At 40.0% G+C, this 70666-nt stretch overlaps 6 protein-coding genes across 7 annotated transcripts; 4 read left to right on the top strand and 2 right to left on the bottom strand.

Annotated features, from left to right (window-relative positions):
- Positions 1-8818: 8818 nt before the first annotated feature.
- On the top strand, positions 8819-27148 carry LOC103701511 (uncharacterized protein slr1919). The gene is made up of 14 exons (XM_008783586.4): positions 8819-9040; positions 9128-9263; positions 9344-9590; positions 10499-10540; positions 12762-12833; positions 13317-13452; positions 13602-13759; positions 14912-14996; positions 15701-15870; positions 16328-16489; positions 19967-20116; positions 22419-22679; positions 25430-25708; positions 26425-27148. The coding sequence occupies exons 1-14, from the start codon at positions 8983-8985 to the stop codon at positions 26680-26682; spliced, it is 2214 nt and encodes a 737-aa protein (XP_008781808.2). The 5' UTR covers positions 8819-8982; the 3' UTR covers positions 26683-27148.
- A 2498-nt stretch (positions 27149-29646) lies between these two features.
- On the top strand, positions 29647-35721 carry LOC103701512 (probable protein phosphatase 2C 59). Of its 2 annotated transcripts, XR_003384580.2 has the most exons (9): positions 29647-30117; positions 30772-30899; positions 31169-31267; positions 31645-31803; positions 34049-34135; positions 34219-34310; positions 34534-34608; positions 34700-34968; positions 35345-35721. XR_003384580.2 is itself a non-coding variant. In XM_008783587.4 (8 exons), exons 1-8 carry the CDS (start codon positions 30038-30040, stop codon positions 34856-34858), a joined length of 879 nt encoding a protein of 292 aa, XP_008781809.1. In that variant the 5' UTR covers positions 29647-30037; the 3' UTR covers positions 34859-35215. The 2 variants fall into 2 exon arrangements, 1 of the variants encoding a protein (XP_008781809.1); XM_008783587.4 differs by lacking the exon at positions 35345-35721 and having other exon boundaries at positions 34700-35215.
- A 3393-nt stretch (positions 35722-39114) lies between these two features.
- Positions 39115-42211, bottom strand: LOC103701584 (nuclear intron maturase 1, mitochondrial). The gene has a single exon (XM_008783704.4). It carries the CDS (start codon positions 41912-41914, stop codon positions 39779-39781), a length of 2136 nt encoding a protein of 711 aa, XP_008781926.2. The 5' UTR covers positions 41915-42211; the 3' UTR covers positions 39115-39778.
- A 2877-nt stretch (positions 42212-45088) lies between these two features.
- Positions 45089-49859, top strand: LOC103701513 (glutaredoxin-C8). Its single transcript, XM_008783588.4, has 4 exons — positions 45089-45675; positions 48549-48622; positions 49322-49420; positions 49507-49859. The coding sequence occupies exons 1-4, from the start codon at positions 45509-45511 to the stop codon at positions 49575-49577; spliced, it is 411 nt and encodes a 136-aa protein (XP_008781810.1). The 5' UTR covers positions 45089-45508; the 3' UTR covers positions 49578-49859.
- A 5551-nt stretch (positions 49860-55410) lies between these two features.
- LOC103701585 (homeobox-leucine zipper protein HAT22-like) lies at positions 55411-57019 on the top strand. Its single transcript, XM_008783706.4, has 3 exons — positions 55411-56126; positions 56215-56294; positions 56551-57019. The coding sequence occupies exons 1-3, from the start codon at positions 55779-55781 to the stop codon at positions 56825-56827; spliced, it is 705 nt and encodes a 234-aa protein (XP_008781928.2). The 5' UTR covers positions 55411-55778; the 3' UTR covers positions 56828-57019.
- Positions 57020-61255: 4236 nt separating this feature from the next.
- On the bottom strand, positions 61256-70375 carry LOC103701514 (protein trichome birefringence-like 5). The gene is made up of 5 exons (XM_008783590.4): positions 69654-70375; positions 62704-62896; positions 62180-62373; positions 61895-62053; positions 61256-61785 (listed from the first exon to the last, which is right to left on the bottom strand). The coding sequence occupies exons 1-5, from the start codon at positions 70229-70231 to the stop codon at positions 61449-61451; spliced, it is 1461 nt and encodes a 486-aa protein (XP_008781812.1). The 5' UTR covers positions 70232-70375; the 3' UTR covers positions 61256-61448.
- Between the last annotated feature and the right edge of the window lie 291 nt (positions 70376-70666).

Raw genomic sequence — 70666 nt, 5'->3', positions numbered from 1 at the left:
AATTATGGAATGTGGTTTGGAAGGCTCACCAAGGACTCCCTTGCTTTTGGTGTCTCGGCTTGAGACAAGGACAGTAGAAGAGATTTTAGGGGCAGAGGATCCCACAGAAGCTCTGAGCCCCAAAGAATGAGGATTAGTGGAAGTGCCCTGATTGTCAGGATTAGTGGAAGTGCTCCGATCATCAAAGCACCGCACAAACATGGACTTGGAGACCTGCTTATAGTTTTGCACGAATGTATAGGCCTGGTCTAAAGTAGATACCTTTCGGAGGACAAGTTTCTTCCTGAGTTCATCATTGAGACCTCTACGGAACCGGCTCAGGACCATTCTCTCATCCTCAATCACATTACATCGTATCATGTATTCATCAAATTGGGCAATGTAGTCAGTAGTTGATCGGGTGCCTTATCTCAAGTTGTTTCATCGATCGAGGAGATCATCTTGGTAGTTAAGGGGCAAGTATTTTTCTTTGAGTTTTTTTTCATTTCTATCCAGTTAGTTATGGCAGGTTGACGTCTTCTAGCCAGAAGCTGTTCGGTGTTTTGTCCTCTCTCTTTGTTCATTAGGTCATGGTGTAACGGCTCGAAATGCGTAGTTCGACCAATGACCTTCATTCAGACAAATTATACTACTCAAAGAAGTCCATTTCGTGCAACCAGTTTGAAGATGAGGGCTTCAAACCAAATGCCTTTCATCACATCTTCATCATGGTCACGAGGCTCTCTGGGTTCTACATTGTGTCGATAATCCCTATCGACATTAGGGAATGGACCTGGTCCTCCGTGATGAGGGTAGGTTGGAGGGTGGCCTGCAAAAGGATTAGTGTCAAGGTGGCCTTGTCGAACATATCCTAGATGGTCTAGGGTTTCATCCTTGACCACTAGGCTTTCCAAATGGGAGGCACTACCTTCATTGGATCTCATAATCCTCTGAAGGAAAGTCTCAACTGAGTCTAGTTGGGCGTTGACCTGGGTGAACACTGTGGTCAAGTCTTGGACAGCCCTTAGCAAGGCTTCGATGTTGGGATCCATGGCAAGTTGGGATTCTAGCTGGAAGACAATACGACCATTACGGAGGTGCATGTAACGAATGTGCAAAGTTGTGCGTGGCCCTACAATGCTACGACAGTGGTGGTTCCTCGGCATACCTAATGTATGAAAATGATGCCTAGAGCTCACTATATATGCTCAATATAAACGGAAGGCTAATCCTTAGCAAATGAATTCAAACAGATCACGTAATAAATGCAAGCAAGTAATTGCAGTCAAATAGTGCCAGTTTTTCGTATGTTGCAGGGTATTACAGAGCCTCGAAGAACTTCCAAAGATTAGGCAGCCCTACAATTAATAGCAAAGATGGGCCACTACAAGGATTTCTCAGGTTGGGGTGTATGTATTGAATTCACACAACAAGATAAATCAACAGAGCACACAAAAGTTCATAGATGCTGAATTTTAGACAAATAAATAGAATTTTCAGGAATAGAGGAGATCTGACCTGGGCTGGGGACGACAACCAGAAGTGCGGTCGTAGCAAACGAGCTCTTCAAATGGCTCAAATCGAGTCTGATCACAGCAACTCAGCGGGCCTGATCTCAGCAACTCATGGGGCCTGTGAAATAAAAGGGGGGAGGGTGTGCGGTGTGGCCTGGCGGGCCTGCGGATGAGGAGGGCGGTGTACGGAAATGGGCCTGCTGGGCCTACGGCTTAAAGAGGGGTGGTGGTGGGCCTGAAGAGGTAATAGGGGTTAGAAAAGAGGAGGGGCGATCAGGCTTGCTGGGCCTACAGTTTGTGCGGTGCGGGACGTGGGCCTGGCGGGCCTATGGGTGAGAAGGGGGGGAGTGTGCAGTGGGCCCGATGAGAAGGGGCGGGACGAGATCGGGCGGTGTGAGAAGGGTTTCGATGCCGAAACCCTCGAGGAGACGAAAGAGGGAGGGAGAGGGGCGGCGAAGCGGAGAAGATCGGTCGAGACTCGGGTTAGGGAGGGGACTGAGGGAGGCACTGTCCCAGGCGGTGGCGAAGTCGTCAACGGATGGCTGCGGAGACGAGGAGGCTGCGATTGAAGGAGGAAAGGGCGTTGAGGGTGCCGCAGAGGAGGCCATGGGAGCGGCAGGGGTCGAGGAAGGCGGGGGTGGAGGCGGAAACAGTGAGGACCAAGGAGGCGAGGCGAGGGTGACGACAACGCTGCAGGGCGGTCACGGAGGAAGAAGGTGAGCAGTAACTTTTTTTTTAAACTCAGATCTGATAGGGTTCAAGTTAATGGGCATGACCCGCTTCGCTAATTCGTTTCACGCCCGATACGGATTTTTTTTTAACCCGATTGGATTCGGGTTAGCAGGCGCACCCGTTCCGGTAATCCGCTATTGGTTCGATTCCTTCATGGGGTCTTTGAGGGGAAGGGGTACCTGTTTTCGTGGAAGCGGAACATAGTAACAGCTGAACGCGGATCTCAGATGGCGATGAGGCGGCTGCGGTCAAGGAAGGCGACCGGAGGTGGGAGTGAGGCTCTTCCTTGGCTTTGGATGAGGGGCGACAACAACGTAGGGCGGCGAGGCAGCGTCGAGTCACTCATGATCGGGCGTGTTCCTCTTCTCGCATCCGATTGCCGACCTCTCTTCCTCGTGTGCCGTCGGATTTGGGTTTCGGCTTAGACAGTGAAACGGAGAACCACTCCTCAGCTGGAAGGAAGGAGCTTTGGAAGAGACGTCCGAACCCCCCCCCCCTACACCCTTAACTTGGGCCCCCACGTGAAGAACAGTGCCCATAGAAACCTAGAAAAATTTTGTTGCCTTGCTCTGATACCAATGCTGATGCCGGACAACATGGAAGAAAAAAAAGAAAGAGAGAAGGAGAGAGGAAGGAAAAAGAAGGAATTAGGCTTCACACCTAGCTCTGCTTAGGGTTTCACGCCAGAGTTAGAAGAAAGAAATCAAAATTTCATTCAAAACATACCCCATACAACATATGTTCCAACATATATATAAGACCCAAAATGCAAAAAGACCCCTACAAGGAAACTAATCTCACAAAGACCCTCAAAGATAACAAAATACCTAAATAAGCCCAAAGGCTATCAAAATAACAAAATGTCTAAATAAGCTTAAAGGCTATCAAACTAAAATAAAATCACTCTAACTACAACGAAATTGGCCGAACCATCCTCCTGCGGTGACTGTAGACCTGAGTGACAGGTGATCTGGCACTGGTGTCCACACCAGCTGGCCTATAAATCTTTATATTGATTTTATACGTAATTTGTTTTTAAGTAGGTTAGCTAGAACTAGTGATGGAATATCTGCTAAAAATGTAAGTGTTCCATCTATAAATGGCATCCACAGGTCTCATTGTTGTGATGGTCAGAGGAAAACAGATGCTTGAACCTAGAATCTTAAAACGAAATATCAAAACCATCCTCAATTATTCTAGTGCACATAGAACAATTGCGAACTTTCAAAAAATAGAACCAATGCCAAATGTGGCCTAATATCGTTCACTTTCATCAACATGCTTTAGGTTATAATTCTGTTCTACTCAAGCATGACAATATGATTAAGAGGGCTTATTTTTTTGTGTCTGTGTGCCCGTGCTTGTGCACATGTGTTTTGGACCTTTGGTGGGTTTCTATAGGCAAAAAATGATCAACATTTGTTGTGATTTTATTTTCTAAAATTTCTGTGGAGGAATCGGTTTACTTTTTGAATGGCTGGAACAAATATAGGGTCCAAAAGATTGGGATATTCTCTCTTATGTTGCTATTATGTGCAAGCGAGATAAAGAAGCTAACAGGGACTTGATCATTCAGGTGGATAGATGGTTAGCATCATGGAGCTGTTACTTTCTTCCCTCAGATGGTGGACCTATTCTGAGTTAAAAGACTTTTCAATCCTTATCTATTTTTTAGAAGAATTTGGAGTGGGCAACTTAGTTTGGTTTGACTTCCAAAAGAATTAGTTGGCCTAGGTTTAAGAAATATCAGGGTGTTTTGGCCCTTTTGGTTAAAATGTAGTACAAGAAGGCACAGTTTATGTAGGCATTTGAATATTAGGCGATTGGGGACCATGGTTACCATTCAACATCCAATGTAGTGTATGTGCAGTCATATTCTATCTATGATAGTCTGTTTACATTTCGGTTGTGGATTGGTTCTAAGATCCAAGATATGGTGGGTACTTGCTGTTATTTTGTGATTCTTCAGAATTTGTAATTAAGTTGGGATATGTTGAAGGTATTTTAGGCCTTCCATCAAGATCAAAGTAAACCTAGCATTAGTTTAGTTTGATCATATCAATGCTGGGCAGGTGTGGGACAAAAAGATAGCTCCAAGAAACATGATTCTCAATCTAATTAAAGTTTTATTCTATGTTACCGGATAACTTTGTCCTTTTTGTTAGAGCTCTTATCGTGCAGCCTTTCTTTAGGGTGTAAAAACTGAACTGGAAGATATGCTCTCTTCAAAATTATGAGGTTTTGGTGTTCTGCATATATTGGCTGTAACTCTCCTATACAGGTATATGATACAATATAGTAATATACTATTCATTATCACCTTAGTTATCCTCTTCTCATGCCTCCATTTTCACATGTAGTTTTTTTATTTTTTTGCCTTTTCATTGATATGGTAAGTGCATAGACTTACTGTTGATCATTCAGACTGGTGGGATAGAGAAAATAAAGGTTTCTTGCTTTCTTTGTTTCACAATATTCTAATGGATATTGATTTAAAGGAACTTGTTCGGTGGGAAGGTATATTCTCTTAGTGTATCTTTCATGGTCTAGATTAATAGGGGTGTGGACGGGTTGGGGTGGATCGGTTTGGAGATATATCTGAAACTAAACCAATTAAAATCAGTTTCCTAAAACTAAAACCGAAACCAAACCGGTCATTTACAAAAAACGCTTGAAACCAACCTGAGAAATTCAGTTTGATTTGGTTTGATTTTCGAGTTGATGTTCAATGGGCTAGGCTGAGAAATTCGGTACGGTTGTCAAACCAAAACTGAACTGAATTTTTCGGCTCGTCTTTCTCAAACCAACACCAAACCCGAGTTTTAAGAAAAAACTGATATAAACGAAACCGAAAAGATCGGTTTGGTTAAGGTTTGTGGCTCGACTGGTTTTTTTGCGTACCCCCAGCTTGGAAGGATGTGTTATTAATTCCTCAGGCTGATTCCTCACCTGTGGGGCAAACTGCTGCTCCATTTTGTGGACCCCAAAATGCTAGTTGTCATTGGCTTTCTTTGCTTTATTCCTTTTCCTTCAGGTCATTAAAGTCAATCCATTTTTCGCATCAAAGCTGTGATTTAATTGGTAGTATTGGGAACTCGAGTGGGCTCATCATTTTGGTTTATCAGTGCAGCTTTTGACATTACACTCTCTGATAGTTTGTTGAGTTTCATTCTTGATGGACCTATTCCGGCTGTTTGAACTCAGCTTTGCGTATCCTTCTTCATGTTGTCAGAGCATAATATAATATAAATCCAATAGTTGCCTTAGGGTATGGCTGTATATGCGCGTGCTTGTGTACATGTCGTACGTATCAGCATGTTATTGTGCTGCGACAGTTGAGCTAGACATGAAGAGTTTGCTTATGTCACAATCAGTGTCTGGCAATGTTGATTCTTGGTGTTTTCTTCTGATGGTCTGGTTGTAGGTGGTGGTGCCAAGAGTTCTGTTTTGCATTAATGTCCCGATGGAGCCTGAAATTTTCTTAATTAGGAAGTGCTAGATAAACAGATCAGCAAAAGGAATAACCAAGTGTGTGCTGAAGTTCAAAGCTTAGTTTCTAATCCATGTTATATTTTTATGGAGAACAGGGAAAAATTTATCCTGTCTAAAGATGCTGATTTTTTAAGTTGGCCTAATGGTTGCATATATTGGTCGATTTATGGAGCAAAAAGGTTCCTGCAGTACTTCAAACGATAGTCATGCTTGTAAACAAATGGTTTCAATTGAAAAGGTAAGCTAACCAAAGGTATTTTCTAAAGATGGATTTCCCTATGAATAAGCTCACTGGATGGTTGACAAAATATTTTTTTTTGAGCAAATGAAGCCCTATGTATATCAAGTCTCACTCATGATGAAATGATGAACTGCTATTATGATTGTTGTAATATATTTATCTGGTTACGAGGGACAATTCTGTCCCAATTCATCTGCTAACAGGATCATAAATACTTGTCATTTAACTTATGAAGGAAAGAAAGACAATCTCCTGCTTTTATTGGCAAATATATGCTCTCCTGCTTTTATTGGCAAATATATGCTGAGAATGGATAATTGGCTTACCATATTGACTTTGTTTCTGAGCACATAGCAGTTGATCTCAACTTTCTTGCATAGCTAAAATTGCAACAACCGGAGGACTTACGAGAGGGTATTATACTATATAGTATATATTGCAGTACCTGAGTAGATTATGATTTTGTTTAGGATTGCTGTTGTTATTAGAGTTTTTGTTAGTAGAGGTTTTGTCATTAGAGTTTTTGTTAGTAGAGTTTTAAACAAAAAAGTTATTTGATGTTTGATTACTACATTTGTGTGGTACCATAGAACTTTAACATCTCTTTGGTAACCATACTAGGAAAATGCTTGTAGTCTTAAAAGATATTGCATAGTACATTCAATTTTTTTGACTTTTAGTACTATCAAGTATTTTTTTTGATGTAAATCAAGAATTGTTGTGATAAAGTATTCTTAAATTAAATTTTTTTACTTATAATAGTATAATACTAAAATAGGGTAATATTGTAACACAATAGTATAATATTGTAGGAATACAATAATGTCATGCTATTAAAATCTAATTGTTACGATATAATAATGATAGTTATGTAGTATTTTCATAACATTAGTATAAAATAACATACTATACTATACTATAATATAGTATGTTACAATATAGTAATAATAAACATTATAAATATGATATGATATAATATATATTATATTATAATAATATAGTATAATATAACGAATCTATTATCAGTTAATACATATAATACAATGTTTTGATATAAAGTATTATTGTTATTATTTACTAATACATTATTACAGACTATAATATTATAATATATGTATATGATATGTTATGTTAGTATAATATTATAATATTATGATATTATAATGTTATTTTTGTATTAATATAATGTAGTATAAATTATTATTAATCTATAATTTATATATTTAATTTTAATCTAAATATTATAATAAATAATATAATTATTTTGGTGTGGAGAGTTTTGGTCACACAAATAGCTTCTGGCAAGCAGAGGTTTTTTAGTTTCTAGGAGCATCAGGCAACTGTTTCATATTTTGTTTACCAATCACCCTATATATCGTCCGAAAGTATTTTTTGGACTCCAAATAGCATTTTTAGTCTCTCCAAAATAATGCGAAACATGGCTTGCGTGTTGCAATAGCTTGTGCGTGGAAGTTGTAGTGCAAAGTATGGAACTCTGTAGCTGAAATCGGGTGAGGATGGAATTCAAAAGTCTCTGGCATCCAACAACCCGTGGCATTTTCGCAATGGAAGGTTATGATATGCTGTCTTAAATATACGCTCATTCTGCCAGGGCCAGCGTTCAACGGGAAAGGAAAGCTAGGTTATGCGAGTTTGAAGTTTGTCCGCTCCATCACCTAGTTTGCTAGAATACGGCACGTGTGGTGCTCCTGCGGTCTGCGGAGAGATGTTTAGTCCACATGGCCTCAATGATTTCCGCTTGCTATCAATAGATGCGGTCCTCCCAGCTTCCTAGCCTCAATGATTTCGTCTTACTAGCACGCCAGCGCTGCATGTTTAATAACCATAAAAATAATAAGAATACACCTTGGGTATGGAATATAAAGTAATAAAAAGCGTAAAAAAATAGAATAGTGTATCAAAATATTAAAATATAAAATAGCATTATAATTGTTGCGGCTAACAATCACCATCAACAAGGCATCGAGCTGGTGAAAATTGATGATGCTTTGAGATGGTATTGAAAAGCTAAGGTCATGCTTGAGTCTTCGTCTCAATGTTGGGTTGAACACGAAACAACATAGATGTAGATGTTTTTTTTGCTGGAGAATGTCGGGTAAGGATCCTCCAATGCTTAAATCAGAAAGATTTTTAAGAAACAACAAGGGTTAGAGGATTTGAGCATGTGGGCTGTCTTTGGCAAGCCATCGCACGTTCCAAAAGTTACGTACGGTCGTTTCATATGTGCATCACGTTGAAGGTTTTGAAATTCAAAGGATTTTTTGCACGCTTTTTGGCATGCCTTAATTGATAAAGCAAAGGTTTCATAAAAAAGTCTGGCTGGCTAGTCTTCCATGCCGGCTACGGTCGATCTTAAAATTTATCAATAATAAACTTGAAATGCAAGATTTATTTTATAAGACAATATTAATAGAATAAAAATTTAGGATTCTCTTGGTACTGGAAAGCACACTTAGATAAAATAATAAAAAAACATAATTTTAATAAGGGAAAGGAAAGAAATGAAATTTGTAAAAACAAAAAGCATAGAATATGACATCAATAAAATTATAAAATATATAAAAATAATTTAGAGTGCACAAATCAGAAAAAAATTTATGATAAAAAAATAATATCTCAATTATAAAAGAAAAATATAAATAAGAGCTAACTAACAAAAGTAATAAAATATTTAAGTATGAAAATACCAAGCGTAAGAAAGGAATTTTTTTTATTACTCCTGCTCACGTGCATTGCACGTGTTACGTACCAACCGGCCAGGTCCCCGGTGGCCGCACCGCGGCCTGGGCGAAACTCCTGGGCACGTGGCGCCCTCTTGCGTCCCTCTTCTTCCGCGTCTCGCTGCCTGCGGCTCGATTTTCTCACTTCTGCTCTCACTTCTCTCCCCTCCCAAGAAACGCATCTCTCCTCCTCTTTCTCTCATTCCGTTATATCTCATCTCCTCCTCTATCCCAGGTTGGCTGATGTGATCGAAGAATCGCATCAAGAATCGAGGGTTAGCCCATGAGGAGTGCTCTCCCCAGACTCCTCCACCACCGCCGCCGATCTCTCCCCTCTCCACGTATCTTACCTCTCTTTCCATCCCTCTATCCTTCTCTAAATCGATTGCCTGCTTCTCTCTTTGATTCTTGATGAAATCTTGGTGCAGATCCCTGCAATGGATGCGATTCCTCGGAAAATCCCCTTCTCAAGTATTTCTCGATGAGATGCCAGACCGTTCTTGAAATCAGAAGCTGTCAAAGAATCGATCATATACTCCTATCGGATCATCTACTACGACGGCGGTCAGTGCATTCTTCTCTTTCTCTCTCTTCTCTACGTGTGCGTGCTCCGCTGAATTTCTTTTTTGTCCGTAATGGTTTAGGTTTTCTACTGGGTTTACGAGTGTCCACGGAGGGAGGCCGTCGGCGGAGTATGCGAAGCTGAGGAAGGAGTCGCTGGAGAGTGAATTCGGGAACATACTCGGAACGTATGGCTCCAAGACATGGTTTGCTCACCAACGGTTCGGTCCCTTCTTGGCATTGTACAGAGCGGCGATTATATCGTTCCAGGTGGCCAAGCTGACCGTATGGCACTTCTTGCTTCAAGACATAAGTAAACGTGCTGTTAAGGTATATTGATCATCTTGATTCTTATGACCTGTGCTTGTGACAGGTCGAGAAAATTAACAACCCTTTTCCAATCTTTTCGGGCAAGATTGTGATTGACCATTCTTTCATATTGATGGTCATCCATTATGTCTATCTGGCAAATTTATGTTATCTTCATAGGTTGTTTTTCCTTGAAATTAAAAGGGGTCTCGAAGGTTTCTTGCAAAACCAGAATTCTTGAATTCCTGTAGTATATGCAAATAAATGTGCAAATTTCAATTTTATTGTGGTTTTTTTTTTTGTAAGACTTTATTGTGCTCTTGAGTAGCTGAAATCGCAGACTCGCAGGGGAGGGACTTCCTCAATCTTTGTCTTAGGATACCTGTTATATCCTGTATATGAGACTTAAGATAGCTGCTAGATCCTATGCATTTGTACGCCACGGCTATCTTTTGTTGATATTGCCTTACCAAGCCTTTATAACGTTCAATCACTTGCATACTGGGCTCCAGCTAGGAGAAGTCTATGAGAAAGGAGTTTACCCTTGTAAATATTTCACAAACCTAATCATATCCACATCCTGCAACGTGCTCAATCATTTTGCTCAAAGGCCCTATGTTTATATCTAGAAAGCCATATGTTATAATCCTTCTCTGCACGTCTGTATGTGTGCATGTGTCTGTGTTGTTTTGTGCATTGGTTTTTGGGCTTATTATTTGTGTTCGTGTGTTTGCATGTGTGCTCAGTTTTAGCTTATCTTTTGAGTTAAAGGTGCTGCTATAGATAGGGAATCAATAGATTTGTTCTAATAGATTCATAATTAATTAGTTCCAGGGGGTGGTTATGATTTTTGTTATTTTCTGACCAATAGATTCATTCTAGTCTCAATAATGATTTAGCTTATTCTTTTTTTTTTTGGATTATTTCAGTTTCGAGAGACTTTAATTCGCTTGGGTCCATTCTATATAAAGGTAAGCTATGGTGTTCTATCAACATGGAATTTATATTTGCAGTAATTGTAAGAGAACATTTTTGCAACATTAGGATCTGCCTTTTTTTTAAAAATAACTTGTTATATCTTTAATTCTTAAAATCTCATCGGAGCTTCTCTGTTCATGCATCCATTTGTCTTGCAGTTATCCTAATTGAAGAAGAGAATAAATTGGGTCTAACAGTTGCATGGATTGGGTTAAATTCAGGTCTTGTCCATACAATTCTCAACCTGAACTTTACTAGAATTTCATCAGGTTAGGAAAATGCACAATTGTACCTCTCCTATCTAGTCTCAAATTAAGTCTTGGCTGATGTGGTTAAATTTAATATTAAAAAAACAAGTAGATAATAAATATTAAAAATCCCAGTACCTACCCACCTTAATGCCGAGCCCATGTGCCACCCTCACTTGGTGCTCCGGTGCTCTTGATCTTTGATTTTGTAGGGTTTTAATTATGCAGCAGAAAAGGAGGTTCTTTCCTAAGGTTCAAGCTGTCTCCTAGTTGCCTTTCTCAAAACTTTATGTTTCAGATACCCTTTAATCTGCTCATCACACCCAGCACCAGCCAGGTGTGGAAAACATGAACTCAATTTGCACATGATTAGGTTGTGTTAGAGTTGCCCAGATTTTGCCAGGTCAGAAAATCATGACCCAATTCAGTTTTTCACAGGCAGATTACAAGCTTTACGTTTAAGATTGTCAGACTTAGTTACAAAAGGCTTGAAATACTTTTAACTGGATATTCAAAACTGGTCATGCATGAATGAGTTTAAGGTATTCTACTAATGGTTGACAAAAGGACTTTATGTTTGTCTTTTAAGGAATATTTTTTTATTTAAGTTTATCTATATCTCATAAACGGTCAAAGTAGGAATGCTTTTTTAGTTCATCGCTTTTATCTGCTAATGGGAGTCCTTTTTTAAAAAAAATTAAAGATAAAACCTGGAAATACATCCTGGGTTGGGATGCATCAGCCCTTGATACCAAAAGAAAAAGTGCTAAATTTGTATTCTCAAGCTGGGTCTTAAAAGCTGCTGGGATTATTTAACTCTGGAGAATTTTTGTTACAAGTTACAATAATTAGGAAAAATAAAAGGAAGGACTAATTCTCCTTGAAGTTTGAAATAAATGCCTAATCAGACATGATGATTCAAAGAACTGAAATTTATGATTTTGACAACATAAAATGTAAATATTTTACATATAGAAACATAAAATTTGCAATTTACTAGTTTATTGAAAAAAATTTAGAATAGAAGGTGCGGGTACATACTATTAAGCTTGGAATTTGCAAACTTACACGTCAAGCAGTCAAACTAGTGGTTGGCAAGGGGTTTGGTTGGTTCCAGTTGGTACAAATTTAAACAAAGTTCCAACTCATACCTGTATTATTTATATATGGGTTGAAAGCATAAGTTCATACCCAACCCACTTATTTTATGTGGAACATATCCAATGCGCCAACCTGATTAGGGCTGTTCAGTCATCTACCTTTAAAATGGAAACGTCATAAGACCATGAAGAGATCTAGGGCTGGGTGTCAAAATAAAGGGAGAGAGGGAGGAGAAAAAATCAAAGTGGAGAAGAAAACATGATATATCCTAGACATAGTGGTTGCTCTAACCATAAATTGCATGGCCTTTCTAATCACTCAAACCAAACCTTTATTAACATGTGGTCCACTAACTATTATCATCATCCTAGAGGCCTGGGGTTTGGGTTTTAAATTTTTAATTGTTTGCCCAACCCATGGGCTGTTGGGTTCAAGTGGAAAACCCAAACCTGACCTATTCATAATTGGGTTGGTAACAACTACCTGGTCGATTATTAAAAATGTCACGGAAATCCATTTAATTTGGGGAGGTTTGGGCAGTTGGTGGGTTTGGGTCAGACATTGCCTCCCAGTTCTCAAACTCATGGCTACAAATTCTAAAATGTCCTTCATTTAACAAATTCAAGAAAAACTTTTGTATCCAAAATCTACTCTAGGTTGGATTTTGCATCTAGGCAGCAATTGTTTCTCACTAATTGTTACCTATTATGAATCTATTAATATAAGCTTTGTGCTAATTTGTGTTCCTGGTTTCCTTTCTTCATATTAGCTTCTTTATCAAAAGGATTCAAAGTTAACGTTATGTAAATGCCTAATAAGTTATATGTTCATTTTGGCTATTTCTTATAGTTTTATTCTTTTGCAGCTTGGGCAGGCACTGAGCACACGACCTGATATCTTACCCACTGCCTATTGCCAAGAGCTGTCAAAGCTACAAGTATTTAGCTCTCAAGCTAATCAATGCATCTTTTCAAATTTCAGACGTTAGACTAAAACAGGGATGACTTGGCCTTTATTGGCAGATGTTGTTTAGTTGATCTTTTAGTCGATTTTGTTTTCTGGTGTCCTATTTCCTTTGTTCTGTTTTTAAGTTATTAATTAAACTTTATTCTGTTAAACCAATTGAGTATCTTCAATCTAACACAGTAATCTTGATGCAAAAAAATAAAGCAAGATAAGTTGAATTGTTGAAGTGAAGGAGATTGCATACGACATTTAGATTGGGGCATCTAAGTGGACCATAAAGTGTTCTTGCTACAGAAACTATTGCATCTAGAAAACATTAGGCAACAAGCTCTGCATGCCAACTGTTATCAAGTCAAGCTTTTATGCAATTGCTGTCAATTTGTCCACACAATATTTTGTCAATGAAACCTTTCTTCTCCCTCAGTTTGTGAGCTGAATTTTTTCTTTACTATAGGATCAAATACCACCATTTTCTACTCATGTTGCAATCAAATCTATTGAGTCTCAATTGGATGCGCCAATTTCTCAACTATTTTCAGATATTAGCCCCAAACCTATTGCGGCAGCATCATTGGGGCAAGTGTATAAAGGTTAGAAATCTACAATTGTTGTTCGATCTGTCACTTTCACTCTGAGTTTAGATATTTATTATAATTAGTTCGTTTTCTTTTTAAGCATGCAATTGAAACTTTGAGTTCCCTGGTTTAAATGCATTACTTTGATATTTCAAGTCATACAGCTCATCTACATTCTGGGGAGCTTGTAGCTGTCAAAGTGCAACGTCCTGGTATGGCAATCTTGTTGACTCTGGATGCACTATTGTTCCATATGATTGGAGGCCAACTGAAGCGATTTGCAAAGGCTCGCAAAGATTTATTGGTAGCAGTGAATGAGATGGTGTGCTTACTATTACAACTATTACTACTGCTGCTAATATTATTGTTATTATTGTTATTATTGTTGTTGTTGTTGTTGTTGTTGTTTCATGTAATCAATCATCATCATCATCGGCAGCATTTCAACAAAGTTGTCATGAATGTGTCCAACTATCTGATCTTTGTGTTGGTATTCTTGTACATATGTTTGCAAATAATAATATCATTTTCAATTATCATTTTTGAGTTGTATGGTCATTCTCCTTTTGTAATCATCATTGTCATCATCATCATCTCAACAAAGTTGTCATGAATGTGGTATTCTTCTAACTACGTTTCCAAATAATAGTATTGTTTTCAGTTATCATTTTTGAGTTGTATGGTCATTATTTTTTTAGCTAATTGATGTTTTAAATCATATTTTTCTTTTTAGCCAAATTGATGAATATGTCAGAGTGCCATGTAATCAAAATTTAACGCAGATTTTACTAGAGTTTATCTTAAACAATACATATAGATGCAAATAATGTATTGTTGGTAGCTACATGATGGCATGCCCAAGTTATAATTGTGTTTGTGGTGGTGGTGGTGATGGTGTTGCTTCAGCTTTTACAAGGGCGCTGTAACCTATTATTCAAGTTGAGGAATTAAACTGAGGAGTTTCGTCGCCTTGACGAAATCAATATATCTGTTATCTTACACTCATCATCTTTACGTTTTTCATGAATTAAGTGGAAATACTTCTGAATAAGAAAATGGGAGTAGTAATTCCAAATAGTGACCCTGATTGGTGATCGGCTTATGATTTCTTTCTATGAGGGGCAAAAACGATTAAGAATGGACTTTAACAAGTAGGAAACCAAACCATTGTTTATTATCATCTTCGGCTCTGGCCTCTGGGGTGTTAAAACTGATACTTGTGGATGTAGCTTTTATTTTTTTTGGTTATTTTCAGAAAGAACAAAGAGATTGTAGAACACTTGAGATGCGTCTTTGGCTTTTTGCCTATGTCTGAACTTGTCAATAAGATTATCTAATGACTGTGAACATTTGTGCCCTTTTGTTAACATAAGGAACCCTTTTTTAGAATATTTTTGACAATAATTTTTGCCTAAAATTCTGCCATAAGATGATAGCTGTAATGACACTTGCAATAAATTTCTGGAATAAACAGGTTAGACACATGTTTGATGAAATTGATTATATCCTGGAGGGACAAAATGCTGAAAGATTTGCTTCTCTCTATGCATTTTCTTCAAGTAAGTTCTCTTAGTCTTTTTATTTTCAGGCAGTGATTATTAACTTCTTTGGTTGGACATTGATATGACTGATGACGATTAGGCTGGACTGCTTGAACACTGTGAATTTGGTTTTGCAGTTTACTACTACTATTTCAGATAGTTTTAGACCATGGTGTTTCTTCTTATCTCTATTTAATGATGGAGCATTATTGGTGAATTGCGTGCGAAACTTGCCCATTCATTTTTTTCCCTCTCTTTTTTCAAAGAATTTGGGAAAAATTAGTATGCTATATTTGCTGTATTTATTGTCTAAAAAAAAGATAGCATTACTTGAATAGGTATATCTATTTTCTTCGCCTTTTTTATTTGCTAAGTTTGAATGGCCATTACATGAGCAAATGCCATACTTGAGAACTTTTGAGCTTGCAATTTCCCAAATGAAAACACTTCTGTATTGCTATTTTTCTCCCTAAAATTTTACTTAGTATTTTGAGTCACTCACTTTGTACCGTGGCATACTTACAAATCTTCCTAGCAATATACTTTCTAGTATCATATATCTTTTTTATTTCATTAAAAAGATGTTGAAAATACCCATGTCTTACATTCGATGTAATGCAATGCAGCTATATGGAAATTTGAGAATTCCATGTTGGTAGATGTAAGTTACATTAGTTGTTCTACATGCATGATGGATGACCTTGATTAGCTTTTGTCAACAGCAACTGGTCAGGCTAATCCTACAAGAGGTTCAGGCATCAAGGTTCCAAAGATATATTGGAACTTCACACGTAATGCTGTGCTTACAATGGAATGGATAGATGGGATCAAACTGACAGATGTTGACCGTATCAATGAAGCGTGTTTGAATCGGAAACAACTAATTGATCAGGTGTTTATTCACGATAAATCTTCATTTTACCCTTCATTTTGATCTGTTTTATATTAGTTTATCGCCTCTATCTTAGCATTTAATTTCTTGTCTTGAATGTATCAAATGTTGTGATAAAATATCTCTAAAAATCTAGCCAGTATATAGGAATAATAAGTGAATAACTACTAATATGCAAGGTTAACTGCAAACATGTTCTTTATAACATTCATCTTTTAGCATCTTTGGTTTTGTCATCATGTATTATGTCCTTCTTTTAAAAAAATAAATGTTACCAAATGTTACTGCAAATAAATTGTGGAGTTGATAATTTTGTTGGTAATTTTGGTAAATTTCAATATTTGCAGATTAATCATCATCTGTGATTCTCAAACATTGCAGTTAATATGTTTCTGTGATTGTGAAAGCAGGACAATTATATTTGAAATGATAAGTTTGCTTTTTTTGAATTTGCCAGGGACTTTATTGTTCATTGAGACAACTTCTTGAAGAGGGATTCTTTCATGCTGACCCACATCCTGGAAACCTTGTTGCTACTAATGATGGATCACTTGCATATTTTGACTTTGGTATGATGGGAGACATTCCTCGCCATTTCCGTGTAGGACTTATCCAAGTGGTTAGCTTTCCTTGCACTACAATTTACTGCACTAGATCCATGTAGTGTTGAAATATTTTATGCAGTCTTCTCATATCATTTTAATATCTTGTTTAATTCTGCACCAGGTCTATAGCTTGCAATAGTCTTGTATGTACTTTACAATAGATATAAGCACTCACTAGTTCTTAGTCAGATTTCTTCAAGCATTGCATATTGAGTTTGTGCATTGGTTCACATGTGATACTCTTAGTGCAGTGACTTACAAGCTATGAGTCCGTCTATGGCTATATTTGTTTGGCATGATTTTGTAAAAGGACCTACATCTATTCTTAACACTTGTTCCTTTTGTTCCATGGTGTGAAATCTCCCACTCTTTGTGGGCTTGGGCGCTAGATTTATATGCTCAGTCAGGCATATTAGAAGAACATTGTAGAGGTGATGATTCTAAGGAGAATTTGTGGTAAAAATCAGAGAGCTACCTGAACTTGCATCAACGAAAACATTGGAGTTGAATCAGTAGGTGGAGATTAATAGAATTTATTTAGATGATATAGTCCAGTGAAATGAGTTTTGATGGAGGCAACACCAAAGGGTCAACAAGAGAAAGGGATGGACCAAAAAAATCTCACAGGAAGTTATAAGAGGATAAGAAAAGGTTAGTGAGTGGATGATGTATTGCATGATATAAATCAATGGTGAAAGAAGATTTATCTAACCACCCTTGAATGGAGATAAGGGCCTTCTGGCTATTATTGGCTATGGTTAGTTTTATTTTCTATTTTAGTTTCAGCTATCAAGCTGCCTGATCAGATACCTTTTATGCACCTATAAGGTTCTTGTTGCTGAGACATGTTATTTCATCTGATACCATCGCCACTATGTGCATGTACAGATTACTTCTTGTGGTGTATAGTGGCCCTCTAGTTTATGAGCTATTTGTCACGCGAAATAAAAAGGAGTGCCATAATTTGTTGAACAAAGGCTGCCTTGAACATTAAAAGTTATCACCAAGAAGTTCTGAAAACTTAATAAACCTGTATGTGCATTCTGTACTTGTTTCACTTGTCAAATCTTTCTGGTTGAGTAGGGCTATCTGACATGCCAATGAAATGATGTAAGTTCTTTGATATACATCGGCAATTGAAGATTTTGCATTTAGCGGTACTGGTCCTTTAGTACCAATATATTTGACAACAGAAGTCTGGATTACTTTCTGAATGGTGTTTTGCTAATTCTAGTGTTAGCAGACATGCCTTGAATTTAGGATGGCACCTGACATAATTACATTGTTGGGCCATTTGCCTTGTCAGAATCTTCTGTTTGAGTGGATTGAGCACAAGTTTGGTTAAAGGTCGGGACATGGTCTGCCGTACCGATCCGTACCGGCCGGTACAGACGGTACATACCGGTCTGGCCTGAGACCGGTATCGGATCATCGTGGAATCCGGTATCGGTAGTTTATTATTGAAGGACCCGTATGGGACCGGTTCGGACCGGTACAGATCAGTTCGGGCCGCCACCAGTACGCTGACCGGTACCGGTACGGCGGACCTTGGATCAGGAAGAAGTTGAAAGAGTGCATAAGAAGCATGTGCATAAGATAAACATGAACGGAATAATGCAATGACACAAAATTATGTATATTGGAGTGATCCATAGGATATTTTATGGCTGGATATGAGTAGTAATCAAAACCAAAGAACGATGAGGTAGATAATTAGTCGGATGGATGAAGTGTGGAGGTGTTTCTAGGGTGTTATGTGACAAACCCCTGGGTTGGCATGACATATAAGGGAAAACTAATAAACCAATAAGATGACTGAAAATGCTTGGTTTAGGATGTTGCAGCAATCATGGGAGCCAGCTATACAAGATGTGAGTACACAAAATTATGTATATTGGAGTGATCCATAGGTTATTTTATGGCTGGGTATGAGTAGTAATCAAAACCGAAGAATGATGAGGTAGATAATTAGTCGCATGGATGAAGTGTGGAGGTGTTTCTGGGGTTTTACGTGACAAACCCCTGGGTTGGCCTGACATATAAGGGAAAACTAATAAACCAATAAGATGACTGAAAATGCTTGGTTTAGGATGTTGCAGCAATCATGGGAGCCAGCCATACAAGATGAGAGTCCTAAGATTGTGGTACTAGGAAGTCTAGGTGAAGAGATAAGTGGGGATAAGATTGCCTTTTTTGGTTTTGGGGAGTCAATAAAAAAAGGAAGTTTAGGGCATAAAAAGGAAGTATAGGAGGTACAGACAAATTGATCCTAGTATTTAACAGTTAGAAAAGAGGAGGAAAAGAGATATGATAATGTGGATCGAATTTTTGGGGAGGCATCTCTAAAGTGAATGTGGCCCTTCATTGTAATGATGGGTGAAGAAGGATTTCTGGAGCCAAGTGCTAACCTTGTCTATTTGGAGTAATGTTTATGGTTACAATTATTCTGTAGATACATTGCACATGTTCTAAAGGTATTATGAAAAACAGGACCAATTTTATAAGCTCTGTAAGGGGGGGAACACATGATCTTATATAGTGAGTAGATAACAAGGCCTATAAGTGGGTGGGGATGTGGAAGCGGATGCAGGATATTGGTATGGGTGGTGGTACTGGTCGGCTATTGGTTTGGTATTGTACCATCAGTATCATACTAACCCGAGGCATATTGGAACCAACAAGAGGGAGAGGGGAGGGGGGATAAGGAGGGAGGGAGGGAGGGAGGGAGGAAGGGGCAGGAGAGAGAAGGAGGGAGGGACAAGTGTACCTTCAATGTTGTCATCATTGGTGGCATGATGAGAGAGAAGAGAAAGAGAGAGACGGTGGTCCATGGTCGTCATTGTCATTGTCATTGTCATTGTTGTTATCATAGGCGGTGGCGGCAATGACACCTTAACCTAGCAAGAGGAATCATGATAGGAGAGGAGACTTGTGAGAGGTGAGGAGGACTGGGGAGAGGGAGAGAGGGGAGGGGCAAGGAGGATTGGGAGAGAGGAGAGAGGAGAGAGGGAGAGGAGTTGTAACTCACTTGCAAAAGAATGAACCCGGTTCAGTCCGAAAAAGCCCAAAATCGCTTGAAACCAGGCAGAACCAAACGGTTCAGACCGGTTCAGGCCAATTTTGATTTGGGATTGATCAGGTGACCAAATTGTTTGATTATTGATTGGTTTGGTTCGGCACATCCTGAACTGCCCGATTTGAATGGTTCGGCGGACCTTGCATGGCTTAGATTCTACCTGGTTTGTACATTGTAGCTTTAGCTAACTGGTAACCCTTCACATACTTTTATGATATGACCAGGTTTTGTTTTTATAGGTATTGGTCTTATATTTCCATGTCCTTCTGCACTTAACCCCTTACTCCTCCCTCTATTTCTCTTTCTAAATCCTAAATTTCTTGCTTTGACGCCACATCTTATGTGCTAAATTTTTTTGATGACCTTTTCTCTTATGCATGCTTGTAACTTCGTTTATGTATTATATTTTTTTCAGCTTGTACACTATGTTAACCGTGATTCATCGGGTTTGGCAAATGACTACCTTTCTCTGGGATTTATTCCCGATGGAACGGATACACAATTAGTTGCTGATGCATTGCATGCATCCTTTGGTGATGGAACTCAACAAGCAAATGACTTCCAGGTTGGTTTGTTATTGTCTTTGCTTCTTATTGAATACCTTCCAAATTTTTATCTTATTCTCTGTACAGGTAACTTGCATGTCAAACCCTTTTTGGAAAGAATTTACCATCCTCTTTGCTTTACCAATACAAATTTCCTGATGCATGTGCAAACATAAACTTCTAGATTAAGAGTAACCATGAGTGAATGTAGTACTATAGAAATTAACAAAATATTTCTTTTCTTTTTTTCACTTGATGGTCATATGCAAGAGCAGTCAGAAATGGCAGTGAGGAATTTGTATACCACTTGAATGAAGTAATTAAGGAATCATATATCTAAATATTTATTCAAAACTTTATGTTGTTAAAATGCTCTGGTTTGGGGGTTAACCAGTGATACATACATATATGTATATGTATATGTATATATGCTTGCATTCTCCCTACATGATTCAGCTCAGTTTAGGCTAGAAGCTATTGTTTTGAAAGAAAAATGAAGAAGAATTGTATTGCACTCATAAGGACAGAATTAAAATTACTTGTTTTAACCCATTTTGCATCTTATGTAAATGTGGGCTGTATCACTAAAAACCTTCAATGAATAGCCCGACAAAACTTCTATATTAACATTCAATAGATTCAAAACAGGGAAGAAATATCATATTAGTGTGAAGAAGTACGGTAATGAATTTTACTGTCGGTTTAGTAATTTAAAATTTGTTGAAAGCTGTACACAATTTCTTTGTAGGGTAGAACAACATATGCAAGGTTAATTTCCTAGTATAACCTTGTCTTAAAAGGTCAATTTGGTAGAGTGGGCAACCGAGTTTTCCATTAGGGCAGTCTTATCTCACACCAATATGAAGCCGAATCAGAATTGGCAAAAGTGATTGTAGCAAGGGGATGGACTAAATGTGAATGTTGGACAAATTATAGAAACAAAATAGGAATCCCAAAACTTAAGATGGCTGAACAGTTTTACCCCATTTAGTCCCATCTGCATTAGAACAATTCTAAAACTATAATGGCATTTCAAAGAGTGTGAGCAACAGATGAGGACTGTTTTATGGAAAATTCAAGTTCTATAAAAGTTTGGAAGTTGGATCGTGTGGTTCTAGTAGTTCATACAATGTTTTATTATGAGGAAGGTTAATGAGAAAATGTAAGGTACAAGGGACTAAGATGATGCACCGTAGGGTCGAGGAAAAAGATGAATGTGGAGTTGCTAATGCTGATGAGAAGAGTTGTTGAAGTTATGCTTGTTTGTAGGACAACATATACTCCTTCCATTTAATATTCTTGTGTGTCTTGTTGAATCTATGTTTTGAACATAATCCATAATTAAGAAAATTATGTAAAATGTTAATTCAAGAAGAAAATTTATTTGATAACATGGAATACAAAGATAAGATGAATCCAACAAAATAAACAAGATAATTGTCTTCATCCCTGCATGCTCTTGCTTGGCTAAATAAAAGGTGGTGGATACCATAATGGAGACCTTTGGAATTAGCAAAGATAATTATTGATTAGCTAGAGAAGGTAGTAGCAAGGTATGCCATACTGTACCAAACCGGACGGTACGAAACGTACCATACCACACCAGCACCGAATGGTACATGGTACAGAGGGCGTACTAATACTCGGTAAGCCAAATCGGCCCCTGTACTGAATATACCGACACAATAATAGGGTGGCACCTATATAGGGCTCTATATGAAGATGGCGTACCCTGGGTAGTATACTGTACTAATTGTCAACGCTAAATTCATATTTCCAATAAGGTCATTGCTTGTGTTGGCTATGATATATGGTCCTTGGAGATGGTTGCCATATACAGTGGAAAGCAGTCAAAAATGGTGGCATTACAGCTTTATCAAGGGAAGAGAAGTGCCATCAATTTCAAAAAATATAACGTTGTGGTGACTTTTGGTTTCTTCCCTCTTTTCTTGCTTTGCAAACCTGTATTTGGCTGGAGTTGCTTTTCTCTGTTACATATCTACTGGTCCTTTTCTTCAAAAAATATGTTACTTGTGATGTGGGAATGATCTCATCACTAAAGGAAAATGATACTTTGATGCACAACCTTATGGTTTTTGGTGCATCATATAATTGTTAAGCGGATTTTCCCATAACTTGGTGAAAGGTGTTTTGCTTTTGATTCTCTTCGATTTGTATGTGTGGCATTTCATTAAAGCAAAGAACTATCTGCTTTATTCATTATATGTCGGGCCATCTAACATACATATTGCTGTTATCTTCAAGATATTGATAATCCTATTGGAACCGTATATTCATTACATCTACTGCATTTTACTTTAGGGAATAATGAGCCAGTTATATGATGTCATGTATGAGTTCAACTTCTCTCTGCCCCCTGATTATGCACTGGTTATAAGAGCATTGGGATCTTTAGAAGGGACTGCAAAAGCTCTGGATCCTGATTTTAAAGTTGTTGAGAGTGCATACCCTTTTGTCATAGGGAGGCTTCTCGCAGACCCAAATCCTGATATGAGAAAAATATTAAGAGAACTTATCATACGTAACAATGGCTCCATCCGATGGAATCGGCTTGAACGACTGGTGAGTAGTTAATTTTTAATCACTTGCATCTTTCTCCTGCACCTGTACTGCATTTTAATTAAGTTTTTCAATTGTTAATTTATTTGCACTAGACTTTATCATATATGTTAAACTTTTTGTAGCTTTTAGTGTATGAATTATATCAATTTGCTATTAGCATCTTTGACTAGAACCAGCTGAGTGGAACGGTCACTGATTGGTGCTAGAACATGATCAGTACCCACACATTTTACAGAAATTTGTAAAATAGGCGTTGTTATTATGCAGGTCCCATGGGAGCCATACCTAAACATTTAGACTTGATAGAAATGTAAATTTATGATCATTTTTATGCTTCTACTTATCTTTTTGATTTTCTTATCTTTTCTTATTATTTTGTCGAACAGATAAGCTGGTGGTATCTTCTTGCCTGATTAGCTATTTTGCCATTGCTGCAGTTCAATCTTGCACCATTTCATCCCCTGTTTTTTAAAAAAGTATCAGATTTTCAAAATCCATTTATGCACAGAGGGCACTATATACACTCCTCTTTTTTTTTTTATGTAGGATGATCCTAGTGGTCGTTGTGACTTTGTTTCATCATTCTTAATATAGTCTATATATCTGGTTTACCATTGCTGGCATAGTTATTAGACCCAGACTGGACCAGCTGGTTGTAGTGGAAACATGTCAAACCATGACTAAGTTTGGTTCAGGTATCCAGTTAGAATGGATTTATGTTTGACCTGCAGAAACCTGCCTGACCTGGCTGGGTTTTGCTTGACCCAAGTGATTGTTGGGTTTCAGAAACTGGGTTCCTCTTAATTACACCATAAAACAAGAAAGAAAGCGTTTTCCTCTTTAAAATATCCCCATAAAACAAGACTGAGTGTGGGACCCACAGATCGAACCATGGACTGCAAGAAGCAGCTTACTCTCTTAACCAATAAAATTCATTAACAAGTTATCCTATTATCATGATAAAATATATTTATCATAAACATTTTTATAATTATATTAGTTTTTATAATTGTATTATGCAGTTTTTGATTTGTCCTTGGTCTTACTTGTTGACCCCAAGGTTGGACCAATGACATGGTGACCAGTTCCTAGGCTGGGTCATTGGTTGCTGCAGCAATTGGTTCCTGTAATTTGTATTTTTGTAATAATGTTTGACCCCCTTTTTATTTTATAATAAAGGAAACAAATCGAGATCCATTAGGATATTGCGGCATCATGTTTGCTCCTTTGATTAGGTTATTTGGATAGTGCATGTGGTTTTGGTTGCTTCTATTATGTCTAATTTGACCTTATTAGCTGTTTCACCTTTGCTGCAATTCATCCTATGCTTCATTTATGATGTCAGCCTCTTGTTTCCTTTCAAAAGAAAAAAACAGTTCATCAAGTCATTTTGGTGTAGTGGCCCTCATATGCTCCATTCGTTAGATTGCTTGTACAGAAATTGGTACTTTTTCTACTTTGTTTACCTTAGTGACTGGGGGGTTTCGGGGAAAGCCCATTCACAAAAGTCTGCCTGCTCAGGAATCATGCAGAGATCATCAGTTCTAGTATGTGAGAAGTAGTTGATGGTTGACTGAGCAATTGACCTTACCAAAGCATCACTTTTTTCTTTGTCCTAAAATTTTGGACACTTCCATGCATGGTCTGCTGTGCTGGTACCGAGCACCAGAGCGGTTTCTCGGAGGCACGGGTTGGTACGGGCCTGTACCAACACAGTAAATAAGGCGGGGGAGAGGGCGAATGGGAGAGAGGAAAAGAGAGAGAGAAGGGGGAGGGAGAGAGGAGGGTGGCAGAGGACTATCGAAGGCTGGCGCCCGAGCACGAGGCGGAGGCTGCGGCCGAGTTTTCTATTTTGTTTCAGTGGTTTGGCAGCTAAAAATTTTGCGATATTTAAGTGAAGTCGGCAAATGATTTGCCCACTTCACTAAAATATCGCAAAATCAAAAAAAAAAAAATGCGATTTTTAAGTGAAGTCGGCAAGTGATTAGCTGAAATAGGGGACCTGGTCACGGCCTCTGCCTCTTTCTCGGGCGCCGGCCTCTGACGGCCCTCCGCTGTTCTCCGCCACCCTCCGCCGGCCTCGCTCCCTCTCTCTCTCCCTTCCTCTCCCGCTCGCTCCCTATTTTTCTCTTTTCTTCTCCTCCCCCTCCGACGACGGGTTTTGTTTCTGTTGTCGGAATTGTTCTGGTCTGCCGCCGGGACGGCTCTGTACGATCAGAACCGTCCAGTTCGGGATGGTTCCGCCGACCTTGCTTCCATGTGTTCTTGGGGAAAGAGACCTGATAAAGGGAGGTGGTTCTTGTGACATTTAATTTAACATGTTGTATACATGGAAAATCTTAGACAACTACGACAATTTTGGGCATGCTCCAATATTTCAATCATGTATGAGATCGCCAATTAAAAAGATCAACAGGTTAAGTTTTTCCGGTAAAACAGTAAAAGTCAAGCAAGAAGGCATTTCAAGTAATTATTTGTGCAGGGAGTCATAATTACTTATCTCCGTTTTGTGGGGATTCTCATTTTAACTGTATGTTTTAGAACTTAATTATTGGTGTAAAACATGTGTCAAGTCAAACTTGTATGATAATGATCATATTAATATGCTCAAAGCATGCAGTTAGATGTTGTTTATATTTTATCTGTGCGTCCCTTTGGCTCCTTGCTCCCTTTGCTGCCAAAGACTTGACACATCTGGATTTCTCTATTACAACAATTTCATTTATTTCTAATGTATGGAATACTTTCAGGTAACAGCGATTTCTGAAGAGTCATCTGAATGTGCAAGTGAAAATGGTAGTGATTATAGTGCAATGGCTTCAAATGTCCAAGGATGGAAATTCTTTGACATGCGCTCTGTGGTTGCTGCTACAGAAGATCTTTTCCAGTTTATCTTGTCAGAGAAAGGTTGGAGGATCCGGGTATTTCTCATTCAGGACATAATCAAGGCTGCAGATGCCTTCCTGCAAGAAACCTCCTTTCCATGTATATTTGTTGAGGAAGAAGCAAGCAAAATTTCTGATTCTGAGGTTTGTTAAAACCCTGTATACTGGTGCACTGTGTATTTCAGTTTAGATTAGTACTTAACACAAAATTGTGGAGAAATAGGAGAATTGGTCGTAATCTAATGGGCCTGCCACCCATATAGCTGATATAAGGCTTGATGAACATGGTTATGCTGATTTGGTAGTTCATTTGATCCGTCTGCCAGATCCAGGCCTGACCACAAATCCATATAGCTGAGACAAGGCTAGATGGTCATGGTTATGCTGATTTGGTAATTCATTTGATCCCCTACCAGATCCAGCCTCGACCATGGTCATTCCTAGAGAAAATTGAATTGACTAGTTTTCTTTCTCTTGTATCAGGCATTTTGCCATAGCGTGTGCATAGTTTGTGCTCAGCATTTGTAGATTGTTTTGTCAAGCGGGTGATTGTGTATCAAAAATTCTTCAAACATAACCTATATGAAACAGTTTTTTGATGTAAAGTGATTATATTATTATTTACTTCCAGCATAGAGGGGAAAAGTTTACATTGGCATGCAGTATCAATAATTTATAATCATCTGCAGAAACATATGCTTTGCAGTCATGGTAGATATGAGTCATATAAACAAGGTCGCTAAATTTACATACATTAGAGAATCAGAACACCCCGTGCACTTGTTAATTTATTGTGATGTGAATGCTTGAGTACCTTTTCTCAATATTTTCTAACCGTTGTCTAATTTTTCATGTGGCAGAGAGATGAAGTGCTTAAAAGATTGGTGAATGGCTTTGGGTCTTTCCAACGAGCTGTAAGTTTGGCACCAGAAGTATGGACTGCAATGTTGATACGTATGTTAGTGAAACCTGAGGTCCATAGATTCCTTCTGGACATCATTGCAGCCTTAGCAAGTCATTTCCATGATAAAATACCAGAAACATTATGGCTTTGTATATCAAGACTACTTCACTGGTTGGAGAAGCCAGATGGATTACAAGATTCACGAATAAGTTAGTCCTATTAATCATTCAATTATTTCCTAGCTGACACAGTGGAAGAAAATGATCGTGACAACCACACCACAAGTTCCAAAAGTAAAGCAAGTTTTGTAAAATGTGGGGTCCTTTTTGTCCCATGATTTATCTCCAGTTTGGTGGTCATTCGCATGGGTTTTCTCGAGCGAAGGGGGAACATAGCAGTATACTGGAGCAGGGAGAAGGTATCTTAGCTTGATCTGCAGATGGATTGTTAACAAGCGGTGGATGATTTTAGATGAGCGCAATCTACATGTATTCCACTTCGGGGCATGTTATTGAAGCACTTGTCTGTAAGGTATCCGTGATTGGATCAGCACCCATCATGCCGCTTGTTTGGAGGTTTAAATCCTTGGTGGAGATGTAGTTTCTTGAGCCACACCCAAGCCCACCATGGTCTGTGGAACGGTTTTAAAATAATTAAACGGGTGCAATCTTAGACGTTGATGCGTTTTGATTGCTAGTAGAGGTACAAGTCGGAGACCATCTAGAGCAACTAGCTTGACGAATGATATATTGCGGCCGGGCAATTTAACAGGTTAAACAGCTTAACCAGTATGTTAGGCATCCAAAATTCTGCAAGTTGTGGATAGGATTTGAACTCAACGTGGGTGCAACGATGGGAGGTTTTGTCAGCTTTTATATATATATATATATATATATATATATATTGTTAAGATGGATTACTTGCAGAAATCTAGTATGAATATATCTGACAAAATCAGATATCAGCGTAATCAGAGAATAAAATATTTGCTATCCGCACCATCTCACCCATCTACATCTCCATTCATCTCTTGGTAGGCGTGCCTAGTGTAGAATGAAGTGTCCTCCTTCAACAATCTTCTAATGTTTTGCAAGGAGGGGTGTGAAGTTGCCTCTCTTCTTCGCTTATCTTTGGATCCATCTAACCGCCATAGTAAAGCCACCTTTAGGATAGACGAAATCAACCCTTAGGATTAGTTGTGCAAAACTGATGCTCGCCCAAGCTATGCTCAGTTTCGCTCTGAATTGAAGCATCAAAGATCGAACTTCTGCCAGCCACATTAAGTCTAGAATCTTGGCTTTTGATCATAAATCCTACCCCGCCTTTGCTATCACTATCTATGACACTACTGTCAAAATTGATTAACTCGGAGGTGAGAGCTCTCAAGTGATGCAAATCATCTAGATTGCTGCGAGAGCTGAAGAGGAGTCTCAGGTGTGTTGAGATTTTATAGGCTCTCCAACAGAAGGTGAGTTGGCGATCTCAGTGGCTTGAATCAGAGTTCTCTCCGAAATGAATCACAGCGACTGATTGCCATCCTCAAAAATTCGAGTGTTTCTAGCCATCCAAATATGATAGGCAATATATACAGCCCTAATATTAGAAGGTCTGGAGGACGATTCATTAATGCTACCCCTCAAGTACGCAAGGAAGGTCTCAACTAGAGTCATCGACTGAAGCATCTCCAAAGGCGTGCCGATGATCCTCCACATATGTACTACCATCACGTACTGGAAGAGAACATGAGCAATAGATTCCTCCTCACCACAAAGACAGACTGGTGGGATGTTTAGCCCTCATTTGCTTAGAATATCCCTAGTTGGAAGATGACCCAGGGCCACCTTTCAAATAAAAAGGGCGACTCTTGGGTGGACATCAAATCTCTAGATCCAAGCATAATCATGTCTCTGTGCAAGCTCTCTTCTAAAGAGATCATAAAGGTTCTTGGCCCTCATTCTCAGGCTGCAAGTAGATCTCCAAACCTTTACATTAAGAGCAGCATGCATAGGCATTGCAAGAGATAGCATTCTTTCGACCAATTGCTCCCCAAACAAGAGGACAACTAGATTAGAATTCCACCTCCTCTCCCCAGGCAGAAATAAATCATAGATCTACATACTAGCCACGGTCTCCATGTTGACTATGATTGGTCATTACCTTAATGAGAGATCAGACGATTAAGTATCCCTCATCACATCCCTAGTCTAACCATCCCCAATCGACCATCTTGTATTAGCCATCACCCTTGGAACATAGGTGCTGATCTATCTCCAGATGAGCAAGCTACTTAGACTAGCCTGAATGTTTGCAACTGAGATCCATGGGCCATACTTAGCCTTCATCATCGAGCTCCAAAGACTCTTCTTCTTGAGCAGGTACCTCGTAGCATGCCGACTATCATGGCTTCTCTCCTAACTAGCAAGAACGGAATGCCTAAACTACCATCCTGTAATGGCTGGCAAATCACTCTCCAAGCTACTAGTGCACCCTACTCCCATGACCATGCGAACCCCACAAAAAATTCAGAAACTTTTGCTTGAGCTTCATAAGAGAGGTTCTCAACAGAATAGTATTGGACATGGGATAGATCAACATAGAGCTAAGAATTGATCTTACCAGAGTCAAACTTGCCTATGATGGACAATGATCTAGATTGCCAGCCCTCTAACTGCTCTTAGATATTCTGCTCCATAATAACACACTCGATCCTCTAAAGTCTCCGCCCAATGATGGACACATCCAGTGATCCAGATAACACCATATCCCCTCTTGCTCCTTAATTCCTAGGCACTCTCTGACTTCACGCTTCAATTGTCGCTTTATCTCAAGCTCAAGTAGAAAATTTCACCTTCTAACCCAAAGCAATATAGCAGTCCTCCATTGTTTTTCTGAAACTTATGCAAAATTTTTAATTTTTATAAAAATTATAAATTATAATGGTCCAATTATGTTCAAAAATCGACTATTTTGCCCCAAAAAATCATTTTTTGTTAAAATATTTATTTTTCTTTGGAAATTTAAGATAGGGAAATAAAATGGGTCAAGTTCAAAATTAACTACTTTTGCCCCAAAATTAATTTTCTTCTGCACCTTTACAAAAAATTTCCTTAAATTATCATCATCATCATCATTTTGTTTCAAGAAACATGACAAAAAATAGTTAAAATGCCAAGACCTCTTATTTGCCTCTCGTTTGACAACCGCCACAAAACCAACCCCTGAAACCCGGTGGTTGCTTACCCCTTCTCACTCTCCCCCTCTCTTCTCCTCCTACGCATTAATTTCTCCCCTTTTTCCTCCTAACTTCTTCTTGTTGCGGATTGTGTTTCTAGATTTTCTTGCTCCGAAAATAAAATATGTAATGATATAGACCTGGAAGCAATACCAGGGTCGTCTTCTTCGTCGTCGTGGTCGTAGTCGTGTGTCGTCCTTGGATTTAGATGCGGAGATTCCTGGAATTCTTAGGCTTTCTTCATCGTTAATCTGATTAGAGTTCCAGATTCCTCGTTTTCCCTGCAATTTTTTTCTATTTTGAGTAAGAATTCGGGAAAGTTTGGGCAGAAAAGAACATGGGCTACTTGAACTCTGTTCTTCCGAGTACCAGCGGAGCTCAGGCTGATGGCTTTATTGTTAGCGGTGGAGGCCTCAGGTTTTCTTCTTTTTCCTCCTCCTCTTCATCTTTTTCTTCTTTTTTTTTTCGAAAAAAAAAGAATCATTTATAGTCTTGCTTTTATGCGATCTACTCGTTGTTATATCTTATCCTCTTCTCTTGTTTAATTCTGCAAAATTTGAGGATAGCTATTTCTCGTTCTACATTTTCTTGTAGCAATAAAATTATGGGTAAATTTTTGTACAATTATTCAGTTCTTTTTCGGAGTTTTTTTGGGAGAACATTTAAAGAAGAATTCAGGTATTCCTCCGCCCATGCCTCATAGGGCCATATTTTCTCAGTGAATTCTCATCTCTTTCCATGGAAGTTCATTCTCCAAAAAGATCATCCTCACTTCCAAATCTTGTCTGGGAATTATGTATTAATGCATAACTGTTGGAATGAACTTCTCCGAATATGCTACAAACATAGTGTACGGTCCTTCCCTTAAATTCATTTGCAAATAGGTGAATGATAAATTAGAGATGCGTGTTATGTACAGCTTGTTGTTTATTTTGGACTTTCTCTCCATTAGATTGTTATATGATTGCTGGATGGTTTGAAATTGGGTCAGATTGACGTTGAGATGCATGCTTATCAAATTCTCATATTTGTGGCTCTGTCATTTGACGTTTGGTGTGTGAATAATCGCAGTCACAACGGGAAGTTCAGCTATGGATATGCAAGCTCTCCAGGGAAAAGATCGTCAATGGAGGACTTTTATGAAACCAGAATTGATGGTGTTGATGGAGAGACTGTTGGTTTATTCGGAGTTTTTGATGGTAATGAGTTGTTTTGCCTCACTAACAAGTTGATCTGAGTTTCAGTCTGATCCTTTTTTTTTTAAATCCTATGATCATTGACCAATTTTTCTTTTGGTTGACATGATGTGCGCTGCTCTCCCTAGTTCTTTAACAAATAAAATTCCAAGCAACAAAGTTTGTAATTTTCTATTTCTTGTTTAACTATGCTTTCTCTGAAGGCTGTGAGCATAGTTATCCAGTGCTTATCCTTTTTCCGTAACTTCACACAGTTATGATTGTAATTTTAGGTCATGGTGGAGCTCGAGCAGCTGAGTATGTTAAACAGCACCTCTTCAGCAATTTGATCAATCACCCCAAGTTCATTAGTGATACAAAGTCAGCAATAGGTGCTCTTCCTTTCCACATCTAAAAAAAATAGAGTACTTTTGTGTAAGGATTTCAACACCATTCATTGCAAGGTTCCTAGCATTTGCAATCAAAACAGACCAGAAATTGAATTCTAAGATTATTTGTCTAAAACAGTAAGAAAATAGGATGTAGAATATAGACTGTAACCGATATTACTGGTAAAGTCGTCATTGTAATTTTGCATATTACATTCTGTTTTTATATGTTTGGAACAATACATAATTATTTTCTTAGAGATTTTTTCTTTTGGTTGAATTTTCCCAAAATTCTTATAAAATAAAACTATTATATGGAAGGCATTCTTCTTTTGCTTTTTCCTCTGGATGAAGTTACTGATACCTTCCTATTTTTGCAGCTGATGCATACAACCATACAGACTCAGAGTTTTTGAAATCTGAGAAAAATCAGAATCGTGATGCTGGGTCAACTGCTTCAACTGCTATTCTTGTTGGTGATCGCTTGCTAGTTGCGAATGTGGGTGACTCCAGGGCTGTTATTTGTCGGGGAGGAAATGGTGAGTACTGATCGCTCCAATTTCAGTCATTTGATAGGATTCCATAATTAATTTGCATGAGAACAACCAATAAATTATGTGATACAAATGTAGAAATTGCCTGAATCTTTTGACAATGTGCTTTCTTAACCATATCTCTCTGTCTGCAAGCAGGTGCCTGCATGCATGAGTGTCTGTGTGCATGTGCACACGCATACCCATGTGAATAAGTGTGTGCACATATGCATATGCAAAGGTGCCTGCATGTGCTTGCACAAGTATCTATATCTATCCATGAAAGAGAGGTTGTTCCTGATGCATACCTTGGGGTGTGGGCCCATAATTTTGCTGTGGGCGAATATATCTAAAACTTTGACTTTGTGGATCCAAATCTGCAGCTCTTCATGCTTGTGTTTCCAATAAAGAGTTTATGAATTATGAAAATGAAAACTGTGATTGATGATGTGACAGTATGTTTGCAACATACAAGTAGTTGACTGTTGTTTACAATTAATTGATGTCTCTGTTATATGAATTAGTAATGCTTAAATGCATACCATGAGTTATGTAGAACATCAAGTGCAGGAATCAATAAGTATGTAATCAATTTACCCTTTGTTCTTGCATATCTCTGTGATGTGGACCTGTAGTTGCTGAGTTGGGAGAAGTAATAGGACATGTTTGATGTTCTCAGATGTAGTTCATGACCTAGCTTTGCTGTTGATGTTGACAGTAAAGTATCTGGAAGTGTTTTATATAGTTCTATTACCTATTGCTTGGGGAATTATTTTATTGTCATAGGATAATGTGTCACAACAACTGAAATGAATAGTATTGCCTCAGATGATCTTATATTTTGCTCTAGAATAGGAATAGTGAGCACCAACTGTTACAAGCTGAGCGTGTGCATTGAATGGAAAGTCTGGTGTTTATAGTGTCGGAGAACGGTTTTTCTTATGAGCCCTATTCAAAGATAGAGAATATTCTAAATATCTGTTACACCAATTTTAGTAGAAAATGTGTCAATATTCCGTTTTGTTGATGGCATGAGTGGATATTCATTTAATTATGTGGCATATCATGTTATGTATGCCCAAAGGAAGCAAATTTCTCTTCGTGAATCCTTCAATTTTTCTTACCCTTGGATGTCTTGCTGAATTTGACAAGGGATGTGTCCAACTATTGGAAATCTATATTGACGACACTGAATCTGTCATTCGCTCCCTCTCCTTGAATTTTTCTTTTATACGCACACATAGAGGTGGACTAGAATTCGGTTGACTGAATTTCAAGTTAGATCTCGTGAGTTCTAACCGGATGATTGGGGCTTAATACTGGTAATCTGTGCCATTAGATGTATCTACGATCTGTAAATTACTTACACACGAAAAATCATATGATTTGGCTAGGAGTCCCCAAATCATATGATTTTTTGTGTGTGAGTAGTATAGAGGCAGTAGATCACATTTAACGGCTTGAATTATTGATGTCAAACCTCCATCGTCGGGTCAAGGATTGAATCTGACCTGAAATCTGGTCAACCATATTCTACTCCATAATATACACAGTCAATGTATGGCATCCAAGCCATTTACAAGATAGATGAGCATCTATGCGCAAATGAGCATCTATTGTTGGCTGTCACGTGACTAAATGTCAGCTATTATAGAGCATGAGCTTCTTATGCTTAACTAGTAAGTATTTCAATTAATATCCATGTGCATCTGAAGTTGTGACTGTCACAAAGAATTACTTCTTGAAGCTGCTGATTGGCTCTGATGCCATTGCTATATGAATGTTTCTGTGTGAAGTGATCCTGGTGTTGGTTTCATGGGAAAGCAATACATAGAAGAAAAACAAAATAACCAATTTAGGAGTGCATTTGTGCCCATGGAAAGAAAGCTTCATATTGGATGTCCTTTCTTTTTATTTTGTAATGAAAATAACTGCTCCATTATATAGTAGATAGATTTTTGTTGCACAACCTTATGATCAACTACTTCCATCTTTCTATAACAGGTAATTCTCTATTATATGATTGCATTTCTTTACCTAGAAATGTCCTACCAATTCATTTGGTAAGACACGTAGATGATTTTATGAGATCCTCACATACTTTTAAGTTGCTGGATATACAATAACTTTAGAACAAGCAGATAATTATTGTTCCCATGGATCATTTCATTATGAGAGTTAAAAAAAATTAGAAGCTTGTACTTTTGCCATGAGACCTTCCTCAGTGTGATGATGTATTTGATATTTGCAGCTATAGCCGTTTCACGGGATCACAAACCTGACCAGACAGATGAACGACAACGAATTGAGGATGCTGGGGGATTCGTGATGTGGGCTGGTAATTTGCTGGCTTCTTTAATGGGTACTTTTCCCATGGATTGAGCTGTTTTATATATGACTATTAATAACATGTATCCACAGGAACATGGCGGGTTGGTGGTGTTCTCGCTGTTTCACGTGCATTTGGTGATAGACTTTTAAAACAGTTTGTTGTTGCTGATCCAGAAATTCAGGTACTTTCATGACACTGCAGTCAGTGAAGAGATCTTCTGTTCCAGTTTGCTCAAGAGTTGGATAGTTCTCTTCAAGAGCAATCTCCATGCATAATTTTTTTCAAGATGAATTTTACTCTTGAAGTGCATTGGTGAAGTTGATTTCCATAGTCAGAGTTCTAAGAAGAGTCTCAAGTTTGAGTGCTCCAATGTTGGCTGACACCCAATTATTGTGGAAATGCAGGAAGAGGTGGTTGATGGTTCTCTAGAATTCCTCATCCTTGCAAGTGATGGACTATGGGATGTTGTCTCAAATGAGGTATTCAGATATATTCTGATCTGGGTTGATGTTGCCCATGATTCTATTGCTTTCTTAAAGCTGAATATCCCTTGATGTTTCATCATTTAAGGAGGCTGTTGGGATTATTAAACCCATTGAAGACCCGGAACAGGCAGCAAGGATACTGATGCAGGAAGCTTATCAAAGAGGAAGTGCAGACAATATTACATGCGTTGTAGTGCGATTCCTAGCCAGCCAGATTAACAATACGCAGGAAGGAAAGCAATAGAAAGGTCACTATTGGCTTTCGTCTGTAGATCCCTAATGCCTGCAACTAATGTGAGGTTGGAGTGGAGTTGCATCACTGCTCAAACAACCTGCAGAGAATCTAGTCTTAAGGTAGAATTCGGCTTGATGTCAAACTATAGTATCGTTTTCTCAGAAGTCCGTATCTGTTTATTCTATGTCCTTATCATGTCTAACCTACTCAATTGTGTGAAAAGCATGATTCTGTTGCACGAATTTGTAAGACTAAGGTCAGCTATTTATTGTAGCTAAACATTTGATGTTTGCATGCTTATATGCAGGGAATTTGTCGGGTTATTTTTAGAGTAACAATCATAAATCACGACTAGTAATAACTTCATGCCGTGTGCCAATGTTGAATCAATTCCCTGTTGAAAATAACTGTCCATGGCAAAGATAATTACAGTCCATAGGCTTGCTTGTATGACTAAACGTATTCTTCCTTTTGCCTTTATCCTGATGCTGTCAGGTAAATGCTATGTCAGAAAGTGGGTGAAGTTCAAGGTGAACTCCTGTTAATGGGTGAAGTTCCAGTTAAAGGGCACGGTACCCTAATTTTTCCGACAGATTGTTCGTCCTTTCTCATGCTGTCAAAACCAGAATAGATGTTGGACCAAATTAAGTCCATTTTGATCCGGCGGGGTTTAACTGGCATGGCTATGATATTGGTTGGGTGATATATACCTAATGAGTATATTGTCCATGTAAATCCAAAAGACTTTCATGACAGAAAAATTCTTAACTAACTCAGAAAGTGGTGTGTATTGTCATTGCTTCCTTTTGAATTGGCATCATAAAGTGTGCTATTAAATGCAGCAAAGTGATTGGTGCAAGGCACCTGAGTGACTTTTGGAGTGATCTTTCCAAGTTACAATAGCATTGCTCGCTGTTATTTGTTTGATTAGAATGTTATTTTGCTACTCATTTAATTAGAATAATATTTTCTAAATCCAAATCTCCATGTCAGATCAAGAAAGATATTTAATTATGTCGACATGTTGCTGTTATGTTAACTGTTATTGTATGTCATTTTGTGTTGTAACAGCTACTGATGGTACTTGGTAGTGATAACTGATAACAGCTATCCTTTTTTTTTTTTCCTCCATAAACCAAGCATATGGCTGTTTTATGATAATGTATTTGGCTAATCTCCTAATATCACTGTAATACACTTTGGTTTATGTGTATGTATGTATATTATCACGGCAGAAGAACAGCGGTGGAGTTGAAAGGGGAATGTGGAGGGATGGTAAATGCTTTTCTGGAGGTTCGACTCTCAGAGTCTCACCTATATATCAAGAAGAAATAAATATCCAAATTTTCTAGCTCCAGAAGGCTCCAAAAAAATTGGAAACCCAGGCCGTATCTTTTGTGGAATTTAATCAAATTTTCTCTTTGCTAGAAAAAGTAAAAACTAATACGATCATATGCAGGGAGGATTGAGATGGCCAACAGATCAGGATAACCTATCCTTCATGGAGGAGAAAATTCTGAAGGGACTTGCTGCTTGTCTCTCTACATCTTTTCGAGTCAATATTTTTGGAGTTTGATTTGCTACATTAGTTTAAATGAGCCTTCTTCCATGGGATTTGGCAGCTACAAAGAATTGCATAAGAGATTAAAGGGTGCAATTGTCAAATATTTTGTATCCTTTTGGAAATCTTTAACCTGGGAGATATGCTGAGATGTATGAACTCCTAGCCAAGTTTTACCCGTACCTTTTCATCCATGGAAAAGAAAAGATTTAGATTGGCTCTGATCAGCTTAATACACATTATGCTTTCTAAACCTTTAAGATTACTGGCTGCAGCCAAATCAAGATGTGGCAAACCGCTTGGCTATTTCGTCCAAAATCTCCTGGGCTCTCGTGATGTATTTGACATTCCACTACATGACGTTGCAGATGGGCAGAAGTTGGAGGAGCGGAAGGCCTAAGAGATGCCATAGGCAGAGGTCGAGGGAGGAGGAGATGCAGCGAAAGAGGCTGAGAGGAAGCTGAAAACGGAGGAAAGCAACCACTGACGTATCAAAAATCTGAGTATGTAAATGGGGATGGGGCACTGTGAAGGATGCGAACCGGCAATTGTTTGGGAGTCCGTGGATCCTTCCAAGTTAGGGAAGAAGTGAAGGATAAATTTTACCAGAGATGGGGTCACCTTTGGAATTGTTGGGTCCAAGTCCAGACCTAGAACTGCACGATTGATAGTGAACTGCACTCTTCTAATGTGTTTTGTCTCTCCAAGAATATTGTACCAAGATGGTAGCACAGTTGGAATGGAGCTTTGTTTCCACCGGAGTGGCCCAGATTCGAAATGTGCGGACGTTGATTAAATTTGGAGACCGGATGCCCCACGCCTGGATGCTTTCGGTGGAAGATCGGGAAGGGTACACGAAAACTTGCGGCCTGCATCAAACATTCTCTGATGGAAGGAAAGCCCAGTGGGGACTACTACGTGGGTGAGGTTTTCCTTCCACCCCACCCCCCCCCCCCCATTTTCTTCCAAAAAAAAAAAAAGGGGGAGAAGCAAGTGTAATATGAAAAAACCGGGAGATTATGAAGTTTATCTGGAAGCTTTATTTTTAACATACTATATTTTTTTGCGAGAAAATTATGATAAAGTATCTTTAGCAATACGAGTAGTATAATCAATTCAAAGTTTACTAGAAAAAATTATTATCCAATTATGGTCCTAATTCCAGGATCCTGGAAGAGTCGGACCTGATCTTCACTATTTATTCACATGAAACAGCTATTATAGGTTGCACTATTGTGTGAGCCCAAGTCTGTGGCCCTCTTTGAAGAAATTCTAAGGATCGGTTCCCCTTATTTAAAAATGATATGGTTCCTTCCGAGCCACTCATGTTTATCGGAAGGCGAACAGTGCAGCTGACTGGGTGGCCTCCTATGTGGCGCATCACTTTGGTGGATTTCTCTGGGTGAACCAAGGAGATGTTCCTTATTCTTTTCACCATCTTTTTTTTTTGATTTTGTTGGTTGCTCTCATGTGCGTGCCGTGTGAGACGCCGATGTACCCCCCCCCCCCCCCCCCCCCCCCCATAAAAAAAAAAAGAAGGCTGTGCATTGCAGCAATTAAAGAGTTGACACATGACCCTCTAGTTGGTAACTTAATATTGCTCGATGTATCTGCACTACTGTCAGCAATCTTTATAACATTGCACACTAGGATACATTTAACTAAGCTGAAACAGGCATGCATGCCATCTAGACTGGTCTGAGGTCGGCAGTTGCGCATCTAGGTCTTGTGCCAAGTCCCATAATCCCATTAGGATAGAACTGACTTAACGTTCAAAACTGAACTCAGATTATTGCCTTGAACTGCAACCTACTAAAAGGTTATGAAATTTCACTCTTTCTTATCCAAACAAAACAACAAAAAGGAAAGGAAAATAACCAAAGAATGCTTCCTCTTTTTTAGCCACGATACTGAGTGTAAAGACAGAAAAAGGACAAAGGCATCATTACTAAACATTGTTTCGCTATTCTGGGGTTGTAGTGAAGACTGGTGCACTCCAAAATTGTGAAGACCTCATTGAAGAAAATCAATGAGGTTCTATGGGTCGGCATTTATAAAGATCTAACAGAAGTATATATTAGAAGGCCAAAATGAAGAAGATCCTAAGCTGCAGTTTAAATTTGAAGCACTAAGATTAGGCCAAAAGCTCATTCTTTATTCAAAATCCCAGCAAATCACTAATTATGCATCCTGATCATGTAACTGATGGTGCATTACAATTTTTCTGCTTTTGTATTGGGCAGCGAGAGTACAATTTCACTAAATTTGTAGCCCACAGAACTGATCATGTGCTCATTGATGCAGATTAAAAGGTATGCAAAGAGGATAACAAGTTGGATGCTTAGTTAATGTTTTGTGGATGAGAAGAACATCTAACGCAAACAGAATTTTTCTTATTACTGCTGCTTCAATTGTTTGTGAACATACAATAAAAATAGAATTTAAGATACAGATAAACCTTGCAAATGAAACCTAATACATCACAGCATGTACTGCAAGCAGATGAAATGGAACTCATGTTATTAATCTGTTATATAAGCTTCTACTGAACAAACAAATAATTGTCAGCATTCATACATTAAGTATCATCTCTGTCTACCATATTAACCCACAGTGCAGGCTAATGCAGGAGAAATGAATAATTTTCAGCATTTATACATTAAGTATCATCTGTACATCTCTGAGAATCATATTAATCCACATAAGAAACCAAATATAGCACTTACTCGGAGAAATGAATAATTTTCAGCATTTATACATTATCATCTGTACATCTCTGAGAATCATATTGATCCACCTAAGAAACCAAATTTAGCACTTACTCTACAACAAGGTAACTGAGAAATGACAACACATTGCAGAAACCTCACTTTCAGTGTGTTATGGACTGATCAAAAAGAAAGATTACACCCAACAAAGTATACAACATTCATACAAAGTTGAAGCAATAGTTTTTTCCAGAAACATATGCCCAAAGTGGACTGACCACAGAGAACAAATAGAGCATGCATCATATAATTTAATAACACACCATACCTCGTTAATTTACTGCTTAGTTTTAAAGGTCACGTACCTTTACATGCTCCAAGGTGCTGTATGGGTTGCTGAAGCAATGGTAGTTCAGTTGCCTGGTACTTGCACTTGGAAAAAATGATTCTCCTCAGCCTTCTTTCATCAATGAAAAGTAAAGCATTGCAGAAAATTTACAAATTGCATTTCAGAAGTTGCTCTATTGTAACCTGGGTGCCACATGTTCAAAATATGGAAATAGCCTCTCCATATGTAGGGTAAAGCTGCGTATATCTGATCCTTCCCAGACTCCACAACAGTAGGAGTCTCGTGCACCGAGACACCCTAGTAACACTGTATTAAAGTGCAATAGATTCCTTCAACAAGAAGCTTCTATCACCATTAGTATTATTTTCATCATTTTCCTGCTCTTTGATAATTCCTAGAGACTTCTTGCTCCAAACTCCACATATCTTATAGTCCCAAACAATCTCTGATATTGCATCCTGAGGCGATCTCAATTCATTCCGATTCACTGACTTATGCAGTTCGCAAAAGAATTTCGGATCTCGCAGCCTAACATATTCATGCAATATCCGCTCATGGTCAGGTACCCAGTTCCTAGGGAATGGGGTATAATCACATGATGGAATCAATGACATGTGCGAAAACTGAACACCCTCGATGGCATCAACAAGCCCCATCCTCAAAAGATCAGAATACTCTGGTGCATCATTCCTCGCACTCTCTCTCAATGGGTGGCTGAGGTCACGGGAGGCAATCTTGTACACCTTGGCACGAGACTTCAGCCTATACCTTGCAGCATAGAGCTTAGCCAGAGAGCTCCTAATCACATACGCACAAAAGCCGACTACTTTCTTCCGGTTATCTGCATATCTATACCAATCCGCCATGGTCTCGAGGAACTTGTTCATCTGAGAATTGGTATGGGCCTGGCCGGCATAAAGCATCGGCGTGCAAGGCAGCGGCTCCGGGTCCTTATCCCCCTTGACGAGCTCGAGATGCCTGAACCGGCTGATGCAACGCTGCAAGCTTGCAGTCACAGAAAGCAATGTCCCGACACCTTTCTCGCTTACGATCGTCCCTCCTGTTGCTGTGTAACGCAATGTAGGGTGCATCACCCGCCGGCAGATCACGTGATCCAAGAACTCGATCCCTCTTGTTATGTGCTCGATCTCTATGTTTGAATTCTCCAACCTCAGTCCATACTTGCTTTCACAGAACTCAATCAAATCCTTTCGTAACTCCACCGCATCCTCCCTCGGTCCACGAATTCCGATCAAAAGGTGGGACCCATAGCGAATGCAATCCATCCTCCTCGTCTTCTCCCTCCCGCTCGTGGGAACGAATTCCGGCCAGGCAGGGTTGTGGCAGTCGTCGGCGATCGAATCCGTCCAAATGGAGTCGAGCTTCGATGGACGAAAGTACCTTGCTATCCGATCTTCCATCCAAGTGTCCAATTCGGTGAGGCATACATTGACAAGCAAAGGGCTGAGGATCCTGCAGTGCCCGTAGTTGGGGACCCTGGCGGCTTCGTCGGGGGCGAAGCCAAAGAAAGCCCTCAGCCAGTAGGGATCGGGCTTGGGCTCGTCCTCCTTCAAAACCTTCTTCTTCCTGCTCTTCCGCAGCATCTTCCGCTTCATCCTCTTCTTGGCCAATCTGTCGACCGCCTCATCGGCTGGCGACGACCCGACCCTCACGGGTTGCCTCAAGGCGGATTTGATCAAGCCCAGAATTTTCCGATCGGAGACGCCTTTCTTCAAGCAGGAGATGATGACGCCGGGGCTGAAGTTATCGGAGACGGCGGAGAGATCGGCCTTGAGGAACCAGAGGTAGCCAGCGAAGTTGGAGCGGATGGTGCGGAGGACGGTGTGGGCGCTGCGGCCGGGGCGGAAGGCGTGGGACCTGGGGGAGAAGCGGGGCTCGAAGACGGGCTCGAGAAGGAGGAGGAGGAGCTCCTGGAGGACACGGTCCTGGAAGGGGGGAGGGGCGGAGGCGAGGAGGGCGAGGAACTTGCGGCGGGAGATGGGGCGGGTGGAGGGGGGCTCGGCAGGGGAGCGGAGGAGGAGGTGGGTGGAGGCCCCCCAGGTGTAGTTCGGCGATAGTGCGGCGCGCTGGAGGGCGAGGAGGGAGCGGAGGTGGGGGAGGTGGATGGCGTTCTTGGGGGGGAAGGAGCCGGTGTGGTGGGCGCAGGCGCGCTGGTAGGCGAGCACCCAGAGGTCGAACTTCTTGAGGAAGCCGGTGAGGTTGGGAAAGGGGAGATGGGGGTCTGGGCGAGAGAAGCAGCGGACCCACAGGTCGGAGCACACCTGGATGGGGTCCTCCTTCATCAGGTCGTAGGGGTTGGGAAGCTCCTCTGAAGGCCGTTGTTGGTGTTGCTGGTGACGAGAAACGACGGAGGAGGAGAGGGTGGTGATCCGAAGGGAGAGGAGGAGGTAGTGGGGGAGTGGAAGGAGGGGCTTGAGGGAAAGCATTCCTCCTCCTCTGCCCTCCTCCAAAGGCAGCTCCTTTGTTCGTTTTGGAGGGTCGAAGTTCGATTCTCAGAGATATTTTATCATATATATTTTAGGTATTTTCCCTCATTCGTTTCAGATGCTTCTCCTGCTTGACACAATGCATAGAAGGAATCCCTTGCGCTTCGCGGCGGCCGCCTCTTCCTCCTTCTGATTCGAACACACAGGAGGGCGCTTCCCCCGTCGGGAAGGAGCGGTAGAATGGGGAGCGAACGGGCTGTTGGGTTAGCGTCACGGAGCGATCGGCAATAGAAGCCGACTTTTCTTTTTTTTCCCCCTAAAAACGAATATATAATCAGCAAAAACTAAGTCACACCGCGTCTTAGGCAATTCCTCCTTCTCTATCTATAGAGTGTCTCCTAAGTGGCACGCGACATATACTGCCACCCAGTCCGCTGCCTCGTTGGCCTCTCGATATACATGTTTAACCTGAAAGGCCACTACTACATCACTCACCATATCCCAAATATCTTGAAGTAAAGGGTGTACCCTTCCCCTTGCGCTCGGGTCCTTTTAGACCCAACTGATTACGGTGGTTAAGTCACCCTCCAATATGATCGAGGTAGCCCGAAGCGCTCGCCTGGCATGGCATAATCCGGTCCAGGCCACCTGCAGCTTTGCTCCTGGCACAGAGATGTCAAAGATTTGGCGGCCGTCAGTAGCGACCACCCTAGAACTCGGGCCTCTGATGACGAAGCCTGCTCCTCCTCTCCTGCCGCCCTCCAAGACAGCGCCATCAAAGTTGACTTTGAGGAAATTTGGGAGTGGGGGCTCCCAGGTGAAATACACCCTATGGAGTGCTGCCTGAGCAATATGGGGGCCCTAGGTGTCTCGAGCTATCAAAAGTCCACAATGTAAGTCTGTTTGAATAATCTCAGCTGTCTGTGCTCTGACGCAGTCTACCACGAACCTCAGGGACGCGCCATGCTCTCCAAAAATCCGATCATTCCTCACCAGCCAAATCTAATAGGCTATGCAAGTCGCTCCTATGGCCACCCGACGTATATGAGGTATACCAGTCCAATGCCAGATAGTCTGTAGAAAAGTGTCTCTCCCACTCCAAGTCTCCTGCAGTACTACAGCAAGTGTCTAGGCCCTCCTCGCCCACCCACACTAGAACAACGGATGATCCACTGTCTCATCTACCCGGCACTCCAAGCACTAGGAGGAAATGCTCAGTCCTCGTCTACTCAGCACCGCTCTCGTCGGCAAGCGCTCTCAGGCTACCTTCCATAGAAATAAGGCAACCCTAGGGTGGAGTCCAAATCTCCAAATCCAGCCACAATCCAGGCCCGACACGTGGTCCCACTGGAGGGTCCGGGAGACATCCCCAACCCTAACATTAGCTCTGCATGACATGCTCCATACTCTGACATCCGGGTCCACGGCTTGTGCGACCGGTAGCGAGCAGATCCGATCAGCTAATTGCTCACAAAACAGCTGGCTGAGCCTGGCACCATCCCATTCCGCCTCCCCTGGGACAAGGAAGTCACACACCCGCAGTCCGCCCACCTCCGCATTGAACGTAGTTGGCTAGAGTCGCAAAGAAAGTGTATTCACCCATGGATCCTCCATCACATTGATACTCCGTCCGTCGCCAATCAGCCACCTCGTGTTCGCCTCTGCCAGCGGTAAATGCCTCTTGATCTCCCGCCACATGTAAAAACATCTACATCTCCGACTACCCAGGGTTGCCCCCTCAGTTCTCCCACAACCATATCTCGCTGCCATGACCTGGCACCAGAAACCCTGTGGCTCTAGGATGAACCTCACTGCATGCCGAGCAAAAAGCACCTCGCGCCTCTCGAGAAGGGATTGCACCCCCAAACTTTCCTCACTAAACGGCAGATAGACTCGCTCCAAGCCACTAGATGTACCCCATGGCCCCCTCCCTATGAGCCCCACAGAAAGCTTTAAAACAACTGCTCAATCCCCCTCAGGACAATCTTTGGGAGCACAATATTAGCCATAAGATAAACCGGCATAGAACACAGCACAGACCTGACTAGCATCACACGGCCCATCATGGATAGAGAGGACACCCTCTAGCCCTCCAATCTGCCTTGCACTCGCTGCACCAGGCTCATGCACCCCGCTGCCCTCAGCCGTCTCCCTGTAATCGAAACTCCCAAGTAACTCCACACACCCTCCTGCTCCTGCACCTCCAATATCGTCCTGATCTCCTGCCGCATCCTCCGCTCTATGCTCAAACTAAAGTAGATAGCAGATTTTTGAAGATTCACCCTCTATCCGGAGGCCACACAGTAAGCTACCAACACCTGCTTAAGAGCTCGGGCGTCCCTCGCCCTCACCCTAACCAATAGAAGGCAATCATCTGCAAATAGAAGATGGGATATAGGGTGAGAGCCAGGAGCTGGCACATAGGCTGCTAGTTCTTGACTCCCGCAAGCTGCCCGCAAAGCACGGAAAAGCACGTCAAAACAGATAATGAAGAGGCATGGGGGAAAAGAACAATTCTTATGAAGGCCCATGATGGACTGAAAGAACGGCGACAGTGTCCCATTGATCAGGATGGAGAACCTCGGCCCCTGCACACAGCCCAGCACCCAGTCTATCCATGTCTCATGAAATCCAAAACTCTCCAATGCATACCTGACGAAGCTCCATCGGATCCTGTCATAGGCTTGCTCCATGTCCAGTTTGACTGCCATCAAGCTCCGCCTCTTCGAAGCTCGTTGTAAGTCCCACATCATTTTCTGAGCCAGCAGGACATTGTCGGAAATGTTCCTGCCCCTTACGAAAGCCCTCTATTCTTGACAAATGATACATGGTAACAAAGGTTTCATCCTCCCCACCATAATCCTCGCCACCACTTTATACAAGGTGGTGCATAAATTAATAGGCCTGAAATGGCTTGGCTCTAAGGCGTCCTGGCGCTTCGGTATCAGGATGATGTACGTAGCCTTCCAATCATCGGTCATCTCTGTCCGAGTGAAGAACAACTGGATGACCTCCACTACTGCTATCCGGACAATGCTCCAACACGCGAAAGAAGAATTGAGGAAAACCATCTGGTTTGGGGGCCTTGTCATCAGCTAGGGCCCATACCGTCTTCTGTACCTCCATCTTCGATACTAGCCGAATCAGGGTTACATTCTCTATCTCTACAATTCTGACCTCCGGCCTAGAAAGCTGGCCGACCTCCTTTGATCCACTATTCTCGGTTCGCCTAGATCTGCAAAAAATCATATATTACCTTTCTCACTGCATCTTCCTCCTTCACCCCTGACCCATCCCCACTCTCAGCGAACGGATCGTATTGCTTGCGTCTCCACATCCATTGACCATTGGTTATTTACGTAAATATCCAGTTGCGCGGCTCCCTTTTACACCCCTCCGATCGCTGTTTTCGAACGCCATCCGCCCTTCGGCTTCCTTCGATCCGTCCCCAATCGCCGCCACCCTGTTTCTCTCTTTTTCTAACCATTACAAATATTAATAAATAATCTCCCAATCTTCTTGGTTTCTCTTTGGGGGCTCATCTGATCTTAAGTCGAGTCGGGGATCTGCGAGGAGCGGCCCCGGACTCGATCGATGGCGGCGGCGGGACGTCTCGGGACGGCGACGGTGGCTCTGCTCGCGGTGGCTGCCGCTCTCCTCGGCCTCTTGTCGGAGGGATCCGCCGCCGCGACGAAGAAGGCCTTCGTCAAGAAAACCGTGGCCGCCCACGACATCGTCATCTTCTCCAAGTCCTACTGCCCGTACGCTCCCTTCCTCCCTCCCTCCCTTCATAAAAGCAAACCATAAGAACGATCTTTGTCAAAAAATTTGAGAAACTACGTGGGGATTTTTTTTCCGATCCATGTTTAAAATTCGATTCTTGTTTATTTATCTCGAAGAAAAATTCGATCTTGTTTAGAGACGTGAGTAAATTTTACTACGTCGAATGCGCAATAAGAAGTAGCCCGCTTCAGGCTGCGGACTTGTCTGTGTGCTTGGATTCGTGTTGATCGTCCTTTTAGTCTGGTTTCAAGGAAGTCCCTCATCATGTTATCATGTTAGTTGTTGCCGATCAAGGCAGCCGAGTTGGCTGAGCGGCTGATCGTCCGAATATCAGCTTAGACCATAAAGGTCGGCTGAAGATCGCCATGCGTCTCGGAGGTGACGATGTGGTGGCCGTTATGCTTGGGTAGCGATGGCAACATTGGTCGCTCTTGAGGTGGTGTTGGGCTGAGAAGATAATCCTTGAACCTTCATTCCGACGCCAAATCTGATCTGAAATAGCAAAGACAGTGGAGGGTGTCCGGCAGCGAATCCTCCAATTTCTAAGTTAGACAGACTCTTAGGGAGCAGCGGATGTGTTGTGAGAGTGGCAAAGTGGCAGCACGAGGGCGCAAAAATGGTCGAGAGTACTTGCTTGGAGGCTCTCTCGAGAATAGTTTACATAGGTGGGGGTTGGCGCCCGTCGCCAAAGAGTTCGAGCATGCGGCTCAACCATTTTTGGTAATCGATCATACATCCCAAAAATCATGCATGAGCGTTTCCTCCATGCATCACACATCTCGCTTGTTCATCATGTGGTTATGAAAACCATTCGTGATCATAGCCGACATGTTGCTAGCTGGAGGGAGAGTTTAAAATTTAATGGACTCTGTGCATTTTTAAGGTCAGAGGCTTCAGGGCGAACTTTGATTGGTCAGTCTGTCATGTCGGTTATGGTCGGTTCCGAGATATATCATTAGTAATTTATGGCGGTATGCTCTTTTGGTTATTACCTTTTTGGGAGTGTATCTAGAGTTCTAGTGATGATTCCTGGTTACTTTCGTAATAGAATCTCTTATAGTGTATTTGTTGTCTTTCTGATCGTATAGAAGCTCTTATAGTGTATTTATTGTCTTTCTGATCGCAATAATCTGCTCCAGATGAATGCATGTGCATCCACAGGTGTGTTTTTATGTTTTATTTATCTATTTACCTATTTACATATTTAGTTATTTACTTAAGGAAAGCAACGGTGTGTGTAGAAAACTTTTGGGACATGGAGGATTGTGGAGATGCCTTGAGTGCAGTATCAGAGGCCATGAAGTGCACCATTAGATACTTGAACAGTTTATTGCTTATCGATTCAGTATTTGGAAGAATTAGTGGTATGAGAGGTTCTAGCAGCTTTATTGGTAATTTAAATAATTGTAGTTGCTCTAACCTATTACTGCTTTTTGGTTTACAAAAATAAAATTTGTGGAAGCCTTAGAAGTAGGAAGTACTATGTACGAATGATTGTCTGATGTCATGATGTCTATAGGAGATCACCATGTGCATTGTGATTTGTCTCGATTTGCATCATATATTTGTTTGCAGGTACAATGCCTTACTAGTTTAGGTGTATAGTTCAGGAAGTTAAAACGATTTTAGAGAAAATTGACACCAAGAAGAGCCATACATTTATACTGAAGAAGCCAACTTTTGCATTGCATTTGAAGCTTTGCTTAGAGTTTAGTGATTGCAGTGGTTAAATAAGGTTCCATATGGAGTAAACTGGTAAAAGCATCCATTGATGATTTTAGGGAAAGATGAAGTCTAGGATTTGCACTGAGGCGGAAGTAGTTGATATTGACATGATTTTGGTATGGTTTTTGATGTTTTGGGCGATGTGGAAGATACAAGAGGCTGCGGGACTGAATGCATTCTCTTTTTGGTAGCTATTAAATTACAATGTCAAAGCAATGGGGCCCTAGGAATACTATGTATTTGGGATTTGACTAACACCATACCTAGGGCTCTATCTATGTACATTTTAGAGCTTGTGATAGGATGTTTTTAACCTTGCATTGTACCTCTAGAATTTTCTTATCTCGTTAAATTTGCGTATTTTCAAAAATTATATGATTTAGATATTCCTAGCATACGCATTGCCTATGCATCCAATGGTTAAAAATAAACAGTTTAAAAAAACATGAAACTATGCATATTCTTCGACCACTGGATGCATAGGCTAGGATCGGTGAATCACATTATTTTTTGACTGCAAGCTATTTAGAATTGTAGATCACATCCAACAGCTCGAATCTTTAGTGTCAGGCCCTCACCGGTCAGATCCGACCTTATTAAGATTGTTGTATGGGCCACATATTACCTCTACTATATATATATATAAATATGTATATGTATCTATGTATGCACGTATAGGTAGCATATTTTTTATGAGGCTTCAAGACAGATCACTCCCTCTGGTCATGAGGTGTCTTGCAGATGATCAGCCAGCAAACAAATTATTAACAAGCTTCTAAGTATGCATGATGGGGTAATATGGTTTATCTGCAATCATGGTTCCAGTCAAACCTTAAAATAGATATAAAATGCTTATTTATGCATGCTGTGTCATGCAAGTTCTTCATCTACTGATATTAGTTGTAGATGCATGAGATAAGAGATAACAAAAATGCAGTTACATTGTTTATGGAAATAAACCGTTATTCAATAGCCAATCACCTCTGTTCCATATACATGCACACATATATGTGTGTGTATGTAACGTGTATATATATATGTGTGTGTGTGTGTGTGTGTGTGTGTTCCACCCCCGTGAAACTATTTAACTAGTGAAAGTATTTAATTTTTACCATTGGTTGAACAGGTACTGTAGAAGAGCAAAATCTGTTTTCAAAGAATTGGACAAAGTACCATACGTCGTGGAGCTGGACCAGAGAGGTTTGTTGTACTTTCATTTCTGAGAATCTCTCCTGAGGTTTAGTTTTCTATGGTTTTTCTCCATTTACAAATTAGGTTTCTAAGAACATGAATTAAGGAAATTGTTTTCTAAAAAGATAAGTGACATTACCAACAGATATGCGCACAACTCATGTTGAGCACATATAATCTAGTTGGTCATTTTATATCCTGTTTAAACTGCACATAAAATAAAAAAATTAAAAAAAGTTTCTCGACAGTTGTAATGAATAGTGATAAAAAATGCTAGTATGTTCTATTACTTCTATTACTTGTGATTCCCACACTGTTGCAGTCTGAATTATGCACTTGTTACTGGAGATGCTTAGCAGAAATAACAGAACTAGTTGGTTAGTTTAGAAGTTGTGATTGCACTAGTATCACCTATTCTTAGATCTCAATGATGTATTCTACTCCCTCTTAGCACATAATCCCTGTAACTTGGAACCATTCTAATTCCAGAAATCTACCTTGTAGTAATAAGATTTGAGGAAACAGTGTTTTAGGCTTGCCTATTCTATTACTGTGCTGGGAGCCAGACCATGAGTTTTAACTTACTGCACTGTGGTCTTTCAAGATTAAAAAACATACATTTCAAAAGGAGAGGTCCTGATCAATACTTTAATCATTTAGCTCCTACATATTTCTAATTGCTGCTTTTTTTGTCAAACAAATGTCCAGAGGATGGGCCGGATATTCAAGATGCCTTGTCTAAGATTGTTGGGAGGCGCACGGTCCCTCAAGTTTTTATACATGGAAAGCACATTGGTGGCTCCGATGGTAAACTATCTGTTGCTTTCATTGACATCTACTCTAAAAAGTACATCTGTAAGATTCTCATATGTGTGGTGTTGATTTGATGTCAGATACCGTTGAAGCATATGAAAGTGGCAGACTGGCTGAACTTCTGGGTATCAACTCAAAAGATGATCTTTAAATGGTGGTGCATGACTAATTCCCCAGGCACTGGGGATATGGATGCATTCTTTCTCATTTAAGCTAGGTATTTCTTGATAAAGACGTGTGGTGCTCCACAGATTTTAAGTTTGTTGGGCCTAGGATGCTATAAAGTTTGGAGGTCTATTGAGTTATTTGCTACAACTTATATTCTGTAGTCATTTTGGTAAGAGACTAAGAACAGCAATTTCTTGGTAAGATCATGCTTATCTCCTATCATTAAGCTCGAGAATGGAGTCTTCTATCCTTTGGGACATTATAAGATCGCAGAATCTTTAGCTTTTTCTCAGTTTTTTCTTTTTTCTAGAAAAGGTTCTTCTTGGAAGGTAACTGGATTTTAGAGTTTCAAACTAAGGATGTTCATCTATGGAGCAGGCTTGGTCAACCAGCATCCCCCAATAGCCGTTGTCACCCAGCTACTGCATACAGCCACAGAAAAGTGAACTTGACTGCTATCCTGACATGCTAGGCTGGTTTAAATTTCAACACCTTCTAATTTGACTGCTATCGTTCAAAATTGTTTCTCCATGCCAGTCTACTTTTGCTTCATACTTGCTCATTGTTCCTGGTGAATCACATTGATAGTTTGTTTTGCCTTTTTTTCTTTTTTTCTAGAAAACACGTCGATGGTAAATTTTAGGTCACATTTGAATGTGCTCTTTGTATTCTCTCATTGGGTTTTCCACTTTCAAATTTATATTAGTAAATCTTGTACAAAGAAAATATATGCAATATGTAATTTTTTATAGTATAATCATCAGTATAGTTGCTTATGCATAAAACCGGCCAAACTATTTCTCGGTCCGGCCATATTACTTGACACATTAGTTACAACTCAAAAATAATCCTGTAGTTTGTAATTCAAATTTAGTACTGTTCGAACCAGATCCATCCAAATGCTGGAAGAAAAATGTGCCTAAACTCTAAGCTGCTTTTGATTTAGAGTATTATGGCAGTGAAATCAAATCCTGCAAGACAGCAGCTCTAGGGTTTTGGTCATCTTGGAAATGGGTACTTACGTTTCTAAAGCAGGTGTAACCAGAGCAAGTTATGTCTCCATGGTAGTTGCTCCGAACTGCTTGATTCTCCCTATTGGATAAGTTGATGCGAGTTATATCTTTCAGTCTTTAATGTGCCCATGTTCATTTGGCATTATCGGTTGGAGTGATTTGTTCTTGTGGCCTATGTCTAAAGCTCAATAGTTTGGCCTCCTAGATTTGATATGGCCACTGAACTGTTGGCTGTACTTTGGTCTCTGAAATCCTGCCAACACCAAGCTGCTTGTCTTAATACCAATTTAGTTCATGAGACACTCATTAGGCTCAGTTTGGTGAGTGGATATGCAAGGCCTGGACAAGAGCCCGGACAACGCTGGTTAGTGCAAGGATTTCCGTTCCTTGAGTTCCTACTGGACTGAGATATTCGCATGGTACATTCACCTCTGTACACACTAAAACCTACCATCTATCATCATTTCACCAGCCTAATGTTAAAAAAAACTGAGGACATTTTTATTTTTATTCTTTTGTAATCACAGTACTGCCGGAACTTGGGAGTAGCATGATGCAAATCACTGCGAGGCCGCAACCTTTGTACTGAAAGGAAAAGGCCTTATGTTTTGTCCCGCTACTTGAGTACACGAGAGGATAGCTAAAACAGTCCCCATTGAAGCGAGGTGGAGTTTCTGTTTTTAATTTGCTGTGAGGCAGTGTCAGAGAATTTGAACACCTAATTAATGATGCAAATGACACGATGCATGCATTATAAATAACTCGGTCACGTCCGATTGAAGCGACAGGGATGCAATTGGGGAATCAGCATGAGCCTATGCGTGCCGGGTGTGGTAAACTATATGGGCTCGTTTCGTTCGCAGAAAATATTTTTTCTTTCTAAAATATAAATTTTTAGAAAAAAAATATCTAAAAAAATATTTTTGACATGTTTGGTTGACCATGAGAAAGTGACAAATTTCCAAAGTGCTTATGTTTGGTTGGCCATCCACTTTCATGGGAAAGTTATGTATAATTTCTATTATGTCCTTAATAAAAAATAGGTATTTAATGACTCTTTAATGCTTCTTTAATGCTAAAGGTTTTTTGGTAAAAAGTAAAAATGCTGGGCTCGTTTGGTTCGCGGAAGTATTTTCCTCCTAGGAATATGATTCTGGAATCAGATTCTAGGAAGAGGATACCTAGGAAAGTACTTTTGACATGTTTGGTTAACCATGGGAAAGTGACTAATTTCCAAAGTGCTTATGTTTGGTTGACCATCCACTTTTCTAGGAAAGTTATGTATAATTCTATTATGCCTTAATAAAATTAGGTCTTTAATGCCTCTTTAATGCTTCTTTAATGCTGAAGGGTCTTTTTGGGAAAAATAAAAGGAGTGATTCCACCTCATGGGAAGTAACTTTCCCATGTTTCTCATGGGAAGACTTTCCCATGAATGTGGGAATCATATTCCATGGGAATACAACTTTCCCATCTCTCTCCTTTGAAAACTCCAACCAAACAAGAGGCATTTCATTACTTTCCCGTTGACCACACTTTCCCCCCTCGTTTTCCTGCGAACCAAACGAGCCCTCTAGAGTGATTTCCGCCTCATGGAAAAGTAATGGGAAAGACTTTCCTATGAAATGTGGGAATCTTATTTCCATGGAAATACAACTTTCCTGTCTCTCTCCTTTGAAAACTCCAACCAAACAAGAGGTATTTCATTACTTTTCCGTTGACCACACTTTTTCCCCTTCTTGTCCCGCGAACCAAATGAGCCCTATATATACCCATTTGATTAAAAGGCTGAGAGGCTGTTTGAGTCGTCTCATACCAGCTCAATGGAGCTTAGTTGCAAAACGCAATGTAAAATATTGGATGAGCTCGTCAGCTATACAGAATTAAGACTAAAGAAGCGTGGATTTCAAGTTTGCATCAGGATGATCTAAAAGAATCAGAGGTCGGTTGGATTTATTCCCTAATTCGTCGACAAAATCATAAGTTATTCAGAGGCGTCTTCATCATGCACAACCTTTGGTTTGGGGGGGAAGGAAACAAAAAGGAGAACCTCTTAGGATTTTGTTTTTGTTTGGTGGGGGCAGGTGCCGACCAAGTCCTATATTGCAATCCGATTGTTTAGTGTCAATTTTTATAGAATTACTGCCTCTATGATGAGGAAGGAGAGAGATGCTAGTTTTCTTTACAAATTACTGCATCACTTTTTCTGCTTAATATCTAAATTGTGGATGTACAACTTTGTGCTTTTAAAGATAATAGATTAGGCACCATATAATAGCATAACATTTTCCAATATAATTAATTATATGCATTCTTCTTCACATGCCGGTTGCTCCTGACTTTTTTCTCTCTTGTAGTATTTCAACAGAAGCTTGGTGCCACCTGAAAACTTAATGAAGTAGATACTGAAATCCTTGCGCTTAAGAGCTTTGGTCTTTATCAATAGCAATACTAAAAATGATGCATTATCTTGGATACTTGAGAAGTGGATCAGTTTGTAGCTGTGACTAGACCAGGAGTGTTCTGGTGTAGTGAGGTAACTTGATAGTGGCTGAATTTCTAATTTCGGCGAAGGATTTGGCTTCATCTGATCGATTTATGTGCATCCATGGAATCATGTCGGATCGGATATTGATGTTGCATCAGCCATTGCGTGCGGATATATATATATATATGAAGCACATGAACTCTTTTATCTCTTCATGCAGCATGTCTGAATCTATTTCACGACCGCTTCACAGGGAGCAAAACTGATGTTGGCACCTGCATCTCTCATGTTGATTTCAGAAGCTAAAGCATCTCTTGATCACATTTGTTTTCTATAAAATGCACTCGCAAGTCGCAGCACATCAAGGAGCCCAAGTACTGATGGAGAATCTGATCGGTTTTGAATATAACAAAAAAAAAAGTTTTTTTTTTTTTGAACTATTGCACAGGTCATGTTGTGGAAGTATTTTTATGAATTATCAATTGCAAGATGACAATAAAGTCTCTCTAACACAAAAAAAAAAAAAATAATAAGTTGATGAGATGTCGGGGTTGGTGTGTCATAAAATTAAAAAGGAAAATATAAAACTACAAGTAGGCATGAAGTTTATAAGTTGCGCTTTCTAATGCTTTGGTAATGGAAATCCTACTGTGATGGAATATTACGGGCAGCACAGATCTTAGGAAGCTCTCTCTCAGATGTGTCGAAATGGCAGGAGGAGGAAAAGAACTCCTGAACGAAATCATTGTGATCCAGGCCCTGATACATGTATCTAATGTCATGATCATTCATTCTACTCAAAGGGATAGCATGCATGGCTTATCCTTGAAGCAAGTAGAGGCCACACAAGGATGATCCCCCTGAATTCTTCCTCTCCAAGAGTCAACAGGCTCGTTGACTAAGATTTGGTGCTGAAAACCTTGGTCAACCTTCAACGGTCAGACCTGCATCTGCTCTCATTTTCCAAAACCTACTTCTCACAGCGTCTGTGCTCTCTCTCCCTCTTGCTTTCTCTCTTTCTCATTCCACATTCCACGCAGCATTAACTGCTCAAATTTTTTTCTCCCTCTGTAGCTCGTAACTCGTACAACCATTAGAGCTGCAAAGAAGAGCTTAAGAGCATGCGCTCAGGAGACAATTAATCTGGAGTAGGCCATGGTTGAGGGAAAAAAATAGGAGAATACTCACCTCGGCATGGGGGGCCTATCAATGGTGGAACGTCTAGTGACCACTGGGAAGTTGACACGTGTCGTCATGCATGAGTGTTCCTTGCTTGTGGGTTGGACTTGCAGTGGCGGGCCCAACGAGGATGACCTTGTCATGCTGGGCGGGGGCACGCGTCGGCCCGTGATCCAGCCATCAAGACCGGGTCCAGTTGTTGGTAATCATGAGATCACAGGAAGAAGGGCGAGCTCTAAATGCTACCATTTTCTTCTTGGAAGAAGGTGGGCGGTTTGAATGAGAAACTGGCATCAACCGGAACTTGGATTTTCTCCCAGCATGCAAGTTGAATTGAATATCTCGCGAACCTATTTTTGCTTACGTTTTATCAAAAACAAAAAAAATTAAGATCTGTTTCGATATTTTCTTTTATAATATTAGTCTGAAAATTCTGTAAAGTATAATTTTATCCCAATTTATGAGTCAAACAGAATTTTCAATCCAATCCTGCGGGGCTATCTATGTAATCCCCTAATTTGACTTCAAATCAAGGGGAACTTGGATTAGTTTTGTATTTTGAAGTTGCTGTCGATTCTTAATCGTTCAAATTAGAAACTTACATGGACATAATTTTTTTTCCCATCAAACCTATGTTTTTTCCCTCAGCTTGCATAAATTAGCTCGAAACCACGTTGAATTCCCATGTGTGCCCGGACCCCAGGCAAGAGGACCAGACCCAGTAGATAAAATGGATATATGGATGGATGGATTTATTGGGTTCAAATTTTTGAAACTTACATATCTCATAGGATCTTGAATATCTAAGAGAGATTTAATGAAGCAGGCGTTCTGATGTGATCGAATTACGTTTTTGATTTGCATATGAATGCCACTTGATTCATTAATTAGGAACAGACCCGAGTCGTGAAATTAGATTCTTGGGTGCGAGAAGCAGTCCGCTAGACTCAATCATTAAAAGGTTGGACGTTTGTCATCGTTTCTTATCATCAAAAATAAAATATAAAACAAAATGAAAGCGTCGGGTGGGAAACGGCCTCCACCCTATTTATTCTCAGGGGGCACGGATGGTATGTGGTCAAGCTATTCCTTGAATGGAAGATGCTATCATGTCATTATACGATTTTCTTGCAGGATGATGGTCCCTAAGGAAACTGCCGGGAAGAATTATTCGCTGACTTGAATGAGATATACACATTTGTTTCCATGCCTAACAAATACTGCACAAATATGAGCTCCTCTCTCTCTCTCTCTCTCTCTCTCTCTCTCTCGCTGTGTGTGTGTATTAAAGGCTCTCAATGCAGCAGATTCCAACGCACACTCTAACTCCCCATATTAAATATCTAGCAGAAACTCCCTCCCCTCCTCATCACCATTTCCTTGCTCCGATATAAAGCCTTCACATTCGCATTCAGCCTTCCATCTCCATTTTTACCAGCAAAAGTCCTCTTGGGCTTCACCTTTCCTTTGTCTCTCCCTCTTGCACGGAACCGAATAGCCAGGCATGGAAGAAGATGAATGCAACGTCAGCCTTGGGCTTGCAATAGGTGGTGGCGGGTACTCCACCTCCAACCAGAGTCGCGACGGTGGCCGGAAGCCTCCCGTTCAATTCCACATCCTATTTCCCCCTCGACCGAAAGGAGAAGAGGAAGAAGAAGAGCCGACGATAGAAGAACGACCTGCAAACAAATCAGGATCCAAGAACATCGATGAAGAGGAGGATACCAGTACCAACGACGTGAGCGGTGGTGTCAGCTGCAACCAAGCTGGCAAGAGGAAGAAGCTCCGGCTCACCAAACAACAGCTAACGTTGCTTGAGAACAGCTTTCAAGAGCACAGCACCCTTAATCCGGTAATACGTCGAATTTTATGTTATTTCGTGCGAAGTTTTCCACGCCCCATAGCTTATCTCTATGCTAACCGGCAGATCCCTTTGGCAGCCCCGGAAGCAGGAACTGGCTGACCAATTAAACCTCCGGCCTCGGCAAGTTGAAGTCTGGTTCCAGAATAGAAGAGCTAGGTACTAACTAATACATCCATCCATCTGCTGTTAGATATAATTTTTAGCTCTTTAATCTTGGAGGATTGTTGTTCGCAATACGAATGGATCGCCCTTTACCAAGTCGATGGATTTTCCCTCTGTACATGGGCAAGAACATGCGTAAGTGCGTCAGTTACGGATAGAAGAATTCATGCAAGCTATAGCGTTTTCGATTAATTATGTGATTTTTTAGAGGGAAGATGGATGGACTAATTGGTTTGTATCATGCATGCAGGACTAAATCGAAGCAGACTGAGTTGGACCGTGAATTCCTTAACAAGTGCTGTGAGAACCTAAGCAACGAGAACCAGAGGCTAAAAAGAGAGCTGGAAGAGCTGAAGTCGATGAAGCCCGGGTGCCCGTTCTACGTCGGCATCCCAAAGGTGGCGACACTGACCTTGTGCCCATCCTGCGAGCGGACCATGGCGGCTGGCGGTCAGAAAGGAATTGGTGCTTTGGACGTCATGAAAAGCTTGCGTGTACCTGTAAATAATGGACTTGTCGGCCTCTAGAACTAACAAGTGATAGAAGGTTGCCAAGGCATACAAGTAGGAGATGGAAATGGATGATATATAGGACTAAAGACGAAAGAGAACAAGATTGGAAAAGGTCTATTAATTTGATGAAATTTGTATTTATATGAGGGTTATCTATATATCTAGCTAGTTATATATAATTCAATACAAATACAAACTTGTTATCAATTTTAATGTTGGATGGATTGGTATCTACATATATAGCGAACCTCGTTCTATAATCTTTTTCTCTGAAAGCTTAGCTGCATTCATTTTGCTGACTGACATTAGATGATTGGTCCTTGGTTGCAAAGTTATTTTTGTTTTAAACCTACATATCTTTCCTTTTTTTGATGGAAAACGGAGGAAGCAAGATGCTTCATCCTTGCAAAATTCTCTCTCTTTTTTGTTTTAATCTTTGTTTTGATGGAATCTTCGGTTTTAAACCTACATATCATTAAGTTTTTTCTATTAACACAGATCTGCTTTGTATACCATTTGGAAACAAAACACAAAATCACCATCAAAAGTCTCGATCGATCCCCTGATGTATGGGTGTCACAAGGACTTGTCATGGCATGCTTCAGGGTTTTGGTGCCTAGCATAATAAAATCAAGTCGATTCCATGTTTGGGACCAATCATGCTATACATTGCTAGATCCATGATATCCAATATGAACATCAGTCGTTCTCAAAGGCACAATCTAGAATATATGGGTGCCATGGTCGAACCCTAAAATAGGCTAAACCAACATGCCCAAGGTTGTAGCAATCTTGATGATAGAACTTTAGAAGTTAAATGTGTGCATAAAATTGTCGACAACGCTCTTTGGCCTACTTATACAGGCCATGAATGCAAGGATATTAGCTGAGTTGATTGAATTAATTGTTGCTTCTTCAAAAACCTTAGACATGATGGGCTTATACTATATATAGAGAGAACATTTGGAGAGTTTGCAAAGTTTGGCCAACTAATAATTACAAGAACATTCTATGGTTGATGCCTACAACATTGCATCAATGGACCATGAATCATTTTTTTTTCACATACAATATTCTATGAATTGCTGAATCCTACGTACCATGGGCTCACCCAAACTATGACAGGAGGGCCATCAAATCATGGTAGATTAGTTGGTCTGGAAGTATATCTTCTTTTTAATTCGATAACTTAAGCCGATGTTTTCCTCAAGAACAATGATAGGACTGCACCAACCGTAACACAGAAATATTAGAAAATTTACCCCGTCAAGCACAAGCATGAAGAAACCAACTTTTAATACATTACCGGACTGAAGATTATGGAGACCAAGAACCGAGATATGATAAAAAAATACTAATCAATATGATTTAGCTCTAAAGCATATAAATATAGGATAAGAAACACTCATATTGAAGCTTGTTTACTAAATTATATGGTGGACCAATTCCACCCGTTACCCAGTCATGAAATTTAACTTTGTTCTTCCCAGATGATTGGTGCATTGGACCCATTCTGGTCCCTTGGTCGTTTTCTTTGAATCGGATTGGAGGCTTGGCCACCAAGCAATTGAGGTACTTAGAAGGTGAGGTGAAAATTCTAAGGACTACTTAATTACTGAACGTTTCGATGACAATGCCCCACACTCCGTCAGCAATGCAACCCAAACTTTTCTTGTGGTCGGAGAGAGAGAGAGAGGGAGAGTTTTTCTTTCTTCTCAAGTTTCATGGGTCCAATTGCTCATCAAGAGGCAGAAGACAGTCAACTTGAATGAAATTATGAGTCTTGTCCGTTTGTAATCTTCCTATCTTTTTCCCATTGAGTATTAACCGGGTTACTTAAAACAATTTTTAAGTTCAGATTATAGTAAACTTATGACTCTAATTTCCTCGTTTTCATTTTTCTTCTTTATAGAGAATGCTCCGTGAGTTGATTAGGAAATATCAGTAGTCTCATGACTCTGTTTAATAAATTAAATACACGGTCATTGTAAATGTCTCCAATTACTGAAGAAATAATGGTATAAGGAGCCAGTTGGCTGCATGAAACGTTTCTAGTGCCGCATGATGAGAAAGCACTGGTGGGTGCAATTCACGTGCACCCACACCAATCTCACATTGGCACAAGGAATACATTTCCCATCTTAGCGAGATCAAGGTCTGCTTTAGCTTGCCTTTTTTTGTAACATCTTTAGATTGTATACTAAAAAGTAGGGTACAAGAGATGTTCTAGTGATTTAATCAGTACGGCAGGTTGGTTCGTCTAAATTTTTTAGATGCACCATGACTCTGTTCCTTTTTTTGTTTACGATATTTTATTTTTTAATTTCATTAATTGTATTCATATTAGAATAGTATGGCTCAACAAAAAAAAAAAAGAAAGAAAAAAAAAAAAAAAAGGGGAGAGAGATGTTTCGGATCTAAACCACACCCCTCTTATCTGTCATTCATGGGAGGGAGGGTCAGAGCCGCCGGAGTGCAGTGATCTCAGCCTTTCTGCTTTAAAAAACTTTAAAGCTGGGGTCACACGCATTAAAGTAAACATATGGAAGCCTTCGTGCAGTCTTCCTTTGTCACTTGGGTCCTATAGAAATATTTATTCGACATTGTAGTTGCCGTGCAGGAAAAGCTTATTTCCGTATTCTTATCCGTTGCGAGCGGATTGACCATGACTAAGTAGCGTCTTGTCCGTACAACCCTCAATCCGAGACCATGGCTGGGACGCTTCAACGGGTAGGTGGAAGTGGAATCCCACCCACCCAAGTCTTGGGCACCCGCCTGCCACGATTGCGTATTATGTAGCTGCGAATGCCGGTACTTTAATTGCATAAAAGATGCATAAGAAAAAGAATGCCCAAACTCTAAAAAACAAAAACACTAGAGGGGAGAACTGGGTGGCTGACTGATTCTATGTCAATCGACACTATCCTAGCTCAGACGGAACCAGACCTCCGGATAGTCCGAACTTGGATAGAATTTTCTTGCACTCTTTTATGTGTGAAATTTTTAATTAGACCAAATCCACTGCTGAGCTTATTGACCAGGCTAGTCCAACCATAATTTGACACAAATAAATATCTCTTTTCCATCTATTTGTTTTTTGTTTGTCTGGCTCGTGGTTGGACTAATCCACCTTTGAGCTAGTGGACATAGTCCAGCCAATAATTTCTCCTTTCGTAAATCTTATATGAGCCAATATCTCTTAGCAGACTGAACTATTACTCTCAAAACCGGCTGCCCAGATTTGAGCCACCCACATCTTTCTTTAACGGACAAGAAGCTGTACCATGCAAACTAGGGATGAGGGGTGAGGATAGAATGTTGTTGACAGTTTGTAACTAGAAGAGACTTGGCCTCTCCCTTCCACTACCGAAAATAACGAAAAGAATAAGAAAACATTTCATTTTCGGATGCGTTACTAGCACTGCATATGTCTGTGCCACTAAACTGCACGGTTGGGTAGTTGTGGCTACAACTTTTCACATATGCTAAGGGGAGGTAGGCTGGCAGCAGGAGTAGCTTTGATGTCCTTAGAATACAATCAGTTTAGGTAAAATAAAATCATAGCATATGATAAGACATCTAAATTGATGGTCCATAAGGTTTGTCCACGAGGATGATTTGAGAAAGAAACCACCCATCTATTCAGCTCATATGGATAGGCATCAACAGGAACAAAGGTTTTGGGAAGGAAAGTGCTGGTAGTCAATAGCCAATAGACTAGACACTGATGTATTTAATTAAACGTCAGGTGTTGGTAAAGGTATACATGCAAACCACGCGTCTGTAACCCAGTACACGCTGTTATGAGAGTTTATGGGACAGTCAAAGAAATTGACCTCATAAACCCAGTGGTGTCAAGCCATTTGTAAAAAGAATCAAAGAATGCCAGAATCAAGCAGTATTAGCATATTAACAGTTAGGAACAGAGAACTCCAGACGGGTCATTCCCTGCCAGCCTCACAATCCTTGCTAAAGATTGTCCACAAACATAAGAGAAATTTCTCTTATCCTTTACAGTTCTGTTTAACAAAACACAGCTCTTCTCATCTAGATGCTAGAGGCAGGCATAACATTAATCTGAAAGGAGCGGTTGTGTACGAAAAAAGCGCGGTACAACACCCTTTAAGATTGAGTCGAGCTGCTCACCTGCAACATAGGTGTTCTCGAAGATGATTCGCTAACTTAATTATTATGCATCCTGGTCATAACAGATGAGAATAATCACAGATGTATAATAGTTAGAAGGGTCTGAGTAGGAAACCTGATTTTTTTTTTCTAACATTGCAATCAGAATTTTGACAATTAAACAGCAACCAGGTTGTATCCTAAAAGTAGATTCATATGAAAATGCAGCACCCCACAACATAAAATTCTGCTATACTTTTTTCTTTAAATGGAAACCACAGCCTTCAACATATCTACAGCTCAGAAACTATGGAGGCATTTCCATTGGTAAAATGCTTTTCTTTTTCTTTTTTCTTTTCTGACAAGAACAAAATGATTTTCTTAATAATGAGAAAAACTGAAGATCCGTTCAACTCCTCTCATATTAGTCATGACCGGTAAAGTTACAACTATGTGCCACATGAGAAAAACGTGACTCAACCGATGAATCAACCACATAAACCAACCATCTTTACTTCGCCATATGTAGTTTTTGCTCAAGGACAAGAGTAGAGTATATCAACTCATTCCATGAATCCGGAATCCCAGGGAGACACCAATGGCTGCAATCCTGCTTCCTTCTAGAAACTTTCTGCCCTTGTGTTTGGGTCTTACCATAAATTGATGGATGCCCATCTTTACGGAAGTTGGTCAGCTTTGTTACATTTAAGAGAATAACCGGAAAATGCATTTCATGAATAACCTCCTCCACAACTTTCATTTTCAAAGGGTAACTATCAAGGAAAGCTCCGCTTGAAATAGGATCCGTCTCTCCATTGCATGTGCCACCAGAGTCCCAATCTCCACCCCTAATTAAAGAGAAGAGAAAAGAGGCTTGAGTATTGAATTAAAGAATTGTAGAAATATGTCAGATGAACAACAGAACTGCTAAATATTATACAAAAAAGTAATCAGCACCTGAAATGAGCAGCAGAATACCCCCGGTAAAAAACCAACTTCCTTGCAGGGTCCAAGTTATTGTCAATCCACTTTCCCCAAGTTCTCATGGCTCTCCTAAAAGCATCAATTGCATCAAACTGCGGATAGAGAACATCACCTTCTTGATAGTAATTCTTCCTGATCAATTAAAGCTGTCTATTAGTCACGTGTGTGTCAAGCAAAGCAGCAGAAATTATGGTACTTATGCTAGCTCAAGACTAAACTAGTGAAAATGAGGGGCAAGGAGCAAAAGATATGATTTACCCTCTTGCTGTCTTCCCATGAGTCCACCAATGACCAGTATTAAAAACCAGAATGTCAGCTTTCTTCCATCGGTGAGCTGATTTGTCAATACAATCTATTGCAAGGGTGGGTGATGAATTGCCCCGTCCATTGACACGTTTCCCTTCTCTAACAAGAAAATGGGAGCGAACAAACTCTACAGTGCAGTTATAATCCTGCCAAAATAACAAAAACAACCAGATGATCAATTGTTGGCCGTTCATCCAATAAAGAGAAGAGAGATGCAGAAGTATATTCTGCAAGTGGATATATTTTAGGGCTCATGGTTGATTATTTTTCCAAATTGGTTGTATCATTGCTCTACTCACATCTTGAAACAAAAGTATTCATTACTGCTACTTCAGAAAAAAAAATAATTTAATTCAGCAGAATTTAGGCACTTGAAAATAAACTGACGATAGACAAGAATTCAATTCTCAGGCTTGACAGATCATGATCTTGTTTAATAAATACAAGTTAAAACGTAGAATGAATAATTCTCTTACCACAAACTTGAATATAAAGTAGCCACGTCCTTTAGTTATTCTATTCCCTCGGGTCTCATACATTTTGCTCTTATCAGGCAAGGCTTCACGTAGAAGGCAAAGCAAGGATTCATACTGATTCCGGTTCATTGAATCACCCACAAGCATCAATCTTTTACCTCTCAGTCTCTCCAAAAAGTCTGCTGCATTAAACCTACCAATCAAGTATAAGGGCCAAAAAGGTAGAAATTGCTTACAAAAATAACCAAAAATTAAACATATTCTATGAGGGAAGAATATAAGTGGGTCAAGAAGAAATAAGGATGAGTCCTTGCAGCTACTTGGCAGTGGAAACAGTAGGATAAAAGGTCCACACACAAGACCTAATGCATACATATGGTTCAAACACAATAGAAGAGTTCTCTTCCAAGATGGATAAAAATGATTCCTCCCTTCAATAGATTGACTAACAAATGAGTTACCATAAATAGTAACCCAGTGCATGAAACTCCTACTATTGTGGGATCTAGGGAGGGTAAAACATATGCAGCCTTACCTCATGTGCGGAAATGTTGTTTCTGTGCTTCGAAACAATGACACCCAAATCACAATGGAGCAACCTTCCCATTGCCCAAAGAACAACTAAAAATTTTATGCTAAGCAGAAATGCCATATTATAGCATGCAAGAACCTTTTCTTATCTATGATGTATTATAAAATGAGAGAGGAAAATGCCAAATAGATTTTACTTGACAAATTTGTATATAAAAGTGCCCTTAGTATTTTAGAAAAATATTACTTAGAAATCATGTGGTATCTTCAGTAAATATCAAAAAAAGTATGTTCCTTTTTTTTCATCTTCCTCTTTAACAACTAGACAAGTTATTATCTCTTCAATCCTATTGATCGTCCCACTAATTTCAAACTTTAAACGATTTCTTTCCAATTTTTAATCCTTTCCGTCATCTCTGCAACCTTATGATCCACTCAAATAATTTGAAATTGAAACAGTTTGGGAGCACTCTCTCCAATCCACAAAGCCCATGAACCCCAACTTTCTCCCGGTTTTTTTCTTTTTTTAAACATGAATTGCACATGTCCATGTTACAGTTTTTTTTTTTTTTTTTGAAAAAAGCTTCAGGGACACCTATCAAAATGTGTAAGAATATATCTGAATAACTGTGGAATGATTGTGTATATTTTAGCTTTGTATAACCCCCTGTGAACCCATCTCCTTTACTTGTATGGCAACATGCCAAATGAAAGAAAACGCCTCAAGACGCCTTCACAGAAAGAATTTCGATGAAGGATTACTGTTTGATAGATGATGAGTAAAGCTCTTCCATTGATAGGACTCAAGGTTCAATTGCACTTCTAGATTTGGTCTTCTCTAGGTGGATAACATGTAATCACTCAGCTGGGGATGAAGATAGACATATAGAAGATGTGAAGAAGTGGCTCAACTAGGAATGGATGGCAACCTAGTACTCTCCTCGTGACTCATAAACTAACCTCAATTGCCAACCAACTAGAGTTTTCAAAGGCTGAACATGCTCCCCATTAAAAGAAAGGCATGTTTTATGGGAAATTGGGAATGCAACCAAAGAACAAATTTATAGCTTCCAAGGTAGAGGTTTAGCATTTTCGGCAATACCCTTAAATTTACAATTCTAGACAGATGTGAATCTCCAGAGAAAACAAGATTGCTGGAGAATGTGCTCTTTCTTTTTGCCCTATAATTCTATTTTTGCTGGTCAAATACTTTAAGCCAATGTGTTCTGCCTGCGACCATGTAAACTTGGTCAGATCCTGATCGTGATGCTTGACACACTAGGAAACTAGCTTCTTTTCTTTTCCACTCACAAAACTAGGGAACTGGATCGAAGACACACCCTTATTCTTATGCCTTTCTCCTAACCTATAGCAAGGTGGTTATTGTTCTCTGGCCTTAGTGTTATGTCATAATCTTATGCAAGAGTTGAATGATGCATAACTCAATTGCCATGTCTCAAGAAACAACAACCATTTTTTGTGCTAAATATTATGATTCCGGCTTGTATCCAGGAGACACATTAATGGCCCAGAACATAAAGCTAGCAAGGCATGATATTGGTTTTTGAGTTGTCGCTTCTAAACAACTACAAAGTTGTGAACCACTACCACAGATGTCAATTTATTTGAAAGTTTGAACTTGTAGTGTTCAAAACATTACCAAGACTGTCAAGTGGTGCTTGGTTTGTTGTAGATAATTATGAAGTGGACCAATGTTCAGAATGAGAAAGAAACTGCAAATCATGGCCTGGAGTCCATGAATTTCGCCAGACATGGCTTGAGGTCCCCACTTAGAGTTCCAATTTGTCCTGACATGATAGTCTGGGAAGGTAGGTTGTTGCTAGAGATGACAACTAAGCTACATCATTTTCTTGAGGAGTTTTGCTTAAAAAAAGGACTAGAAATGTGTTGCAGATCCATTGTCTCTTCTTCAAAAAGCACTAGATATTGTACGATGATGTATCTAACCCTATGGATCAATAAGGATAGGCCAGCAAGCAACACACCAAAACCATCTTGTGTCTCAGCTCCTTCCATAATGTGATCATGGGATTGTCTATGGTTCCATGATATTGACTAAAACGAGGCCAGCACATCATCAAGAACAGTAAATGTTGGACCTGTGCTACCTCGTGCTGCAAACAGGGTACCCTATCTTATGAAAGAAAAGTCATCCACCAAGATTCATCAATCATCATCATTATCTTTTGGCTTGGACCTAAACTCACTTACCAATCATTTTTATTCAGTTGGAAGACGAATTTAAACAAATATTTTTCTTAATGGGTGCCAATGGGCCAGAATTGGATGGTGCAGTGGTCAGCTTAAGAATATCTCAGACCTCAATCTTACCTCTTAAGGCCCAAAACCAGCCAATGTCTGCTGTCCAGATAGAGGCCAAAGCCTAGTTTATCCAGCTAAAAATCAACCGATACTTTGTTGATAGCTGGCATGTCTTCACTCTTCACATTTGGTCTGTATAAGAAGGCTATTGTTTTGATTTTAAAGATCACTCCTAAATGGAAGTAAACACTGAAGAAGATAGAAGATACTTGCAGAATTATGTTCTAATGAACAGCAAATAATACAAAATCGTATAACTATAATAAACTACATGGCAGCAAATGTTAAAAGTCCACATGTTAAACATTCATCAAAATGTTAAAAACTAAAGAAAATCTTATATTTTATTGGGGCATAATTATGGCTTATCAAACCCAACAGCAAGGTCCAAGCTAGGCACGTATACCAAGTAAAAGACAGCTCTAGCTCTAGCCCTAGCCCAACCCACAGAATATTATTCCCAGCCCAAGTCCAGTCTAGAGCAGGTTAACCTATTAGGCTATTAAACCAATCTAGGCTATTGGCACCCCTAACCTATTAGGTATAGCGCATGACCTAATCCTTGTGGTGCTTGCAGTATGTGACTGCACAGGTCTCCATATATAGCATCCTGCAAGTGCATGCAACTCCAAATCAAATGAATATAATTATGGGGATTTACTCATCATACACTAATTTTAGCAACTGAAATCACAAAGCATTTAGATGACAAAGTCTTAATGAGGCATTTTCTACATTAAGCATATTCCCCTTGTATATAAGAGAGGCGAATATGGATGGTAGTGACAGCTCAGAGCAAATGCTAGAATTTGGGGTGAATGCACCAAGGAGATTGTAGTTGTATAGAAGCAATATGTCATAGCACAACCAAAGTAGAGTGAGCATGCTCCAATTAGTAAATGAAGATTAAATATCATGTTTACATAGAATTCTGTAAACATTCAGCAAGCACCGATGCTTGTTTTCTTCCTCCCTTCCCATATAAAAAGGTGCTAAGAAATGGGATAATTGCAAGAGGATAAATGGCTGACAGATTAGACGTCTGCCAGAATTTCTATGTGGAAAAATAGAACCTAAGTTCTGTGAGCTTGCTATGTTAGATATAGTGTGGAAAAGTTGACATTGTAGTGTAATTGCTTGTAATACCTTAGTAAACCTGAATTTGTTAATCAAATCCTTGAGAATAATTGAACGAAGGTTTATGTATAAAAATAGGTAAGGGCTTTTCTGCATAACAGTTTAATTTGCTACAAAGAATTTTCATAATTATAATAGGAAAGGTTGACATATAGATGAAATTTATTAGGCAAAAGCTTTGTTAATTTTTTAAACTACTGGATACGAGGGGTTTATTTATGGACCCGAAAAATTCATGAGCATTTCAGGAAATAGAGATTACTCTCATGTGACTTACACTCAAGGATAAATGCTGGATGCACATTATCCTAACAGATGCTTTGAGATACATTAGATTATATGCCAAAAAAGAAATTGAATAAGTCTTCTCAAAATGATTCCATAACTCCTTGACGACTGATTCCATCTAATCCTCTATAACTTAACTGAGTAACATGCTCTTCATCTCCTTTGGATTTGTATTCTTTATTAGATGGCATTCCTGTCCTAAATATTTGAGGGCATGTTTCTATAGATTTGTCAGTTCTTCCTATTAACGGCTAACTATGGTGTCACTACAACTTTTCATATATTTTCTGCCAAAAAAAACCATGTACTTCAGTTGTCCCCTCCACTTCCTAAATTGTTGACATAAATCTCAGCACCTCTCCTTATCAAGATCTCCTTCAATCCTTCCCAAACTATCTCAATTAATTCTCCACCACTCTGTTTGTAAACATATGCAGCTTTTGCATCATCTAACATACAATCCTCGATTTACCATTCCTAGTCCTATGAACATCCATACCAAATCTCCTCTCAAAGTTGATGGAAATACGTTATTGATTAAGCTTCTGAATTTCAGTTCAGTATGACTTCATTTTATGGTGTTTTCTTGTTCCAAGTTTCCTTTGGAGTGCTCATGAAAAAAGCAACATAAATACATGAAGACAGTAACTAACAGCAAAATACGGTCAAAGTTAGATGAGTTCATATATTATGTCATGACTAATTATTTCTTCTTTCATTCTTGCTATGATCAACAGGAGACCACTAAACAAAGAACTATTAAGAAGTACACAAATCTAAGTGGTTGAGGTAAAACTGCAAATCAGAATCTTCAGAACTATAATACCCAGAGTGGTTTAACAGTGGCAGTATATTTGACTTCATAGGTAGATTTTTATCAATAAATAACCTTCAATGGATGAGACATTCAACCGCTTTTTAGTTATCCTAGGGATAAGAATTGTGAACATAAATTTAGAGTTCTCACTCAATTGATGTAGCTCTTTCTACGCTTCCCTATAACTAATGGCATGTGCACTGCCATCCCAAAAAGGATAGATAAGAGAGTGCCAACCTTGCTCTTACTCCAAACCTTGCAGCCAATCTTGGATAACTCAAATAAAAATTTCATAATAGAAGCCTCCAACTTCAACACTAAACATTAACGTATAAATGTAACAAGTAAACTTGACTACCTAGTAAAACTAGTTGTTTAAAATCTTCTTATACCCTTTTTTAAGGGATAAGAAACAGAAATTCTTGTGGGCTAATTAAGAGATGACCCTCACCATTGACTTTCCAACTATAGTAAAACTACATATGTGTGATGCACATCCTCCATTTTCCTCAAAAAAAAGGAAAGAAAGAAAGAAAAGTGTGATGCAGATGACAGACTCAAGGAGAACGAGTTGATTGATGCTTATGAACCCAATGACCAATAAAGAGGGTGAAGTATTTGATGCAGTTACTGCATCAACTAATCAAAATGTAAGCAGTATTTGATGAAAATTGTGATCCCATTAATCTATGAATCGTTGCATGGCATGTGTGATGCGCATAACTGATCCAATAGAGGGATGTCATGGTTATGATTCAAAACAAAGGAATATCTGATAGATGGTCATCACCCCACAACTGAGTGAAATGTTCAAGAATAGGTTTGCTGCCATAAGATATTTTTCAGTTTAAGCAAACTGGCAAATTTGCTCCTGTTCTTTGATTACCGTACTTTCCTTATCTAAGATACCGAGAGAAAATTAAGAGGAATCCAGATTGGTGAATGTATAGACTACCTGATAATTTTTAGGACAAAAAGAAAGGGGCCAAATGAAAAGATTACAGGATATGGCATCCATAGGCATGCCAAGCCTCTGAGGCTTTACATAGCAAAGATGTATTTAGGCTCCCATTCAAACATCCTCAAGCATGCTAAGCAGTCAGGCACGTAACAAGCTGGACATAAATTGGACTGCAGCCCATAGATTCATATTGTTAGATGAATCAGAAAGCCATCCAAGCCAATAAGATTCGATCCATTCAAGTATCACGTTACCAAACTCCAAAAGTTGTAGCAGTGATAAGTTTCAAAAGGTCCAAACTTAAACTTACCAAGTAACTGGAAGAAAAAAGAAATGAAGGGATAATAGTAGCCAACATGATAAAGACCTGATGCATTATTCCTTACCATTCCCTAAAACATAATTTCTGTTCCTTCTTTCCTTTTTCAGCTTTGACATCCTACCAAATTACATTGAATCTGTGCGACTCTGATGAAAATTCTCCTACTAAATTTTATCCCACATCATATTCGGGGTGGCTCTAGAGTTTCATTCCTCCTCTTTTTTCTTTAGAAACATGCAGGCAAGACCTACCCAGCGGAACTACCACGGTCCAGTTTCTTCGGAGCAAACCTCCCAAGTCATGAACTCGAGCCTCCTTTTGAAGGAGGATCATGAGCACTGCACTACCACCCAGTTCACCCCCTCAGTAATTTGTCCACATCCAATGCTGCGCCTAATGTCTAAAAGTTCTAAACTTTACCATCTGTAATCAATGACATCCAATTATTCCATCCTTCATATTCTTGGTCCAATTAATATGGCTGAGTACATTTCCAGAAATAAACTAATGAGATGGAGAGTGAAGGAAAAGAATCAGCTTAGATAAACTACCTCGGAAGATCACAATCTTTCGGCTTCCACCTCCACTTCAGGTAATCCCGATCCGGCCTCCCGTTCTCCTGGCAGCTAAAAGCCTCGTCCACATAAGGGCAAGATCCCGGAGAATAGAGAGGGTACCACCCCTCCTCGTCCCTTTCCCACCTCCCCTGATAGATATCGCACTTCCCCTCCCTCCGCCCGGCCGGACGGCCTTCTCGAGCCTCTGCGTCATCCCGATCGGGCGCCGCCTCCGGTTCCGGCTCCGAAACTGCGAGCTCGGGCACCGACGCGATACCATCATCAACTTCTCGAGGTCCCACGGCATCCGCCGGTCGCGGCTCCGACAATGAGGGTCCGGGGGGCGCCGAGAGAGGCGGGGGAGGGGGAGGACGGTAGAGAGAAGGAAGCGGCGGCGGCGATGGCGATGGCGGAGAAGGGAGGAAGAGAGCGAAAGAGAGGGAGAAGGGGGAGGGCGGAGAGCGGCGGGTGAGGAAGAGGGCGGAGAGGAGAAAGAGACAGAGGAGGAGGACGGAGGCGAGGAGGAAGCGGTTGATGGGGTGGAAGGCGGAGAGAGGGAAGGAGAGCGCCATGAGAGCCGCCGGAGGGACATTTAATTCGAGGCTGCTTAATATCCCGCCCGCTGTGATCACCAGGGACGAGGAGAGAGAGTGGACATCAAGGGGGCGGTGACCCGATCCCACCGTGTGCGTGGGAGGTGGGGAAAGCCCAAAGAGGAGGGAACCGGGACGCGTGATTTCTAAATCCCTCTTCCCTGTGCAATTATATCGGATTACCGAAAAAAAAGTAATCAATTCAATTACGAGGATGAAAACATTATGGCTTTGGACACCACCTCTAGGCTCTAGCTAAGTAAATGAATGGCAACGCTGAATCATAATGTTGATAGGAAATCTTAGAGCTGCTCAAGGGGCAGGTTTGGACACAGAAGTAGTCAAATTTTAAATAAACCCGGCCCAAAGCTCGATTAAAAATGAATAAAATTTCGGCCAGTGAAAACTAGGTTT

This window comes from Phoenix dactylifera, chromosome 1 (genome assembly GCF_009389715.1).
Source record: "Phoenix dactylifera cultivar Barhee BC4 chromosome 1, palm_55x_up_171113_PBpolish2nd_filt_p, whole genome shotgun sequence".
Lineage (NCBI taxonomy): Eukaryota > Viridiplantae > Streptophyta > Magnoliopsida > Arecales > Arecaceae > Phoenix > Phoenix dactylifera.
The sequence above is the reverse complement of the archived record's forward strand: the minus strand, read 5'-3'. Positions and strand labels throughout refer to the sequence as shown.

Coding starts and splice junctions, on each gene's coding strand:
- LOC103701514 (XM_008783590.4), bottom strand. CDS start 70,231: ATGGCGCTCTCCTTCCCTCTCTCCGCCTTCCACCCCATCAACCGCTTC. Junction 62,374..62,703: donor ACTTTATATTCAAGTTTGTG/GTAAGAGAATTA, acceptor TTATTTTGGCAG/GATTATAACTGCACTGTAGA. Junction 61,786..61,894: donor TATTCTGCTGCTCATTTCAG/GTGCTGATTACT, acceptor CTCTTTAATTAG/GGGTGGAGATTGGGACTCTG.
- LOC103701585 (XM_008783706.4), top strand. CDS start 55,779: ATGGAAGAAGATGAATGCAACGTCAGCCTTGGGCTTGCAATAGGTGGT. Junction 56,127..56,214: donor AGCACAGCACCCTTAATCCG/GTAATACGTCGA, acceptor TCCCTTTGGCAG/CCCCGGAAGCAGGAACTGGC. Junction 56,295..56,550: donor TTCCAGAATAGAAGAGCTAG/GTACTAACTAAT, acceptor TCATGCATGCAG/GACTAAATCGAAGCAGACTG.
- LOC103701513 (XM_008783588.4), top strand. CDS start 45,509: ATGGCGGCGGCGGGACGTCTCGGGACGGCGACGGTGGCTCTGCTCGCG. Junction 45,676..48,548: donor TTCTCCAAGTCCTACTGCCC/GTACGCTCCCTT, acceptor TTGGTTGAACAG/GTACTGTAGAAGAGCAAAAT. Junction 48,623..49,321: donor CGTGGAGCTGGACCAGAGAG/GTTTGTTGTACT, acceptor ACAAATGTCCAG/AGGATGGGCCGGATATTCAA.
- LOC103701511 (XM_008783586.4), top strand. CDS start 8,983: ATGAGGAGTGCTCTCCCCAGACTCCTCCACCACCGCCGCCGATCTCTC. Junction 9,264..9,343: donor GATCATCTACTACGACGGCG/GTCAGTGCATTC, acceptor GTAATGGTTTAG/GTTTTCTACTGGGTTTACGA. Junction 13,760..14,911: donor TGGTAGCAGTGAATGAGATG/GTGTGCTTACTA, acceptor TGGAATAAACAG/GTTAGACACATGTTTGATGA.
- LOC103701512 (XM_008783587.4), top strand. CDS start 30,038: ATGGGCTACTTGAACTCTGTTCTTCCGAGTACCAGCGGAGCTCAGGCT. Junction 30,118..30,771: donor GTTAGCGGTGGAGGCCTCAG/GTTTTCTTCTTT, acceptor GAATAATCGCAG/TCACAACGGGAAGTTCAGCT. Junction 31,268..31,644: donor TGATACAAAGTCAGCAATAG/GTGCTCTTCCTT, acceptor CTATTTTTGCAG/CTGATGCATACAACCATACA.
- LOC103701584 (XM_008783704.4), bottom strand. CDS start 41,914: ATGCTTTCCCTCAAGCCCCTCCTTCCACTCCCCCACTACCTCCTCCTC.